At 42.3% G+C, this 67,925-nt stretch overlaps 9 protein-coding genes across 27 annotated transcripts in view; 3 read left to right on the top strand and 6 right to left on the bottom strand.

Annotated features, from left to right (window-relative positions):
• The first annotated feature begins 4,464 nt into the window (after positions 1–4,464).
• Positions 4,465–7,404, top strand: LOC103722645. 3 transcript variants are annotated; one of them, XM_008813276.4, is made up of 5 exons: positions 4,467–5,248; positions 5,324–5,644; positions 5,767–6,055; positions 6,339–6,446; positions 6,570–7,404. In XM_008813276.4, exons 1-5 carry the CDS (start codon positions 4,949–4,951, stop codon positions 6,698–6,700), a joined length of 1,149 nt encoding a protein of 382 aa, XP_008811498.2. In that variant the 5' UTR covers positions 4,467–4,948; the 3' UTR covers positions 6,701–7,404. The 3 variants fall into 3 exon arrangements, with proteins under 3 accessions (XP_038980052.1, XP_008811498.2, XP_008811499.2); XM_039124124.1 differs by lacking the exon at positions 6,570–7,404 and having other exon boundaries at positions 4,465–5,248; positions 6,267–6,439; XM_008813277.4 differs by lacking the exon at positions 6,339–6,446 and having other exon boundaries at positions 4,470–5,248.
• Positions 7,405–13,887: 6,483 nt separating this feature from the next.
• On the bottom strand, positions 13,888–14,670 carry LOC103700370 (copper transporter 3-like). The gene has a single exon (XM_008782316.3). It carries the CDS (start codon positions 14,629–14,631, stop codon positions 14,140–14,142), a length of 492 nt encoding a protein of 163 aa, XP_008780538.1. The 5' UTR covers positions 14,632–14,670; the 3' UTR covers positions 13,888–14,139.
• Positions 14,671–16,661: 1,991 nt separating this feature from the next.
• On the bottom strand, positions 16,662–19,062 carry LOC103722644 (7-deoxyloganetic acid glucosyltransferase-like). The gene is made up of 2 exons (XM_008813275.3): positions 17,981–19,062; positions 16,662–17,871 (listed from the first exon to the last, which is right to left on the bottom strand). Exons 1-2 carry the CDS (start codon positions 18,513–18,515, stop codon positions 16,907–16,909), a joined length of 1,500 nt encoding a protein of 499 aa, XP_008811497.2. The 5' UTR covers positions 18,516–19,062; the 3' UTR covers positions 16,662–16,906.
• A 9,480-nt stretch (positions 19,063–28,542) lies between these two features.
• On the top strand, positions 28,543–34,449 carry LOC103722640. Of its 10 annotated transcripts, none has more exons than XR_005510873.1 (5): positions 28,549–29,173; positions 29,299–30,298; positions 31,009–31,094; positions 31,776–31,920; positions 34,117–34,449. XR_005510873.1 is itself a non-coding variant. In XM_039124125.1 (2 exons), exons 1-2 carry the CDS (start codon positions 28,619–28,621, stop codon positions 29,338–29,340), a joined length of 597 nt encoding a protein of 198 aa, XP_038980053.1. In that variant the 5' UTR covers positions 28,563–28,618; the 3' UTR covers positions 29,341–30,197. The 10 variants fall into 10 exon arrangements, 1 of the variants encoding a protein (XP_038980053.1); XR_005510872.1 differs by having other exon boundaries at positions 34,120–34,449; XR_005510870.1 differs by having other exon boundaries at positions 28,543–29,173; positions 29,299–31,094.
• A 300-nt stretch (positions 34,450–34,749) lies between these two features.
• LOC103722641 (mitochondrial import inner membrane translocase subunit TIM10-like) lies at positions 34,750–43,248 on the bottom strand. 4 transcript variants are annotated; one of them, XM_008813267.4, is made up of 7 exons: positions 43,066–43,248; positions 42,853–42,951; positions 42,223–42,275; positions 41,832–41,884; positions 38,334–38,372; positions 37,898–37,967; positions 34,750–35,034 (listed from the first exon to the last, which is right to left on the bottom strand). In XM_008813267.4, the coding sequence occupies exons 3-7, from the start codon at positions 42,262–42,264 to the stop codon at positions 34,984–34,986; spliced, it is 255 nt and encodes an 84-aa protein (XP_008811489.1). In that variant the 5' UTR covers positions 42,265–42,275; positions 42,853–42,951; positions 43,066–43,248; the 3' UTR covers positions 34,750–34,983. The 4 variants fall into 4 exon arrangements, with proteins under 4 accessions (XP_008811489.1, XP_008811487.1, XP_008811490.1 ...); XM_008813265.4 differs by having other exon boundaries at positions 42,223–42,278; positions 43,066–43,246; XM_008813268.4 differs by lacking the exon at positions 42,853–42,951.
• Positions 43,249–47,170: 3,922 nt separating this feature from the next.
• LOC103722642 lies at positions 47,171–52,976 on the bottom strand. 2 transcript variants are annotated; one of them, XM_039124127.1, is made up of 3 exons: positions 52,396–52,976; positions 51,782–52,115; positions 47,171–47,887 (listed from the first exon to the last, which is right to left on the bottom strand). In XM_039124127.1, exons 1-3 carry the CDS (start codon positions 52,433–52,435, stop codon positions 47,665–47,667), a joined length of 597 nt encoding a protein of 198 aa, XP_038980055.1. In that variant the 5' UTR covers positions 52,436–52,976; the 3' UTR covers positions 47,171–47,664. The 2 variants fall into 2 exon arrangements, with proteins under 2 accessions (XP_038980055.1, XP_008811493.2); XM_008813271.4 differs by having other exon boundaries at positions 51,782–52,304.
• Positions 52,977–55,756: 2,780 nt separating this feature from the next.
• Positions 55,757–57,908, bottom strand: LOC103722643. The gene is made up of 3 exons (XM_008813273.4): positions 57,583–57,908; positions 57,157–57,485; positions 55,757–56,144 (listed from the first exon to the last, which is right to left on the bottom strand). Exons 2-3 carry the CDS (start codon positions 57,413–57,415, stop codon positions 55,975–55,977), a joined length of 429 nt encoding a protein of 142 aa, XP_008811495.2. The 5' UTR covers positions 57,416–57,485; positions 57,583–57,908; the 3' UTR covers positions 55,757–55,974.
• A 2,765-nt stretch (positions 57,909–60,673) lies between these two features.
• On the bottom strand, positions 60,674–64,928 carry LOC103722639 (polycystic kidney disease protein 1-like 3). Of its 2 annotated transcripts, none has more exons than XM_039124129.1 (7): positions 63,920–64,928; positions 63,558–63,813; positions 62,247–62,456; positions 61,495–62,167; positions 61,271–61,377; positions 61,110–61,153; positions 60,674–60,984 (listed from the first exon to the last, which is right to left on the bottom strand). In XM_039124129.1, exons 1-7 carry the CDS (start codon positions 64,091–64,093, stop codon positions 60,925–60,927), a joined length of 1,524 nt encoding a protein of 507 aa, XP_038980057.1. In that variant the 5' UTR covers positions 64,094–64,928; the 3' UTR covers positions 60,674–60,924. The 2 variants fall into 2 exon arrangements, with proteins under 2 accessions (XP_038980057.1, XP_008811486.1); XM_008813264.4 differs by having other exon boundaries at positions 61,100–61,153; positions 63,920–64,926.
• Positions 64,929–65,210: 282 nt separating this feature from the next.
• The window catches only part of LOC103722638, a 4,687-nt gene continuing 1,972 nt past the window's right edge, over positions 65,211–67,925 (top strand). For all 3 annotated transcript variants that reach the window (XR_606497.3, XM_008813261.3, XM_008813260.3), the window contains exons 1-2: positions 65,211–65,709; positions 66,565–66,743. Coding sequence is in view for 2 of the 3 variants with exons in the window: in XM_008813261.3 (XP_008811483.1) it covers positions 65,290–65,709; positions 66,565–66,743 (599 nt within the window). In the remaining variant the exon portion in view is untranslated. The remainder of the gene's footprint in view (positions 65,710–66,564; positions 66,744–67,925) is intronic.

Raw genomic sequence — 67,925 nt, forward strand, 5'->3', positions numbered from 1 at the left:
AACGAAAAGAGGCCTCGTAAGGTGGGCATCGCAGCTGACTTGCTTTTGTGATAACTTCTATCGTTTTGCCTTTGCCTCCCAACTCAAAAAGGTTTTAGAAGATAGATATCGGGCGATGATTCAAGCAGGCTCAAGGGTCAATCAGAGCCCTGCATTATCGAGAATAGGAAGAAGAAGCCAGCGGACATTGCTCTCAAGCCTCGCTTCCCTGCTTCAAGACCTTCCTTCTTCATCCTATAAAAAAAAGTGAGTGAGAGAGAGAGGCCTTCAGCCTTGTACACGATCCCCCTTCAAAAAGGCGGTGCCGCCATGGACCGGCGCTTTGTTATTTTCACCGATTTCTTTTACATTGTATATCTTTGTGCGGCTATTATCTCACTTAAAATTATTTTAATCATTTTAAAAATTTTCTAACATAGCATATACGTCTCATCTAAAATTAATGGCTTGACTAATATTCTGTTAAATTATGGATTAAAATGTTAGATAAAAATAAACTTTATAGATTTAAGTGTAGGTTTTCAAACTATTAGGTGTAGGTATAATTTTTCCTTAACCTCAAGAAAATTTTAATAATTTACGCTGTTCTTTAACACCGTGTAGAGCCCGAGGGACAAAACTTATAACGAAGAACAACATACGGATCGATAAGTGATAATGTGGAAGTTTCGGTAGGCTCTGATATCTCTATCTAAAAATCTTGGCTTTTAAATGAATTGGCTTAACAAAATATAAGCACCATAAGAATTTTTAAACTATTCGAAGCAATACTATATTATTCTTCAACAATTGTCATCGTCCTTGACATTTAAAATAAATGATTCTTCTATGGATGAGATAGGATGGTGGACCGTCCAATGAGCTAAAAAGAAAATAGTTGAATTCTCTTATATTCAGAGATCGAACTTGATGGTCTGATTTATATAATCATGGCTATCCATATCACATGGGTGGTCTCTGATGCATTCAAGACACATCCACTTCCGTTCCAAGGTGGAGAGGATCCAAATATAAAAGGGAATCCATCATATTGCCCGACATGTCTTTAACTACCCGGATGCTATAATTAGTTAAGAAAAGATTATCTCATAGTTATGCACACTCAAGAACTCACCAAGGCAAATAGGTTAGGTGCTGATATGGCCCAAATCTGGTCACCCAACGATAAGTTGATACATGGCATCAAGGAGATCTATTCAGTTGCTCAAATTCCTGCGGAGATCCAGATAAGGAAGGGAGACCGAGAGACAACTCTTAATTCGACTCTAGACTCTAGGGTGTAATTCCAGCTAGATTGGAACTCCTCATCTATATAAAGGGCTTAAGACCCGAAGAATTTATACAAGACACACACTCTTTAATCTCTCTTCTCCTTTGTTTCTCCACCTCTTCATGATTGAAGTATTAGAGAGCAACTTGGCGGCCTTTTTCTTTCTTTCTTTTTTTCATGCAAATAAACATTCTTCATCTATCGTATGGATCCATCAGCATCCTCCAGATTATCGGTCAATGCTTTTCCTTTTCGTGTAGATCGATTGGTGCTCTTGTATCTCACGAACCAGGTATCAAGTGTCTTGCAACTTCTAAAATTTCCTAGCAGGCTCGCTGCAGGAAAAACACATTGCATGCACGTCCAGAAAACGCAAGTTGGCTGGAAATCGGCAACCAAGTGCCTGCGGCTCCATTTCAACAGCGCCCATTCCATCGATCTAACCGCATCCGTCTTCCTTAAATTTTGAACTGCAGTGGGGGGCCGGCGGCCCTTTGCCTCGGCGACCACTTTCGGTGGGAAAAAATCCAAGTGGAGTTGTTGGCCTTTTATATTGTTACTATTTTTCATATCTTTTTATATCTGAAGTAGGAGCCAGCTGAAACAGCCATGGCCACCGTGTAGGCTGGCCAGTGGACAAAAATGCCCTCCCCTCCACTATCTTCGCCTTATCAATCGAAACCGAATATTTTTAAGTTTCTTAATACGAGAACAAACTTTCCTTTACCTGGACTTTTTCAAAAAAAAAAAAAAAATTCTTTAACCCACTTCCACCCGTGCTGTCGTTTGTGAGACAGCGAAGTACGGGCCCCTACGATCCATCCACACATTTTTCAAACCACCGATATAATTTTAAATTGATGAATTTTATTATTTTAGAAAAAATTATTTTTTAAAAAAATTCGGATTAGATCCATTTCATAATCATTGCATCATCTAATATAACAAAACATATCAAAACAAATCAAAAGGTAGCCTACGCATTAAATGAATATAAAAATAAATATATGAAATAATATTAAATTGTATTTTGATTATTCAAACCTACTAATTATCAATTTATGCATATTTTAACATGTATAGGTAGTATTCGACGAAATAATTTTTTAATTTAATACTATTTAGATGCTTTATCCTGTATTTTAATGTACTATTATCATTAAAACCATACATTTTTTTTATTTGCTTGGTGCATGGATTATGAATTAGCCCTAGAGAAAGGTTCATAATTCATTCTTATATAAATATTTTAAATTTTTCGTTTTTAGCTTGAGGTAGATGTTTAACTGGATTCAATAAGCCAGAGTGGCGTCCACGGAAAACGGGGACCTGGTCCTCGCCGTCGGCCACCGGTAGCCTGGTTAAAGTGCCACGAGCATCGGGCGCCTTTCCGTGAAGCGATCGTGGCGGACAAGGTCAGGAAAATCTCAGCAACGGCAGAACCACGATCGCGACAGGTAACGGTTATCCTGATTCCTGAGTGAATCTCCGCAGCTGCCACGTCACCTCTAGATTCAAGATTCTGAGAACGAGGCGGTTTGCGAGCAATCCAGGGTCCGGGCACATGATCCACGGCGGCGAAGGGAAGACTGGTCTGCCTCGGAAAGAGATACATGTACCATCAAACTTGACCGGATTTCATGTTAGTTTGTTTGTGGTGAGCTCACCAGGCGGTGAGGCGATCTCAGATGCCGCGACGGTTGGAACTTGGAACGGACGGCCAGGTTGCCCAGGAGGGGATGGAATGGGATCTCGGGGGTAATTTGGTAATTTCGGTTTCGGTTTTATCTCAATTTGGCAGGGTGGTTCTATATACACCCCCCCCCCCCCCCCCCCTATTGCTCAGGACACCCCCCAAAAATTAAAAAAAAATTAAATACTCTCTACACCCCCCCCCCATTTGCTAAGGACACCCCTAAAAAATTAAAAATTCCTAAATTACCCTCCACCCTCCCCACCTCCTCACCTAAATTGCTCTCTACACCCCCCAAACCCCCCCCACCCCGCTCTTCCCCTCCAAAACACCTCGCCAACGCCCAAAACCCCCCCGTTCCCCCTTCTCCCTCTCGTCGCCGGCATTTTCCCGATCTCCGACCACCTCACCGGCTTCTCCCGGAACCACCTCGCCGGCTTCTCCCGAAATTTTTTTTTTCATGGTTCGTGCTCCGTTCGGCACTGGATCGCCGAACAAAAGGCTTCTGTTCGGCTGAACAGTGCCGGACAGAAGCCTTCTGTTCGGCACTGTGCAGCCGAACAGATCTGTTCGGTTGAGGATTGCCGAACAGAAGGCTTCTGTTCGGCACTGTTCAGCCGAACAGAAGCCTTTTGTTCGGCGATCCAGTGCCGAACGGAGCACGAACCGTGAAAAAAAAAATTCGGGAGAAGCCGGCGAGGTGGTTCCGGGAGAAGCCGGCGAGGTGGTCGGAGATCGGGAGAATGCCGGCGACGAGAGCGAGAAGGGGGAACGGGGGAGGAGGGGTTTAAGGGGGGTTTGAGGGGTGTTTTTTTTTTTTCTTTTCAAAACGAAACGGAGGAGGAGGAAGGAGGGTGTATGAGAAAATTTCAAGGGCAATATGGTAATTACACTAAAGGTTAGTTTGGGTATTTTTTTTTTGGTTTTTGGGGGGTGTCCTGAGCAATAGGGGGGGTGTATATAGAACTACCCAATTTGGCAGTGGGGAGAGAGAGAGAGAGAGAGAGAGAGAGAGGGAGACGGCTGCCTCGCGCCGTATCTGGAGCGTTTAGATTCTTTTCGCGCCGGAAACCGGATTCTAATTTCTTCCGTACACGTTATCGTCTCCTCTCTATTAATAAATACGAACAAAAAAAAGATTCGCTTGATTTTTTCTTTTTGCAATTTTTTTTCCTCACCTAATTCGTCGTGCAAAGCTTTGAATATAATGAGTTATAAGAGTAAGATGGTGGTCTAAGCAACGGAAGGGAAAATAGACGGTCGAGCAGCATGATTTTTGTCTTTTTCTGTCGCGTTGGTATTTGCGGAACATTCGCCCCTCATCAAAAACAAAAAAGGCTGCCGGGCCCATCGCACCTGCTGAGGCTAAAACAGATGCAGCAGCGCGAAAGTTGACCGGCCCAATTCTTACCCTGATTTTGCCTTCCTTTGTTCGATCATTAGTAGAGAAAAACCCTGCTGTTTGTACGAGTTCCTAAAAGTCTTACTAACCATGCGACTCAAAACATCTCTGAAATGCCAGGTTTTGGAAGTAACGGCCATGCTTTTCAACGGGAGGACAGGTTAGGTTGGTCAATGTGCAAGTGTGCAGAACCGAGACGGAGGCAGAGGTAACTTTCTTCATTTATTCGGTTTCTTGTTCGTAATTATTTGACACCTTCCCTTCCTTCCCTCTTCTTTTGGGTACGACCTTCCTTTTCTCTCTCCTCGGCCTCCAGAAAGAAGAGAGCGAGAGGGGCGACCAAGCCCCCTTGCTTTCCTGCATCTCGGTTTGTTCCCTGCTTTCCTTTTGGGAGGGGCCCAACTCCAGGCGAGTGGGAACCAGAGGAGAGGAAGCCCGCGAGTGTAGGCTATTATTATTTCTTCTCCCACCAGCACAACTGCGCAACTGCGGAGTCATGCCCACCCTGCCCCTCCCCTGCTGTTTTTAGCATCTCTCCTCGCCCTTCGACCAGACCAGCGACCGAGCTTTCTTGCTTCCCGATATGGCTGAGGATATGGAGGACGCTGAGTTCTTCCTTCCGTCCGAGTTCCTCTGCGACGATTTCTTCCTCGAAGGAGTCGGGACCAGAAAGGCGGAAGCAGAGGTTGCGGAGACTTGCTTCTCCGCCGACCTTTGTCCCGCGTCCGACTCGAATCCGAGCTCTCCGGTGGATTCTGCGACCACCGAGACCAAGAGCGACGAGGAGGACTACATGGCCGGGCTAACCCAAAAGATGGCTCAGTCCTTCCTCCAGGACGACGACGCCAACGATACGCCAGGACTTGCAGCTGACAACGCAAAGGTATCTATCCTCCAACATCTATACATATATTATTAGACGTTCCGCATCAAGTTCTTTTCTGGATTTGCTGCGCAGGCACGGGAAGTCATGGCCGGTTCACCACAGTCTACTCTGAGCCCTTGGTCCGCTTCCGGGAAGGGGAGCCCCAACGGCCTGTCGCTGCGCGTGTCGCCGCCTTCGACTCCGTTAGAGCAGCAACAGGACGATGCCTGGGATCTGCTCTACGCCGCGGCGGAGCAGGTGACGCGGATGAGGGGGCTCAACGACCAGGGCAACCATCACAGCTATCAGGGCGGCGGGCTCTTGTGGAAGCCTTCTCCCCCGATTTCGGCCGCTTCCAACGCCCCCGGCACTGGTTATTACCACGCTCCAGCTCTCACCCAGCAGCAGTTGCAGGTGTGTTTGCGTGCGTCTCTCCTCTTGTTTTTTTTTTTCCTCCTCTTTTCCTTGAAAGTTTTGTTCCTTGGTGTTCTCGGTTTAAAACCTTTTGTCTGATCATCTTTTGCATCCTCTTGTAGCTCTGTCATCTGAAGCAACAGCAGTTAATCAAGCAGCCGCTCTCTGCAGCATGGGGGAGGCAGAGCAGAGCAAGGGGCGGCGGTGGGGTTTACGGTGGGGAGCGGCGGCCTCTTGGCTTGCCATCTTCGGCGTGGCCGCCTCTTCAGAAGTCGCGGCAGCAACCCCAACACGGTTCTGGGATGAGGGCGGTTTTCCTGACTGGTGCCGGCGCTAAAAAGGAGTCCACCGGCACGGGTGTTTTCTTGCCTCGGAGAGTCGGCACCCCAACCGAGTCGAGCAAGAAGCCAGGTATGATAGCACCGGCAATCAATAGGACGGAGACTACCGTCGATCTCCTGTTTAATCATTGTTAGATTGATATATCCGTTCCGGATTTTAGATTTAATCGGTGTTGTTGAATCTCAATATTTTTTTCCCTCTTCATCAATTTTGTATTATTTATGATTGTGGTTTCTGTCGGCTGGTGGCATGTTTTTATTAATGTTTTACTTTTCATCAGGAATCACACATAAATTTGTCGGTAAAACGTCTGCTTAAGGTCACATATTTCTAATTTATTGGTTATGATCAGCTTGCTCGACTGTGCTTCTTCCGGCAAGAGTGGTTCAGGCTTTGAACCTGAATATGGAAGAATTGGGAGCCCAGCAAAGCTCTCCGGATGGCTTTGTTGTTGATCATGGCAAGAACCTTTTATCCAAAAAAAACTGGGAATTCTCATGCGATTATTATGAGATTTTAATCACTGTGCTTTGACTTGAGAGGGCCATTCTTCGCTAATAGCGGTCTCCTTCTATTGTCGCAGATGTTCTTGGCTGGGCCAGCACTGCCATTTCCCAGCGGAACCGGAACGACTTCCGTCCCCCGCCGCCGGCCGTCACGAGCCATGATATACGTCTCCCCAGGAAGGAACGTGCTAACCCTCGCCACTACTGACCTCTTGCGTGCTGATGGTGGCACCTCTTGCAGCAGGTAGCTTGGAGGAGCAGCATCTGGTGCTGCTTTTAGTAGTCCTGGAACATTGTTATTGCATTTGGGGGTGGTGGTCGTGCGTCCTGGGAAGTCACAGATCTCGAGTACTTTGCGTCAGTGTGGGGAATGGAAGCAGAAGAGGGATGGAAGAAATAAGTCATGTTTTTTTTTGGATAATTTGGAGAACAATTAGGAAAGGGTGCTTATCCAATAACACACCCGCTTCTCTGAAGTTTTACCTTGGTGCTCGCCAAGCCTGCCCCAATTCTCTCATTGCAGAAGCACATGAGCTTGAGGAATAAGCAAAGATGCCTCGTTTGTAACTTGTCTTTTGTTATAATTTCTCTCTTTTGTATATTGGTTGGAGGATGGAGTTAGGAAGATCATATGCGATAGTGTGGGCTGCTACAAGTTTTATCAAGCTATGTATTTTTGGGAAAAAAATGTTTCTATGTATTACTTCATGAAAATTAAATTCACCATATGTTCTTGGTGCTTCCCCGCTTTTAGGGCCCATGGGATGAGACGGCGCTACGGCATCAGCATGGGCCGGTCAACCACCCGAATGGAATCTATACACTGTCCGGCGTGGTTGGTTTTATGCGCCATCTGGGGGTTTTCCCAAAAGAAAATAATAAATGTATCTGAAGCCTGAATGTGCTTCTTTATTGTTGTATGAGAAGACGTGACGGGGATGGTCGCTTGTGCATGGGGTCGGGGGCTTCTTGTTTTTTTTTGGCGATTGGCGCCTATTGTTCCGAATTTTATTTATGCATGCCCCTTTTGTGACCGGCGCGTTTGTTGCACTTTGTTGTTTGACCCGGTCAATTTCTCCTTTTCTAGCTAATTAAATAATAAAATTATGGTTTAAAGACGACCGAAAGTTGCTTCGTATCTGTTCTCAGAGATGTGCAGTGGTTTCCCACGAATGTATTTATACTTGATTAATTTAAATTATTCGTTTTAAAAAAAAAAAATGCAGTGGCAGAGGGATCGGTAGGTGTGGGAAAGCGTGCAGTGGAAGCAGGGATAAGTTCGCGCGAAAATGGAAAGTTTTGTCTTATATGATGGTGTTCATGAGTTGGCTGCACGTTCTCCCCTGCGAACCCGAAAATAGTGGCTATGAAATGGATGTTTACGTTTCGAGGTTCCGGCTGCAGTACAGGGATTGATGATCGTCATGTGATCAAACGGTTCGCGTTCCCCGATTTTTTGGATCTGGTGTCGTACTGCAGGTTGGTGGAGTCTCTAGATTGCACGCTCAACTTGTTTTGCTTGTGGGCCTAACTGTGAAATTTGGTCATCCCCTTCGCTATGGTTTGGTGGTGCGCAGAATGCGGCGTACTGGGCCTCCGCACCCAGTCATGCACGGGCCTCCTCGAAGCGAGACAGCCATGGGATTTGGTGACTGGCTGCTGCACTGCGCTTTGGATCACTCTGGCTGTCGAAGATCACTCATAGCTAGTCATGTTCTATTACAGTGCCCATAGGCTGTTTAGGTTTAGCGACATGCCTCTTTTTCTCTGTCTAGCTTCACTAAGTTTGCTGAGGATTTGCTCCGGTACTTAAGGTCGGCCTTTCGGGCTCCACGTTCTGCCAATTGGGGCATTGATGGTGCCTTTATGGCTTATCATATATAGCTGGATAGAAACAATAGAATCTTCGAGAGTAGGAGCGCCCCTCTGAGGATTGTGGTAGATAAAGATATCCGTTTGGCCAAGGAGGTCACCGAGGCTACTGTGACTGTTTCATCTGAGTTGGTTAGGAACATCTAGATCTCTCCTTCCGCTGCTTTAGCGTCTAGATATGTGCTCACATCTTGGGAACCCCCACCCCCTGCCATTTCAAAGTGAATTTTGATAGTAGTTTGTCTGCTGGTGGAGGCGTTGGTGTTGCCTTTGTGATTAGGGATCACGAGTCCAGGCTGATTGCGGCAGGAGGGCGATGCATCTTTAAGCCTTATGTTCTACGAGCGGAACTCAGGGCCGCATGGGAGGGTATCTCCTATGCGAGGCGAGTTTTGGAGGCCCAATGCATTATCCTAGAGAGAGACTTAGTGGAGGCGGGTGAGAAAATTCTACATGAGGGGTCCAGGGTCACCGACCATCCGATTTTAAAGAACATCCGGTGCTTACTGTAGGAGTGTGACGTTTTTCAGACTGTGCATATGTTTCGAAAGGCGAACAAAGTTACTGACTGGGTCACCTCCTTTGATGCTCATTACTCTGGAGAGATAATCTGGACCCCAAGTGTACCTGTTTCTCCGCAACTGTGAAGCATTTTGGCTTTTAATTTTGTAGGCAATGCTCATGTGAGATTAGTGTGAGCTGCCAGTGTACCCCAAAAAAAAAAGAGATTGCTTTTGATTGATACATGTTTTAGGGTGGAGCTAGATCGCGGGCCAAGGCCTTTGATACCAGGAGCGACCCAATGCATTTGGGGGCCTAACGCGAACACACTAAGAGGAGTTTTTTTTTTTCTGTTTTGTCTTTGAGGCCTTCTATGCAGTGGGTTGGCCTAAAGCAAACTTATTAAAGCGGGCCTTTTTTCTTTGTGTTTTATCTTTGAGGCCTTTCTTGCGGCGGGCTTTTTTTGGGCCGGAGCCTTAGGCGACCGCCTCAGCCGCCTAAGAGTTTGGCCGGCCCTATTTGATACAACATTCCACTCTGAATCGCTGCCTTGTACGATGCGGGCAGCTCTCCACGGAGTCCTCCTGTAATCTCTTTTGCACGGCACCTGGATCAAGCCGGCTTCAACTAGAACAATACAGTAGCCTAATTTTAAAATGAAAGAATGCCAAAAGAAAAAAAAATCATCTTCGTCTTGTGGAAATTTTTCATGAAATCTAATAAAAGTTGTATTGAATCTATTATTCATCGCTTCAAGACGGAAGATGTGTACTTCCAGATGTGCCTATCGAAGAAACAACTGAGCAATAAATGGGGAGGAGTCGATCGTTTACTGAATAACTGTTTGGGTTTCTGAACGCACAGGGAGAACCTGCTGGATTTTTTTTTTTTTAGTACACTTAGAACAGGGGAGCAAGCTCCAAAAAAAAACAAAAACAGAAAAAGGAGCACAAAGAAAAAGCTGGAACACTAAGCTCTCAGGAAACTGCTTGGTTTTTTCCGTGTTTTCGGATCGTTGCTTTGGCTTTGCAAGTATACAGCTATCGTGGGGCCTGGATTTTAAACTGCTGCTGTGGTGGGGCCCTGTTTTATGTGGAGGCTTGCTTACTCTATTCCTGGGACCGCTTCTCGTCGGAGCAAACTGTTATGATTTATTGGATGGAAGGGTTGCCGGTGGCTGTCCTAACTCCACGCAACAATGGAAGGAGCAGCGCTACAATGCAAGGGGAAGTATAAGCAACCCCGGAGACCTGCGAAGCGTTCAATGTGTGTTGTTTCACGGGCAGACGCTAAATTTTTGTCGAATCGGCATTTGGTCGATTCTCTCTGTTGAATACACCATACCTGAAATGTGCGTTGCACGTAAGTTGACAGAGGGCAAATTAGTCATGTACATGCAGAGGCTGCCCTTCTTCGCCAATCTAGTAAATGCCTTTTATTTTCTCAGAATGCTGTTTTAAGATTTGTGATTGAGATTTGGGTAGACAAGGGAAAACAAAATGGAAAGCAAGACAATTCGTGCAAATATATCATGAGGTTATCGACTCATGGACGTGTGATGGTCTAATAACCTGTCGTACCACAAAAACCTAAGCATGCCTTGCTTCAGCTTGCCGCAAGCGTTTGAGTTCTGGAACACCCGATGAGCTTTGCGATCCATTGAAGTATAACTCCATCATCTTTACGGTGCTACATTGTTTAGGAAGGTTGGTTTGTTGTTCTCTTTGCAAATACCAGGAAAAGAAAATCCAAGGTTACTGTATTTTTTTTGCATGTGTGTGATTAAAATGGAGGCTAAGGCTACACAGAAGCCGTAATCCACCGAATTTTTATTAAAGAATTGAAAGTAGATATTAGAACAGACTTAGAAGGTAAGGAATATACAGAGAAATGAGAGAGAGTTAACAAAGCAAAATAATGAAACAAAGATTGCAGCATCTCCACGGAGCAAGAAAAGGAAAGAACAGAAACTTAGCTAGTCTTTTTTGAACCGAATGGATCAGCTGGCCAGTTGGAGAACCGATTCAAGATGGAGAGGTCCTGAAGCAATAAATGAGACTTTGAATTTTGTCCCGCACTTTGCCAAAAGCTGGAAGAACTTTGTGAGCATAAAGTATATTACTGAAAATTTAAAAGAGAATTATATTACTTTTTTGATTGCACGGACCGTCCTCAATTGTCTTGGAATAATTATTAGAATGACCGATGTACTTTACTTCTAAAATCTTTTACTAATACATCAAGCTAAGTCAGGAAAAATGCTAACTGCAATTTGGGATTTCCTAATGTTTTTTAAAGTTTAATAATTTGCATTGTTATGGTTAACCAAAAATGCCTTCGAATGACTCGGTAAGTATCGTACAAGGAATGATCCTGACCATTCGAGGGCCCATTCGGAAAAATCTGATGTGCATTTCCACTTGTTTGATTACATGTTTCGGCATTTCATCTTACTGATTATTTTCTTTTGAACAGAATTGTTACCATATCAGCGATCGGTCAATTTTCCTTTGGTAGTGAAAGCCGCTTAATTGGTTTCTCGCATATGTACAGCCCAATGCATCGGCATGAAAAATAAGCTATTAGATGACTCAATCAGAGGATACCTTTCTACTATTTGTTAGTTTATCATTTACTTTATGTAATATCAAAGGTGGTTCTTCACTGCCCTTCTATCACTATGGTGTTTTTCTCCCCTTGTTATGAAGATATGTTGCTTTTCAAGAATAACCTGTGAATTGCAACATTCTGAACCAATGACATGGAGGCTCTGTTCGGTGTCAAGAACTTTATATTCGTTCCAAGCTTTTCTCTTCTACAAGTTGTTCGTGCTGACCTCATTGCATGGATAGCCATCATGTTATAACATTTTTGACGGTAGTAATTTAATTTAAACCATTTTGATGCCAGTCTTTAATTAATTTTTGCCATAATCATAGATTCTTTTTTTAAAAAAAATACTTACTGGTTGTTCAGGAATATATTCATTTACATGCACAGGGTGATGAGGCAGGACAAATCTTTGAATTCAAGAATAAGATAATCTATGTAAATCCATCCAAGTAACTTCTTTATTTCCTATCTAACCTAATAGAAGAAGAGAATAGAAGTTACACTTTATCCTAGATATGGTTCCATTAGCCAAATTATCCGATTCCCAACTGATTGTGCTGTCTCTAAAAGAATCTAACATAATCTTGTATGAAAACTGCCCCATTATTTTGAATGTTTCCTCTATAATTTGATTTTAACGTATTATCTCTTCATGATGCATGTAGAATTCATGACATCTAACTATGGCAGCCTGCGACCAGATGCAGAGAATAGATGTAATATCACTTGGCTCTTAGTTATTTTCATTAATTTTCAAGGGAGGTCCTAGATCCATCATGCAAACCGAGTACATTCAAATCTTTATACTGATGTGCGGCATGGCCTGCTCGAGCTGGAGCTCAGAGAGATTCTGAATTAGTTTGTTTTGCTTATTTTTCGTTTCTGTTTCTTTTCTTTTTCTTCTTATTTTATTAAAAAAAACTAGACATCTAATGTTTAATGTGTAGCAATCTAATTGTGTTGATTAAACATTTGCAAATAGAAATTCAAGTATTATCCTTCAGATGATAAGCATTGGCAGTGCTTTTGTAAAACCCCACCCAGATAATGCAGCTATTTTTATGTTTGCATTAGTTATTCATGAATGTTTTTCGTAAAACAAGTGAGGAAAGGTAGGAAGCAGTTCAAAAGCCTATTGGACAAGAAACCTGGAAAAATGCAGTAGTTGGAACTGATTCAGGGGATGACAAGAGTTCGAGGTGAAATAAAACATGAAGTTGAGACGCGAGACGCAGAAAATGGAGATGCAAGCGAGGAAAGCAATTCAAATGGAGGAGTAGCATGCGTTCTTGAAGCTGATAACATTTACGGCCAGCTGGTAGAAGATTCCTCGCGGTTGGCGGACTACATAGACGCAGCATACTGTTACGTCAATGGCTAGATTTTCAAATTTTGGTAATGACCCAGACGTGACCTGGTTTGCACAAAATTTCCTTCAGGTGGATGGTAATGCAATTGTTTGACAGCGCAAGCAGTGCACCGTAGGCTATCAAATCGATACGTATGCGAGCAAATAGTTCACATTTTCATGAATTCCGATGGGTCAACATCTCTGTCCTCAAAAAAGAAAAAAGAAAAGAGAAAAAAGAGTTCCTAATGGATTATTAAATCCACCATGCAAGCAGTAGTTGCTAATCTAACAGAAAATTATAAGACTAGATGCTGTACCAACTAGTTTATAAACCATTAGGTCTCATAGGTCCTGGTGGTTTATAAAACACCAGGTACAGAATCTGGTCTTATTAGATTAGCAGCCATTGCTTGCATGATCTATTCACTGGCTTTTGTATCCAACTTTCGCCAAAATGCGCTGCACAGTGATGAGCATCAAACAGTGGTCCGATTACAGCCATAAAAGGATAGGTAAATTGGTCTAGAGATAGGTTATGAAAGTGTCTTCACTCCTCAGTGCATCTGTATCCATGATAGATGAGTACATATAAACTATGTATGAGTGAAAGCCGATCCTCGGTTCAGGAAGACGAATAAAACTACGAACTGGATAGCCTCCTTTATAGCTAACCATTCCAAAAATCACCTATGATTAGAAGAGATGGAGTTGTCCTTCGTAATGTACTGCCTTTTGGGCTTTTTAGCTATATCCATACACGTTATATATATATATATATATATATATATATATATATATATATATATATATATATATATATATATATATATATATATATATATATATATATATATATATATATGATGCTTTCGTTTCAGAAAGAAAGAAAGAAAGAAAGAAAGAAGAAAAAGAAAAGGTTGCATCCTCTCTGCTGTCCCAGTTCAGTTTGCACGGACGTCTCTATGGAGAACCATTCAACAATTTCTTCAGCCAAGATTTAAGGGATGTCGAAAATTTGAAGCAAGTGGCCGTGCATATTGAGACCCAAACATAAAAGGAAACGCTGCAAAAACAGGAATATTCCTCGATTTCAGCACTGGAAGTGCGATGGCTTCTGCCAGATAACAAAGTTCGCTGCAACCAGAGCCCTCCTCTCAAGTTTCCAACAAAGTTCGCTACAACCAGAGCCCTCCCCTCAAGCCTCCACCCACTATTCACAAGCAAGCATGTGTTGCGAGGAAGATATAAAAAAAACGAATATTTATAATAAAGGAAAAGAAAAAGAAAAAAAGAAAAAGGAAAGCTAAAATTTAACGCTTGGTGGCATCGTTGCCAGGGGCCTCCCCATTACCGGGCCGAGCCCGCTTGTAGATCAGGCCACTTGCTGAAAGGAGGAAGCCGAGGGCATGGCCGGCGATGGCGGCGATGAGGACACCCAGGTTGAAGGACATGACGGCGAGCATGACGAGGTAAAGCAGCCCCATCCGGACGGCATGGAGGAAAGTCGGCAGCAAGGCGGTGGATATTCGGCGGCTGCTGCCGGTGGCGGTGGTGGGAGCAGCCTGGGAGAGATGGTCGGAGAGGTATTCGGCGAGGAAGGCGGTAGCGACGACGCAGAGGAGGGCGAGGAGGTACATGCCGAGGCCTTGGTCGCCGGGCCAGCCAGAGAAGAGGACCTCGACGCGCTCCCCCCAGAAGAGGGTCATGTGCATCGCCATGTCGCCACCCTTATCGTGATGACCGGGCATGGTTGCAGGAGTCGTCCCTCCCATCCCATCCTGCATGACGCCTCCTCTGCCCATTGCCAATCTCCCCCTTCAGCAGCCAACAGAAGAGGAGATGTGTATATAATTAAGAAGAGAGATGATCGATATCTCATCTGGGGTTTGTGGTGGGCGGTGTGAGGTGTGACCTGAGAGGGACTCGGGGCAAGGCTGAGGTAATGACACGTATCACCGCAGACATAGTAAAGGCCAAGGAAAAACGACAGGTATGGGAGACAGTTGCTTGCTATTGACTGGCGAAGCTGCCTGGAACCTTCCTGGATGATGACCGCGTGGAAACTTTTATACGGGCATTTAAAAGGAGAATTCCGATGAGATTTTCTGGATTGTCGTGACTGTTTTCTGGTCGGGCAACGAAAGAGGTCGAACTCTAAATGTTAAGAGATTACAGAAAATTTTATTTCTCCATCCTATCCTATTTGATACATCTCAATATATATATATATATATTATTAAAAAAAATAATATAAGCTGATATAGAATTACACTAATAATAAAAAAATATTACTAACATATATAAATTGTTATATCATCTCTAAAATCATTTTATAACAGAATCATGCTAATCAATAAAAATAATATAAATCGATACAGAATCATGCTAATAAAAAAATATTATTGGTAATGCAGATTATTATGTGATCTCTAAGATTATACTAACATCCTCTTTAAACTCAAGATGGTACTATAGGTATCAACTTGAATTTGGAAACCGAATCACGAATGTATCGAAAAATTAATGTACTAGATGAAGAGCTGAAATAGAATCTTAAAAGTTGACATAGCAACTCATAGACTGACATGCTAGTATATCAAAAACTTACGTGGCAGTATAGAGCCTAGTGTAGTAGAACACGAACTATTATAACAGCTAAGAAGCTGACGTAATAAATTAAGAGTTGGCATAACAACTTAGAAAAGACTGACAAGGTGGTAGATCAAAGCTGACGTAGCAGCATAGAGCCCGATGTGGCAAAACATGAGTTATTATAGCAGCGAGAACTTAAAAGTCAATATAATAAACTGATATATCTGACTGACATGTCTGTCGATGTGGTCGATTAACTTGTCTGATGATGCGGCAGCGAGAAGACATGTATAAGATGATAGATGCAAAAAGAACAGAGCTCAAAGAGAAGGCAACCGAAGATCAATGATTTTTATAGACGGAGGCACAATGAAAGAGGAGCAATTGGCTTCAAACTGGAGGTGAAGGAATTGAAGACAACAAATAAAACTGGAGATAGAGAGAATTGGGCTGAGTGACGATGAGAAGAGATGACCGAAGATCTGAAACTAAAGACAAAATCACTAAAGAGGAGCTGTGGATCCATAAAAAATAAAAAATCTTCGGATAGTAATCTACCAGAAATAGAAGATATATAGATTTACTAATTAGATCAATATTGATTCATTAGAAAATAGAGGATCTGCGAATCTACCAAAAAATAGAGAATTTTCGGATGTTGATTTATCCGAAAACAGAGATCGATAAATTGGCAACGAGAGTTTTCAAAGCTTCTCGACATGGCGACGATGACCACAACAAAGGCAGAAGAGATGATGGCAGTAAGTTAAGTGATCAATGGCTCTGATACCATGTTACAATATTTATAACAAAAGAGAAAAACAAGAGAAAAGAGAGAGAGAAAAAGATTCTATTTCTCTATTTCATTGTATCCGATACATTTCAGATATTATGTATACTTGTGTACATACTTAATACAAAAAAAATAATATAGGCTGATATAAGATTACATTAACAATGAAAAATACTATTAATTGATATAAGTTGTTATGTGATCTCTAAAATCATTTTAATAAAATAATGTTAATAAAAAAATAATATAACTTGATACGAAATTATATTAATGAAAAAAATTATAGGCGGCGCACGTGAATTCTAAAATTATGATAACAGTAAATCTCCAATTAGCGTGTCGATTTGCATACATTGGATGGAGATAGAGACGAGGTCTCCGTTTGTTTGGCTCTTCGATGCGGATGGTCCGCTAATCGGCTTCTCTAGAAGGAGAAAGTTGAGAACAAAACTTAAACTCGCTTTCAAGACAGCGTGGTATCAATTTTCTTGGAGAAATGCTGAATTAACATGTCAATCTCATACAACTAAAGTGGTATTTTGATGTGCAATTATTCCTTGCGTCCTACTGTTGATAGCCTGATCTGTATGGTACGGTACCGGCGGCAACAGGAGAGATACACAGCGCCTGCGCAACTTACTTGCGTAAGATTTCGTGATACACAGCCCTGGCTGCATGGTCCTAATTTGTCTCTAAGCACCATGCGTGATCAGAGAGATCAGCCTTCGAAAGTCTGTGTAGGAAGAACCGCCTTCAGCCACGCTCTCCCTTGCCATCTTCGCCATCTCTTTCGCAGACCTCCTCCACTCTTCGGCCCTCGGCCCTTCCATCATTTCCCTCACCATCTTCTCCACTATGCTCCTACTGCACAAGTCTTTCATGTCCAGCCCCACCTTCCACACCTCGCTGACGAACCTGCTGTTAATCTGCTGATCCGCAAAGAATGGCCAGCAGAGCATCGGCACTCCTGCCACTATGCTCTCCAGAGTTGAATTCCATCCACTGTGAGTCAGAAAGCACCCCACCGCCGGATGCGCCAGCACCTCCTCCTGCGGGACCCACTTGACAAGGCAACCCCTCTCCTTTGTCCCCACCTTCACCTCTTCCGTCACCGGTAGCATCTCCTCCCACCGCCTTCCCTCCTCCCCTACCAGATCGGGCCTCACCACCCATAGAAACCGCTGCCCGCTGTTGACCAGCCCCACCCAGAACTCGAGGAACGCCTCCTGAGACACCAGCGTGAGGCTCCCGAAGCTAACATAGACCACAGACTTGTGCGGCTGGGAGTCGAGCCACGTCATGCAGGTCCGGTCCTCTTCCCACAGAGTGGCGGACGGCATGGAGGAAGCGGGAGGTACCGCCGGGTCGCTGGGGCAGCGGGACCGGTACGATCTCAGCAGCGCGGGAAGCGGTCCGACGGCGAAGGTCACGGGAAAGTGAGAGCGCACGGGCGACAGCGCGGTGGCCTCCAGGGACTCGAAGGTGTTGAGAATGAGCGCCCTCGCCCGATTCGTGTTAGCGGTCACGGTTGTCACGAACTCGAAGGTGCGGTCCGTCCGATCCCCTGCCAGTCTACAGAAGCTCGGAAGATCTCGCCGCCTTAGAAAAGCCTCCATCCCCGGCACGCTCCGGACGGGCTCGTCCAGGTCCGCCTCATCTGCCAGTTTTATATACGCCAGAGTAGCGAATCGTTGTTTACTGCCTCTTTTAGAAAACTAAGAAGAATACACGACCGGGTGCTTCCATATCTGTTCTATCAGCCATACCTGGGAACGGGAGCTCCCCGCTCTGCAAGAGCTGGGGAAGACGGAAGTATGCCCAGAAGCTGCACGCGCTGACCGTTCGGAAAGCGATCGCCGGAATTCCCAGCTCTTCCGCGATGTCGACGGCGAACGTCATGATGCCGTCCGCTATGACGCACGTCACCGGCGGCCATTTTCCATCATCTCTGCGGCCACGTTTGATTAACAGCTCGCGGTACAAGACGGCGGACCGAACCCTCAAAGACTCCTCCAGGTCCATCAGATGAAGGACCGACCGGGGATCCTCATCGGCGAGGCCGTCGGGGATGGACTCGAAGCGGAATCTCGGACTTTCGGCTAGCAGAGCGTAGGCGGCGGAGTAGCGGCTGAGGCGGTGGTGGTTGTAGTCGGTGTTCAGGAAGGTGACATGGAGGCCGGTCTTGGTGAGGAGCTCGCCCAGCTTGAGCATGCAGTTCACATGACCTTGAGCTGGGAAGGGGAAGATCAGCACATGCGCGGTCGAGTCCTTCGGCATCTCGATCGGATTCCCGACGTCCATCTCGCACTTCTTTTTTTCGTGAGTCGTCGAGCACTTGGGGGACCTCTTTTTTGTTGTTGTTGTTGTTGTTGTTGTTGATGATGATGAAGATAAACTCCTCTTCCAACAATTGCTCTGGGTTAATTTTTGGAACGTCGTATAAAACAAGCAGAACGTTACATCAGCGATGAGGACGGGGATTGAATTTCTACATTTGTGCTGTTCCTTCTGGACCTCTTGTCCTCAGATTCTCATGGTTGTATTCATGCAAGGATAATATCCGGCCTTATGTTAAAAATGAAATCCAAAAACGCACCTACATAGACTGCCGGGAGGGAATTGTCCTCCTTCATGTGGTACTTTTCAACGGCGGCCGGACCAGATGATGAAGATCTAATTTGTTTCATGCACAGGGGAGCTCCATTACGCTAATCAACGTCATGGACCATCGGTGCCGTATAAGACTGATTATGCATCGCCACGGATGGATCGCGTCCTGTGGAAAGTCATGATCCATGATATGATCAATGCACGGTGAAAATTTTTGAATATGTTTGCAATATCCGTGTCAAATTCAATTTTTTGTGCAATCCCCGACAATCTAAATATTTTTCTGTTTGCATCTAATAAGTGTCATCATTTTTATAGGACAGGTAGGCTCGCATGATGAATGGCTATAATCTAATCATACGTGATGTATTGGCTTATTCCAATTGAAATTATGTGTTTTTTTTTTTATTTTTGGCTAAGAGTTATGTGTTTTTTTTTTAAAATAAATAGATACAATAGCAACAATACATGTCTCGTCTATAAATGAGTTCTTTTACATTATTTATGTTGGGGGAAAAACCCCAAGTCATCACCACGGAGGCGCTCGGCTAGGGAGCGCCGACCGGAAAGGCGCTCGGCCAAAGAGCGCCGACCAGAGAAAGCGCCAAGAGGCGCCCAACCGAAATAACCAAGTAGGGATGCTCGGCTAGAAAGAGCCGACCAGCGGGCGCCGACCAAAGAAGCGCTCAAGTAGAGAGCGCCGACCAGAGAAAGCGCCAAGAGGCGCCCAACCGAAATAACCAAGTAGGGATGCTCGGCTAGAAAGAGCCGACCAGCGGGCGCCGACCAAAGAAGCGCTCAAGTAGAAAGCGCCGACCAGAGACAGCGCCAAGTAGAGGCGCTCGGCTAGGAGGTGCTCGCCCAGAAGGCGCCGACCAGGAGTACTCAAGCAACCCCGCCACAGGGTGCCCCATTGGGCGACCAGCTCGGCTCGGCACCCTTGCCGAGCCGATGCCTTTACCAAATAATTCAACTCTCGCTTGACCCTCTAAGGGACCTGACAACTCCACTATAACCTGCCGCTATCTTCAAGCCATCAAGGCATAAGATCTCCGCAGGTATTCAGCACGACCTGCCATTAATGCACGAGGCTCCCTCAAGTCTCCGATGCACTCAGTCATTTAATGAACACGGCCCAAGACGATCTCCGGATCACTGAACCATCAGAGCGTATGGCTCTCCCTGACCGCCGGTTCATTCGGTAATAAATGCACTTACCATCCACGGACCCCAGGCCCACCACGACCGGCGGTTCAACCACTTCAACAGGTCCGATCGACCGTGACAACTCCCTGATTCCGGTCTGATCCGGTCCCGTTCTCCATCACGCCATTAATGGGCCAAATCGTGCCCAATTATTACAGAATGGGACAAACCTACTGTCACCTCCCAGGTAACCGAATCCTCCTATAAAAGGGAACCTGGGGGGAAGAGGAAAGAGGGACCAAAAAGGGGAGGAAAAATCCGAAGCCGGAGAGAACCCTCCTAGATCGGGTGGAAAGAAGTAAACAACACAGACAATTGAGGAAACTGATCCTCTTGATTTTATCCAAATATTCTCTCTGTCTTCTCCACATACTCTCTTCCCCGCTCTCTCCACATATTTGCCCCCTCTGACTTAGGCATCGGAGGGCCGGCGCCGGGGAGCCCGGCCACCGGTTCTTCCTGCAGGACTCGCACCCCACAGTGGAGGACGCCACCAGCCGGCGCACCGTCGACCACCCTTCCAGCGGCGGAGCTCTGCCCCTCCAGGAGGACGCCACCAGCCGGCGCACCGTCGACCACCCCTCCTAGCCGGAGCTCTGCCCCTCCAGGAGGACGCCACCAGCCGGCGCACCGTCGACCACCCTCCCGGCGGCGGAGCTCTGCCCCTCCAGGAGGACGCCACCAGCCGGCGCACCGTCGACCACCCTCCCAGCGGCGGAGCTCAGCCCCTCCAGGAGGACGCCACCAGTCGGCACGCCGTCGATCGCCGCCCCTGCGGCGGAAGCCCCTCCTTCCCCGGCTTCGCGGCGGCCCCCGGGTCCAATTTTCAGCAACAGTTGGCGCTAGAGGAAGGGCCCGAGTTCGCTGCCATGAAGCTAAGAAGCAAAGGGGCTTCCAATGCCTCTCGACGTCCTCCACTCAGTCCTGAGCATTCCGTCCGGAACTCACCACCTCCGGCTGAGTCAGTTCATCAAGTTCGGCCGGAGCAGTTTGATGCCCTGGTGCAACAAGTGCAAGCCTTGGCTACCGCTGTCCAAAGCTTGCAACCCAGGGGCATCCCAACGGCACCGCCTCCTCCGGCTCCAGTTCAACCGGAGCCCCCTACAAGCGGGTTTCCCCTTCGAGTATCATGCTCCAAGTCCCAAACGCTCAGTCCAAAATTCACCATCAAGATCTCCGGTAGATCAAGTTCCACCAGTCCAACTCGAGCACTTCGATGCGCTTGTGCAGCAAGTCCAAGCGCTAGCTATTTGCAGCCCAAAGCCTGCAACAAGTGGAGGCCCCTCCTGTGCCGCCTCCACGGAATCATGTTAAGCAGAGGAAGAAACTTTCTCCTGACTCCCGAGCCATCTCGAATCAGGCATGGCTCCCGCTGCAACGACGTATGTGGGGGCAACCAGTGAGAAGTAGTAGTCCAAGTCTCACGTCAACGAGTTGGGGGGAAAGAGAAATAAAAGCTGAGGTCTGGAGAAGAAGAGTTTTGGAGCTTTAAAATGGGATTGTAAGCCTCTGTGACAAAGGGTACAGCCCCATTAAATCCCATTATCCTTCCAAGTCTTCTGTCTTCCGGCAGCAAGCAAGAAACCAGCATGTACTCCCTCCTTACGGGCGTAAGTCCTTGGGACGGCGCCCGCGACATTGCTCCCCTTTCAGAGCGTCGCCATCACTGAAGCCCCCGCCGAGCTCATGCAGACCGAGCTCCGAAACCCGAGCGCAAAACACCTAAAAAATCAAGCCAAAGAAGGCCGGTGCCGAACCAAGTCCTGAGGGACTTCGAAGCTCGAGAGCTATCAAAATATCTCCAAAAGGTACAGGACGCCACTTTGGCTTCAAATAAATTCAATATTTTATCTATTTTCAGGTTAGCCAACGAGCTCGGCTCGTTCTCCTACCCTGACCACGGTCAGGATGCCCTGAGACGTCAGGATGCCCCAATATATTGGGATGCCCTGCCACAACGGGATGCCCCGATTCGTCGGGATGGCCCGAGACGTCGGGGTGCGGTCTTAAGTGACCAGACGAGCTCGGCTCGTTCTCCATCGGCTTCCACCGTCGAGCTCGGCTCGTGCTCCCCGACTATGAGTCAGCGGTCCTCTCTGACCGGACGAGCTCGGCTCGTGCTCCATCGGCTATGAGTTAGCGGTCCTCTCTGACCGGACGAGCTCGGCTCGTGCTCCTACCCTGAGACGTCAGGATGCCCCAATATATTGGGATGCCCTACCACAACGGGATGCCCCAATCCGTCGGGATGGCCCGAGACGTCGGGATATGAGTTAGCGGTCCTCTCTGACCGGACGAGCTCGGCTCGTGCTCCATCGGCTATGAGTTAGCGGTCCTCTCTGACCGGACGAGCTCGGCTCGTGCTCCATCGGCTATGAGTTAGCGGTCCTCTCTGACCGGACGAGCTCGGCTCGTGCTCCTACCCTGACCACGGTCAGGATGCCCCGAGACGTCGGGATGCCCCGATCCGTCGGGATGCCCCGAGACGTCGGGATGCCCCGGCTATAGGGACGCCCGAGACGTCGGGATATGAGTTAGCGGTCCTCTCTGACCGGACGAGCTCGGCTCGTGCTCCATCGGCTATGAGTTAGCGGTCCTCTCTGACCGGACGAGCTCGGCTCGTGCTCCATCGGCTATGAGTTAGCGGTCCTCTCTGACCGGACGAGCTCGGCTCGTGCTCCTACCCTGACCACGGTCAGGATGCCCCGAGACGTCGGGATGCCCCGGCTATAGGGATGCTCGAGACATCGAGATGAGTAGTGGTCCTCTCTGACCGGACGAGCTCGGCTCGTGCTCCATCGTCTTCAGCCAACGAGCTCAGCCCGCTATTCTATTTTTGGATTTCTCTGCCGACGTCCCCAAAGAACGGAGTCCGAGCAGAGAAGCGTCTTCAGTCGCCTCGGCGCAAGGACGCACACGGTACAAGGTACCCATTTACTTAATGTTTCTACGTTAATGTCTCCATATTGTCTATTTTTGGATTTCTCTGCCGACGTCCCCAAAGAACGGAGTCCGAGCAGAGAAGCGTCTTCAGTCGCCTCGGCGCAAGGACGCACACGGTACAAGGTACCCATTCATTTAATGTCTTTACATTCTCATTTATCTTTACTTGGATTCTTCTCTGCCGACGTCCCCAAAGAACGGACTCCGAGCAGAAAAAGCATCTTCAGTCGCCTTGGTGTAAGAACGCTCCAGCACCAGGACGATCGATGACTGAATTACTTCCCGCGCTCCAGCTGGTAGCCAACTGGAACTCGGAAGTCGGGGGGTAGTGTTGGGGGAAAAACCCCAAGTCATCACCACGGAGGCGCTCGGCTAGGGAGCGCCGACCGGAAAGGCGCTCGGCCAAAGAGCGCCGACCAGAGAAAGCGCCAAGAGGCGCCCAACCGAAATAACCAAGTAGGGATGCTCGGCTAGAAAGAGCCGACCAGCGGGCGCCGACCAAAGAAGCGCTCAAGTAGAGAGCGCCGACCAGAGAAAGCGCCAAGAGGCGCCCAACCGAAATAACCAAGTAGGGATGCTCGGCTAGAAAGAGCCGACCAGCGGGCGCCGACCAAAGAAGCGCTCAAGTAGAAAGCGCCGACCAAAGACAGCGCCAAGTAGAGGCGCTCGGCTAGGAGGTGCTCGCCCAGAAGGCGCCGACCAGGAGTACTCAAGCAACCCCGCCACAGGGTGCCCCATTGGGCGACCAGCTCGGCTCGGCACCCTTGCCGAGCCGATGCCTTTACCAAATAATTCAACTCTCGCTTGACCCTCTAAGGGACCTGACAACTCCACTATAACCTGCCGCTATCTTCAAGCCATCAAGGCATAAGATCTCCGCAGGTATTCAGCACGACCTGCCATTAATGCACGAGGCTCCCTCAAGTCTCCGATGCACTCAGTCATTTAATGAACACGGCCCAAGACGATCTCCGGATCACTGAACCATCAGAGCGTATGGCTCTCCCTGACCGCCGGTTCATTCGGTAATAAATGCACTTACCATCCACAGACCCCAGGCCCACCACGACCGGCGGTTCAACCACTTCAACAGGTCCGATCGACCGTGACAACTCCCTGATTCCGGTCTGATCCGGTCCCGTTCTCCATCACGCCATTAATGGGCCAAATCGTGCCCAATTATTACAGAACGGGACAAACCTACTGTCACCTCCCAGGTAACCGAATCCTCCTATAAAAGGGAACCTGGGGGGAAGAGGAAAGGGGGACCAAAAAGGGGAGGAAAAACCCGTAGCCGGAGAGAACCCTCCTAGACCGGGTGGAAAGAAGTAAACAACACAGACAATTGAGGAAACTGATCCTCTTGATTTTATCCAAATATTCTCTCTGTCTTCTCCACATACTCTCTTCCCCGCTCTCTCCACATATTTGCCCCCTCTGACTTAGGCATCAGAGGGCCGGCGCCGGGAAGCCCGGCCACCGGTTCTTCATGCAGGACTCGCACCCCACAGTGAAGGACGCCACCAGCCGGCGCACCGTCGACCATCCTTCCAGCGGCGGAGCTCTGCCCCTCCAGGAGGACGCCACCAGCCGGCGCACCGTCGACCACCCCTCCTAGCCGGAGCTCTGCCCCTCCAGGAGGACGCCACCAGCCGGCGCACCGTCGACCACCCTCCCGGCGGCGGAGCTCTGCCCCTCCAGGAGGACGCCACCAGCCGGCGCACCGTCGACCACCCTCCCAGCGGCGGAGCTCAGCCCCTCCAGGAGGACGCCACCAGTCGGCACGCCGTCGATCGCCGCCCCTGCGGCGGAAGCCCCTCCTTCCCCGGCTTCGCGGCGGCCCCCGGGTCCAATTTCCAGCAACAATTTATTTCATTAAAATGAATCATTGTGACGCACAACATCCATATTAATCACATAATGACAGAGTATTTGACTAGCAAACCACCAATTGGGACATCTCAAGCAATGTCCACTTGCTTGCTTTGTGCTCTGTTTGATTGGTGTTGATTTGTGATTGGAAGTGCTAAAGTTCAAAGAGTTCTTAAATTACTTCCGACTTGGAGTGTATTCCTAGGAGGACATCTACTTTAAATTTAGAAAAAATTATTCACCTAGCTATGAGAAGGTGGAACATTGAAAATGAGCGTTAAGGCATTTTAGATCTAACTATTTTTACATCACAACTTTCTGTTCACAAATAGGACATTCAATTCATTTAGCAAGACTTGATGAGAATGATCGAGTCCCTTGGTTAACTCATTCAAATACAGGTGTATCATGATCCCAATGCTTTTGTGATATGATTGCACTTGCAAAAACACATCAAGCAGATATGCCATCAATTATACCAAATGACCTATGAGATTACAAGACCTTGATACAGTAACTTACAAATCAATCTTTTTTTTGTGTGTGTAATCATCATCAATTTTCATAAATTATGCCAATGGCTACGTTTTTTTTTAAAAAAAAGTTTCATATTCATATTTACCAAATATATGGGAATGATTTTCATGTCGCACATACAGACACAAGGCAATTGGGCAATTTCTCTTCCATATTTTGCTCTCCCTCTCTACCAAGGACGGTGGTTTTGGAATAACACCATCTAAAATTTCAGCAGATCTTGCAGAGTTAGATTAGATAAGTCAAGTTTTATTTTTTTAGCGCAGGATATATTTTTTCTCATCATTTCACCATATTCTCTGATATTGTGGTTAGATGTATTATCAATTAACTAAAAATATTTTGTTATCAGTAAAAGTGGATTGAAAATATTAGTCAAACATGTTTTTTTGGAGTCTAGATACACTCGCACATAGATACATAATGAATGTTAATTGAAACGTGCTTGCGTTCCTTGATGCTTTGACCTAAATGCCATGATATTATATTCCATTTTATTTAATACGCATCTTCATCAAAAAAAAATATTTACTGTATTTATATAAATAAGTTATTAGCAACATAGTCTGATGAAGATTGTAAACTAAAATTGGATTGATCGAATTGGATGGTTCGCAAAATCCTAAATCTAGTACAACTTCATGAGTATCGAGCACCTATCCAAAGAGGACAGATCCTCTACACGGTTAGCACCATAGGATGCTATGCATTTTTGTATGGCCACTATCAAAAGATGAACAACTATCAAATGATGCGGACCGTATGTGACTATCAAATAATGCATCATATATGATATTATTTGTACGATATTTGATGACTATCCATCTATGATAATTGTCATCGTAGCTATATATTATTCTGTGATACGGTCCATGTACCATAGAAGATTTGTGCTCTATCCTCACTCCCTTGCTCCTAGGATTCTCTTAAAAGTGTGACGGGAAACCTTCCATTTTAAGTTTAGGTAGAGTTGAATGCAATTCCATGGATGTTTGCGATGGACTGGTTCCCTTGAGAGCGAAGATTTCGATAAAACGTATCATTGAGATAAGGCACCCTTACCAAAGCAAGGTAAAGCGTCATATAGGGTGATCCCAAAAAGCTCGGTTATTGAAAAGGACCGGGGGAAAAAAAGGCATTAGCAGTTATCCAAGGTTTCAAACACTCATCCATAGTCTATGCATGCCAGCATCCAAATCATTAACATTCATGGGGTTAAGAATATGTGTATCTTGCCTAAATCGGGATTTCATAACCTATGATGGGGAAAGAAGCAGGGCAGGATCACAGAAGGAATCCTGATCTTATTCAGCAGCCTGATGTTAGAATAGATTCTCTGCGGTGCATGGTTTGCGACGCAGAATATTGTAGTATTATATACGGTACATCATTGTTGATAATCATCCATGAACTGCCCATCGCAAAAGATTCTGGGTCACGGACATGCATTAAGGGGCGGCCAAATCGACGAACACGTATTTTACTAAAAAAACACGAACCCATGTCATCAAGAAGGGACAGCAATGGTCTTTCTGTCCGGGTCCTTGAAATTATAGCATTGAGAGCCGGGCGTCGCAGGCCTGCAGGCGGGGGCGACTGCACACATGCTAACAAGAAAAAGCAAGAACCTTGGCACAGCAGGCTCTTTCTATGATTCTATCGCGTGCTCTCTTGGTGTTGATTGGGTCTTCTGGCAGTAGGCCTCCTTTTCCTCCCAATCTCCTGGCAGCCAAAATTCCCCGGAGAGAAAGGGAGGACTCCTCTCGGGCTAACACATGGAATAGCCCTAGGTAGTGGGTGCCCTAGGTAGAGATGACGTTTTACATCGCTCGCGAGGCTTCGGGGAATTATCCTCTCCTTCTCTCGTCTTTCTTTCCTCCGGATTCTTTACGTAAGAAACTATAAAATATGTAAATAAATCTACCTCATTCTATCAGTTTAAGCTTTTAGGATAAGTGGTGATTTTAATATGCTATCAGAGCAGAGGTTCTGAGTTCAATCCTATCTCCGCATTCTTTAACTCCATTATTAAGAAAATATCACATATTGGGCTCATCTATTAAAAGAAAGTCCGACCCCCATGTGAGGAGTGTAAGAAAATATAAAATTTATAAATAAATCTTCCTCTTTTAGGACAAGAGGTGATTTTAACATTTTACTCAATGCTTCTACACTTTTTTTTTGATTTTGCATGCATCTATTGTAGGGATCGCTGTTTCTTTGCAACTATGGAGGAAGATATGCATGGAGACTATCGGTAGAACTTCTACTTCTTCTGGAGAAGTGGAAGCTTCTGCATGCAGGACTCGTGTTTCAAGTATTATTCTAGTTGTTCGAGGGTCATAACCAATTCATGATCAAGATTTGTCTTCTGCAAAAAACCGAGAATTTAGAGCAATTCTTTTTGAAAATCCTGAATGTTACCTTATACTTTATGGGAATGTTTGATTGCTAGCGTTATTAATGTTTTAATGCTGGATGGATTGCGTTGTTTCCTATCTTGCCGCACGTGTTCATTATTCCTTTGCATGTGCAGTCTCAGCTGTGCTTTGTGCTGTGCAACACATACCAGTTAAGTGTGGATGTATATAACTTTCATGCAATTTAAGTGCTCTTTCGAGGTGGAGCTGCTTGAATGGTTAGTGCAACCTCGTTACCTAATTGGAGGATCTTTCTTGACCGTGGCATTGTCATTTTATTGGAAACCTTTTAAGTTGAAATTCTTGTTTTAAGTTTGAACTTCACTTTTGACAAATTAAGAAATTTGTTGCTCATTGTAATGGCAGAATTAGACAAACTCGGAAAAGTGGTAGAATGGCATTTTTGAAGGTTCCATTGATGAGATTCTATCAAAAAAGAGGAAAAAAGAGGGTTCCATTGATGAGTCTTTTGTATCAGGATGTTACACTATCTAGCTTTGAAACATAATATTATCACATAGTCCTAGTTATTTCTGGATCCTACACGCATGGTATGATCTCTCCTCTCCGGAACTTAATGGTTTTGCAAATTTCTCATCTTTTTAATGCATATCTTATACTCATGTAACCTCTACATTCTGTTTTTGATTGATATTATATATATGTATGTATATATATATATATATATATATATATGTAAAGAGAGAGATGGAGCAGGCTCCATCCAAGCCAAGTTTGGACCCAATCATCTCTTCCACGATTCAGGGGTAAAATCTTGCGCAGAAGGATTACATCAGTAGAATATATAAATAAAATATGTACATCGCAGCAAGGAACCGGGGAGCAGAGATAGGAAAGGGCGATAAAAGAGAGAGGCCAGGGGCGGAAAAGGGGGAAACCTCGGATATCTTGCTTTCTTGCTTCCCTATCCCAATCCAGCACTCGAAAATCCTCTTCCAAAGCCCTTGCTCACACCACGCCATTCATTCCCTCTTCTTCCTCCTCCTCTCCAGTCTCCATCCTTCCCGGATCTCTCTCTCTTTTTCTTTTTCTCCAGTCTCCATCCTTCCCTCTCTCAGTCTTCCTGATGATTATATGGGGGCAATAATGGGGGCTCGCTGCCGGCCTGCTTCAAATTCTCTGTCCGACGATGGGGGCGATGGCGATCGGGAGGGCGTCCCAGTGTTTGGGGAGTTCCGGCTGGAGGAGCTGAGGGCCGTCACTGCCGGCTTCGGCCCCCACCACATCGTCTCCAAGCACGGCGAGGAGCTCTCCAACGTGGTCTGCCGCGGCCAACTCCCACACACCGATCGCGTCGTCGCCGTCAAGCGCCTCAACAAGTCCGCCTGGCCCGACCCTCGCCAGCTGCTCGTCCGTTTTACCCTCTCTCTCTCTCTCTCTCTCTCTCTCTCTTTTCTCTTCTCTTTTTCACTTTTGATCGCATCGCATTTCGATATCCAGTCTGATCTGATCTGATGGGGTTTGGTTTCTGGCAGAAGGAGGCGAGATTCGGGGGTAGCTCGAGAGCGAGCGACTGACCAACCTCATCGGCTGCTGCTGCAAGGGCGAAGAGGGGTTGCTGGTCTCCGAGTTCATGCCCCACGAAACCCTAGCCAGGAACCTCTTCCACTGTTCCCACTCCACCCCTCCCTCTTCTTCTTTGATTATTTTCTCAGCCAAATAATCTCGAAAGCTGTTATTATCCATATGTCGAAAATGTTCTTGTTCGATTTTCTTGATTCGTATAATATGATCTCTCTTGCAAGTTGCACCAGGATGGGGTTTTGGCTTTGGTCATCTTATCATCATTTTGAACTCGTTCTGGTATTATTCATTTAGTTCTCGATTTATAAATAGGATGGTGGTAGAGACGGTATTTCTAGATTTTGCAGAATAATTTTACATAGTCAGGTCACTCTTTCAGGCACCACTTTCTTGATTTATATTAACAAGTAACTGGTTGCTATGACTGATGAATTCCTGGCACGACACTTCATAGATTTTGTTCCATGTTGCTATGCTATATATAATCATTTTTCTTGAATCAATTTGGAAGATGATGGTGGTTATTATCTATGGTTCATTGGTACTTACAGATTTATGCAGAGTAATTTCAGATATTTCAATATATATTTTGGGCATGATTTCATAGATCTATGATCTATTGACAAAATTTTAGTTATTAAAGGAGAGAGACTTCTTTACCACTTCCAAAACCAGATCGTTTGATTCCATCTGATCTACTGCTCTGTATATGTTCCTATATTTGATCGACATGGTAATATGTGCTGGATCGCAGGACCAGTGTTTTTTTTTAATATCACAATTGAATGGGGGTGCAAATGATAATGGTGTATTGCAGAGGACACACAGCCCTTGAGTTGGGCAATGAGAATAAGAGTAGCACTGTATTTTGCACAGGTATTGGAGTATTGCAGCAGCAGAGGGTGGGCGCTATATCATGATTTCAATGCATACAGTGTCCTCTTTGATCAGGTGAGATCATCACTGAGGCATCTGCGTCTTATTCTTCGCTTCTCATAGAGGTGCTGCATTTGTTGCTACTTGCTGTTTTGCCATCGGGCATTTGATAGGACAGTAATCCCTGGCTGTCCTGTTTTGGCCTCATGAAGAACAGTAGAGATGGAAGGAGCTGTGGTACTAACTTGGCCTTCATGCCTCTGGTGTACTGCAGGATGGATTAGCATTGTATTGAAATGGCTTTTGGTTTGGCATAGAAAAAGTTTTTATGTTCTGTGACATCCATTGACTTGGCTAAATGCAATCCTTTTCATGAGTTTTCTATGTCGAGGCACTATATTATCTTAAACTCGTTAAAATACAATACTTCTTGCATGTGTTTGATTGCCTAATTCAATGACAGCACGTGGTGCATCATGTTGTATGTTGAGAAAAGATGTTGGCATTATAGAAAATGGCCTCAGGAAGAATGTCCTTTTAAACATCATGACTAAACTATTTTATTCTTTTCAGCACTCTGTTTGACATGTTTTCTTTCCTCTTGAATCAGTAATAAGTTCCTTAGCATGGGAGGAGTAACAGAACTGCTAAAATCTCCATGCAACTAGTTTACTTTCCTTCTTGACTATTGAATTCCATGGACTGTCTACTGTGCATGAAAAAGAGTTTCTATATCATTCAAGGTTGGAAAACATCATTCATTCCTTGTTGGCTTGATTTGGCAGGAAGAGTGACCCCAGAGAGTGTGGTATACAGCTTTGGAACTCTTTTGCTGGACCTTCTTAGTGGAAAGCATATTCCCCTAAGTCATGTGAGTTCTTTACTTCCCAAATTTATCTCAAGCTAAAGTTTGATAATAGCATTTTGTAGAAGTAATTTACACTTGATGGTTTGGAAGCTTGTATTAGCTTTATGTCCATGCTGTTTTAATAAGCACATCACTAAAATCAATAACTTAAAATGTCTATCTGCATGGTCCTGAAGGATGGGAACTGGATTTTCCATACATGTACCTCCAATGGAACAAGATTTCAGTATTTTCACTGACCATTTATCCAGGAAACTCTTAACATGCTACACTCCGGAATCTAAGATATTATTGCTGGTTGGAACTGATAGTGGGTGGGGAGTTGCAGATAGAATGAACCTGGTTAGAAAGAAAGTGAAGGTGAATGCATTTCATTGGCTTTATCTGGAGTCCATTTTGCTGCCAGATGGATGCCCACTTTAAAGTATTTGTAGGTAGACTTATGGATATGCTCATGCTCGCCACAAAGTAAATTGATATAATCATGTAAATAGGTGGTGATTTTGTTCTGTAAGTGCATGGCTTTTTGATACTACTGATATCATGCTCCTATCACGTGACTACTCATTCAATAAAAGCTCTAACCATGACAAGGTAGAAATTGATAGAAATGATGTCAAGCTTCAAGGCACCGAGAAACAATTTCCATGTAAGGTACTCGTGGATTTTGACCTTACTGTGCAGATGGCAACTTTGTCCCCAAAAACATGGAGTATATCACCTTCCTGGGGCTTAGAAAGAACAGTATCTCAAACCATGCTCACAAATGATTCAAGGCGCATTAACTAATGACTGATGATGTACAGAAGCAGTCTTGCCTGGATCAAAGGTTAGAACTGTCTCTCTGTAGTTAATGGCTTCAGTGCTTGACATGTTGATTTTCAACTGAAACCTCTCTCTTTCTGCCATTAATCTAATGGATTGGCTAAGATCTCACTACAGGCAGTACAAATAATAGAAATACAGAGATGCCATCTGTTTTTTTTCAAAGTTATTATTTGGTGCACAGAAGGAGCCCTTTGTAGGTGACCTCCAGGTACTGTATGATGCTGTGTGACGTGCATGTTTATGCGACGCCTAGGAAATAGACATGTTTCAGGATATAGTCTGAAGTATACTTTATATACAAACATACATCTGTACTGGATATGCCTACTCGTTTCTGGAAATCAAATATCCACCTCTGTTTGTCAGGTTAGGCTGTTCGTTTTGCTGCAAAGATATCTATACATTAATTTGACTATCAACATGGTGATGCTCAAGAAACTTTGCCTTTTTAGCTCCACCAAAGAAACCTGCATGACCTTCTGAATTCTTACAGAAAGGTGGTGTAAGGAAATCTTTTTAGGCCCATGTCGAAGTAAAAGTGTGACGTTGATTGCCAAGATAATCCTGGTCAACCGACAGTACAGCCTTTCTGAACGAGCTTCTTAAATTTATCATCCTTTTCCTAGGATTCATGCTGCATGGTCAAATGCATCTGGTGTGCAGGGTTATGCTCAACAATTTTTCCTATTACTTACCTATCAGTTGATGTTTTCAATATCATTGTTGTAATTCCTGTCTGAGAGGAGACAGAAACAGGACTCTAATGAATATGTTGTTTGAGATAAATTATATTCAAGGTCCAGTCTGTGAGCAGGGGCGCCGACAGACTTTCCATATTTCCAAAATGATTTCCACAAAGTAAACTCTCTAGAGAGCTTTCGCTCCACCCACTTCAGCCTCCATTCTTTTTCTTTTTCTGTTTTATTTTGACCTATCTGTTTCATTCAGTGCAGGCAAAAGCTATGATCTGTTCTTGGTATTTTGTGCTACCAAGTAGAGATGGTAGATATGGAGTTAAATTGTTTTCTCATTTTATATTGAATAATGGAGCATAAAAGCACCTCACACCATTGTCAAGGTATAAGGGGTGGCATTTATGTTTAGAAAGTGCATGTGCTTCAAAGTCACATGCTTATCTTTTAGGTATCTTATTAAGTTATTTATGGTAGTTTTGTGTGGGCTAGCCTACAATGCACAAAGGTTAATTGTCATTGGCTGTCTCTACCTTCTCAAAAATATACAGATACTGCAAAATAGGACAAAAGTGAAAGTTGAACCTTCTATGATTTTTATTAATGGATAAGTAGAAGAATCCTTGTTTTTAAAATTACTTGTGCTTTATCCATTTGTATGTGGAAAAGCAGTTGTCCAATTGCAATTTGTATTTTCAACAGTTAAAGCATAACGAGAGATCGTTTTGCTGCAAGCACTTGACCTAATACATGGTAAGAAGTTTCTGATGTTAGAGAGGCATTTCTTGAATGCCAATAGAACTGAGTTAGTGCGGTTAGTGTCTTGCTGTTTGCTCATGAGAGGCCAAATGTGAAGTCACTGGTAACTGCTCTTACATCTCTTTAAAAAGACTCAGAGGTAAGACTTTTTGTGCAGAAATTGCTTTGGAATGTAAAAAGATCTGTTAGCTGCTATGTGAATCGAATGCGCTCTCTTCTGTACCCGTTGTAAAATTTTCAATGCACACAAGTTAGTACCTTAATCTAGAGACATGCAATTATCCCTGCTCTGTTAAGGATCTCCTTGCTGTTACACAGATTGGATTGATTGAATTATTTCCTTGGGCCTTTGTAAAAGTTTTCTTGCACATTGTTTAGCAGTTAGCACCTTAAGCTAGAAATCATGCAGTTATTTTTTTCTTCTTGCCTAAGATCTTCATGGTCATTGCTGCCAATATTGCCAGAATTAACCAGTATTTCCTTGTAATTAAATTTCACTTTAGATCACATGTTGCTTGCTTATTTCCTGTGGTTATAGATTTGTAGTAGTATATACGGGATCCTCTATTGATTTACAAGTGCAATTTTCAGTACAATTTTCAAATTGCTGATATTATTATTAATTACCTGTATAAACTTCGCTCACTTTTTCTCTTCAGATTTGGGAGATTAAGTTAGTTTTTGTTTTATTTTACTGTTCTAATTCTTGATGAAGGTTGCATGATACCAATTCAATTTTACTTTAGCAGGTACCATCATATACTTATGGATATTTCACATTGTTCTGCAACCTCAATGCAAGCACTCTCGGTCTTCTCCTGGGGAAGCTTGTGCCGTTTGGACCTTAACTGTTATGCATGAAATATTAGAGAAGTTTGGATACGAGGATGGTGAGGGAGTTGCCAATGAGGTTGGAAAACTGCTTTTTATCACTTTCTCCAGATAATTTTGACTAGCAGTTGCTTCTTTATTTCTATTTCTAGACTCTTTTATCTCTGCCATATGGTTGCCCTCCAGATTTTTCCTCATACACTCTTTCAGTGTAACTTTAGATAGGTCGGAAACAGTAATTTAGTGCACACAAGAGTGCATGCAGAGTAAGAAACTAGATGTCTATGATTTAGTCCAGCAGCTGTATCGTGGATGGCGCGGAAATCACTTAGCAAGGTTTGCCAGCCGTGACGCGGCGACAGGCTCTAGCCCACAGATGTGACAAGGCCCGTTTTATACGACTGAAAATAATAGGCAATTCAATAGGCCTCTTTTGGGTTAACATTTGATATTATCGGATGGATTAACCTGTAGCCATTTTAACAGCAATGATCAGCTATGGGCTCCCTCTCGAGTCCTGCTGACAATGCAAGGGGCAGACAAACCTGTATTGAAGGCAAAATTCTAATTATGGTTCCTCTCATATTCCATCCGGTTACATGAGGATACTCGCCAAAATTTGCTCAAAGCATACAGCAGCCATTGGAAGATATCATCTCCCAACCAAATATTTCCAGAGTACTTCCATTCATTTTATCATGCAATACAAGCATCTGTTAAACCTTTGACCAACAAACGGCAACCGGAGTATCTGCCATCAACCATAAATGACAGTGGTTTTATCACACCGGAGGTCGGTTGGAACCGAGCAACTGTCCTACTAAATTTGTCACCTGGAACAATTAGAAGGGATAACAGCTTAGGAAGTGCCGAACCTTCATTACAAGAGTAACTCAATATTTAGAAATAGAACAGTATGACAAACCAAACGGAAAATAGAACGGTATGACAAACCAAACGGCTACCAGCCATATTCAAAGGAAACAAGAAAAAAAAAAAATACAATCTTAAAGGAATTGCAACAACGTACAATCCATACCATGTCAAAAAAAAAAAAAAAAGTTTTGAAGTAGTTACCATTTGTCAACTTTTTTTAACGAATTTACTAGTTTCTCCTCAATAAAATCTTAGCTAAAAAGAAATTCAGTCAACCAACAAAACGCCGCCTTTTTTCAAATGAACAAAGTTAGCTCATTAGTTTCCCTTTTTTTCCCTTTTTTTTCCCTTGTTTTCCATATCTTAATCCTTTAATTCATTCATATCTAATAAATAAATCAGCCAAACCATTGAATATCAATTAATATTTAAGTTATCAAATTTTTGACTGCTTCAAAAATTTAGATCAGCATGCTAAAGTTTTTCCATTTAGACGAATAAGTGTCAGAAAACAAATAAAACCAAACTAAGCAACTTTTTGAATTAAGAGAGAATAAATGTGCGAAATACTTCACTTTATTAACATACGGTGATCATGGAAGAATTCGATTGTTTTGGTAATTTTGGAACTGAGCCGTCAACCACAACCGACGACCCTCCTTCAAGTTGCAGAAACCCTTCACTGATGGTCATAGAGGTTGCATAGTCATGACCAACCAGCGAGCACGTTCAGGTTGGAGGATTCTGAATCCTATGGCCATAGACCTTGCAATAAGGTCTACTTTGATAACTGTATAATTTATATTAAAGAGAATAACAACTGACGTCCATTTCTTCTAATTCTCTCGTTCCTGGTGAGTTCTCTCATCTCCATCAACTCTCCTCCCTCCTGCTCTCTTACGCTTACTCTCCCTCCCGTCCTCATTGTTGCCCGGTGCCGCCCAGTGCTTATTGGCTATTGCCCCATCAGTCTCACTGCACAGTTCGGACACGCCAGTTGCCCTGCGGTCCGATTGCCCGTTGTTACCCTACTGCCACGCCCAACACCGATCAAGCCCACCACCCAGGGCACCATCTTTCACTATGTGCCCCTCATCCTCCCCTTTCCGTACTGACCTAGTTGTAGGGGTGGTAAATTTACTCCAACCTATCGAGTACCCGACTAGACCCAGCCCAACCCTAATGAAACAAGTTATATATCCAACTCATTTTTCGAAAAGTCAAAGGTGGGGACAGGTCTTTATTCTAAAATATGTAAGGGACCTGAGATAGGTGCAGGCAATGCCATCCCAAACCCAACCCAGTTATATGTAACTCTACCAATCGGACGCTCCCCACCCTTGGACTTAATGGCTTACTTACCTCAACTACTCGTCTCCTCCCTTTCCAAGCCCTAACCGCACACAGCTCTCTTTTCCAAGATCGCACGATTCATGTGAAAGATTACTAAATATATATTTAGCTGTCTTAAAAAATATTTGTCTTAGCTTCCTAGAGAACAATATTTCTATTCGTTATAATTTTATTATTATTAAAAATTTTGTTTATTTTGTTCTATATCTTCAACTCTTATTTTGTTTAATATTATGTGAAGTACTAAAATTTACTTTTATATTCTTTTTTATTCATTTAATTTGTAAAAAAAATTACAGCTCTACTTGCCTCGACCAGTTCCAACCTGCCAGGGATGATCACAAGGCATATATGCATATATGGTACGTGGTTCCAATTAGGGGTGCAAATCGATCGGATCGGGTCATGAGTGACCCCAACCCAACCCGGTTCCTTGTTTGAGTCCTAATTTTGAACTCAAACCCAACCCAATAGAAGATGGGATCACGTCGGATCCACGGCAAAAATTTTTCATCCGAGTCATTCGACTCGGGTCTATGTATAACTCGAACCCAACCTAGAAAAATTTGGATCCAGTTCAGATCACCCCATTCATAGCTTCAGAACTTATTTGCACTCCTACAAATCGAAAAAATTTTACAGATTCAATGAAAATCTAAAATTATTTTAATTTTAAATGGATCGAGTCGGGTCTGAATTCAGTAAACCCAAACCCGATCCAAAAAAAATTGAACAGGTTCAATTTTAGGACCCGACCCGGCCCCACGGATCCTCCAAAGCAGGTCAGGTCGGGTTACGAGTTATCCCAACCCATTTGCAACCTTAGTTCCAATTGCAGGGCAGTTCGAGTAATGCCCAACCCAGCCCATTTCTGCCCTATTACCATTCCTATCTAACTAACCCCCTTAATAAGTTTGGGAGAGAGAAACCTAACTTGTATGGCATGTTGGAACTGGATCGAGCTCAAGCCAGAGGACCAGACCTTCATAGTGAAATTGACCCAATTCGAAATCAACCTTATACAATGATTGACCTACTTCATGTCAACAGATATTTGTGCAATAGGTAAAAAAAGAGCGGCCTAGTGCACGAAACTCCCGCCACAAACAACCTTACCCTTGTACCAAAGCTCACCCTCTATATTTGTGCAATAGGCAACAATATTAATTATAATACAACAAAAAACATCTGAAGAAAACATAAAAATGAATTCCATGATAGCAAGGAATTTGATGCTTGGCAGGAAGTTTCAAGCACTTATAGATGAGGGAATTTACAATGAATTTTAGTCAAAATTATCAAACATATGATTGTCAAAATAGTATGGTTTAAGTTTTCACTCTGCCTTTTCTGTTTCTTTTATTTAAAATTGAAAACCACAAGCATCAAACACCAGTTTAACAACTAAATCTATACATTCATACAGTATCAACCTCGAGATTTCAAGCATGTTATGTGATAACTTGCCTGCCAATATTTTGAAACACAACGATCAATACAACCGTTCTCACCCATGTTAAGCTCAGATTCCTTATACCTGGAAAGATAAAATGGAAAACATTCTTGAGTTGTTTAATCTTTTATACAACCAAAAGGCTCCTTGGAAAAAAGTTCATCCCAGCTATGAGCAATTGGACCACACTTGCACCATGTACAAGATTAAAAGTACTTTTATAGATATACTGGGAACACACCAGTCATGCATATTCATGTAGATAGATTGAGGACTGGCACACATCTAAAGTTGCACGCAAAAGCACATCTAGTTATCATGTCAAAACATAAACTCATATTGCTCCATTGTTGTGCACCGAAAGTAAGATGAACCAAAAACTCCAATTTTCAGGAGCACCAAGAAACAAGCATTAAGAGTCTATGAAAGAGGCAAGCATGTTCAACATACCTTTTTTCAATACATTTGTCAAAGCATGTTGCAGTAAGCCTGTTACGAAAAAAAACAGAGAGAAATAAAGAAATCAATAATTTTTTTCACAACTAAAAACCTACTTATGGTTTCTTTTATATCTTTCTGAACAACAAAAAAGGCAACCTCTAATGGACCTAAAGTTGTTAAGATTACTGACATAGAAACCTGAACAAATTCTTTTAACTTTGGAACATAGTCTCAGATTTGTGAGGCACAAGTAATAATTAATAACTATATGCATTAATGCTGTTGGATATTAGAGATAAAAAAAGGTATAACCTGATATATTTAAGCATAAGAAATTTAATTCTGGTGTAAGCTGCAGCTAAAACCTTTTAGTATATCTTTATATAGTAATAGGGTTAAAAAAAAGCATTCGATAAGAAAAATGGTTATAATAACACAGACTTGTTAAATAAACCATGGTATTTAAGGTAGGCATGTGGTGTCTATGCTTCCAGCTGCTTCAATGGCTTTCAAGATAGCCAGGTTTAATGGCATCCAGAGGAGGCACTTCAATTTGTAGTCCTCGATTTGTCAAGCAATTTGGCTTCCATAAAACTTGGAAACATGGAAAACGAAATTATCTCCCATATATTTTTTGGAAATGTTCTCACTTCCTAAATTAAGGTAGATAACACTGAATGCTCCTTTTTTTTGCATCATTCGCAACAACAGAGTGTCAATGTAGGCAATCTAGGTGAAATCACTAAGGAAAATAAAGAAAAGGAACAAGGATGAAAAAAATGAAATGATACAACTTGTCAACATCCTTTAGATAATTACACTAGAACTTGTCATGTGTGATATACATGATTAATTCAAGAATAGGGTATGTATGATGGATTCATGTTACCTTATCAAACGGTTGTATGTTTTGCCATGCGGCCATATAAAACCAAAGCAGCAAAAGACTATACAGCACATCAGCTTTACCCTGGGTGCAAGTTATACATTTATTCTTTTTTTTATACTATTAAACCCTACACAAGTGATCATGGTTGAAACAGCGGCTTCATCCCAAGCTCTCACATTATATAAGCACAACCCACCACTTATGGGGCCCATCAGAAACAGTTCCAAGACTAAACATTAAAGTGCCAGAAACATCACATACAGAGAGTAGAGATAAAGACTCATCTGAAACTACAAAGTTAAAACCAAAGAAATAGATGAGCATCGCCACTCACTGCTCCAACTGGCATTGACAAGCTCTGTTTGCCAAAAATCTCAATCCAAAGGGCCTACTAAATTAGCACTTTAACTAATAATTAGTCCCAAAGGTCAGAAATTCTCGACCTCCTTAAGTATCTCAAACTATTCCTATAACGAAACTTCAAAAACATTATGTTTAATTTGGTGACAGCTTTTAGATGTCTAATCATTTAGAGTGTAAGATTCCTACGAAAAAGTCAAGAACCACCCAAGATCATAACTAACATGTGAATAACTCAATCTATCCAAACACTAATCCGAAATTATACCAAGCAGTCCTCTTCTTGAAAGCAAAATCTACAACTCCATCAAAGTAATCCAAACACTTCTTTGTAACAAGATACTAAAGCAGGAATTAGATAGAAGCCTTGTCATTTAACATGCACAAAGAAGCTCTTAGAGACTGGACTGGCAGGCCCTCCTTAGATGAGAATTTCACAGATTTTACCATGCCTACTTAATTTTTGGTTAATCCACATATTATAGCCCTTTCCTTTGATAAACAAACACTAGTAACAAGAAATTGAGGACAGAACAACATTTATATTATTTACCACCTGATCTTTAAACATCAACTAAGACATCTTATCATGATATACATCTTCATATAACTATTTGTTTATCGTGTATAAGGATCAAAAACACAAAGGACCTTTTAACATTTATTCGATCAGCACTTATTTTTCACCTCCTCCAAAATCAAATTTCTTGTGCCTTCAAAATACACTCAACCTACAGAATTCCTTCCAACGTAAACAAATTTTAGACCAAAACCATCAGCTTTATGATCTTGTGAGCAATTGACTCCACATCACCTAAGTACTAGTTATTGATGCTTCTATTAATCCAAATTGGACATATCTTTTCACTGCCCCTGCTCTTCCTAGTTCCTACCTTCTTGAGCATCCTACCCTATGCTTCAATCATATAAAAATGAGGAGGTCAGATCAAATTCCCTTGCTTAAGCTTGCAGTTAATTCTGAAAGCCAAATGGTGTCCCACTTACAGAAATTAAATACAGAAAAAACAGAAGCTTAAGAAACAAACTCGCACTGCTGTCAACCAGAAAAAGAAAATAATAGACAGAATCCTCCATTATATCATTATTCGAATTATTATTCTAACTTTCATAATTTTTTATCATTGTCAACCAAGGCCCTGTTTGATTCATGAATAACCTTGGATGAACCTTAAAAAAATCCGCTAATTCATTTTATTAAGCCAAACGAACTTTCTGGCACTAGATTAAAGCAGGCAAAAAAAGCGGAAAACACCTTTCAAGTACTTAGTCCTATTTAACCTGAATAAAACTATACAACCAATATGGTTGAGTAAATCAATTCAGGCACATTCATCTTCATTCCCCTGTTTTTTCCCACAACCATTCCATTTGTTCAAAATAACATGGATAAAACCATAATGGAACCAAATAGGGGTCTATAAAAAGTAAAATTTCCGCAATTTCACTAACATCAAGATACACAGGTTTTAGCTTTTAAACCATGACCAGCGCACAAACCGATCACTTGATAAACCCTAATTATTATTTATTTTCAAACATAAGCATTATAAGGTTTATTTATTTGAAAGCTACAAGGTCATGAGTCTGTAGAACAGAGAGACATGAAGCTTCATTATGCTAGAAGCAGCTTGCTCCCAAGCCAAGCATTTGCATGCTAGCTTAAGTTTTATGTCGTGGTCAGCCTTCCTACCGGAATGCCTCTAGAAGCTTCTACAATGCTTGCCTTAACTGCCCCTCTTTAAAAGCAGGTTTCAGAGCACCCAGTCCCAGAAGAAAGGCTGATGGTCAAGTCCCCGTTCATGAAATCAATAGATTTGAGTGATCTGACTGTATCGCAGAACATTGTATTACATGCTCAAGTTGAATTTCTTCATTTAAAGCTCATTTCAATAGTTCTTCTCTAGCAGGGAGTTAATTGGCTTTAGCAAAATTGTCTGGCAAACATTTTACGTGCATTTCATTTTGGCTAGATTTTGACACTTAGAACATATGCTTAGAATAATGAAATTGAAATGGTGCATCCTGTCTACCATCAAATAGTCATACTATGTCTTGCCATGAGACTCATGTCAAGTCCACTAAGACTATCGACAGTCTTTGATGAATGAAGAAAAGAGAAGAGGAGGCCAAGACTCAAAAAGGCAAAACAGGAAGGATGAAGAAGCAAAAGATTGATTTCCATGACATACAAAAGCGGAGAGGATATAGCAACTGCATGATTCATACTTTCTAAATACCTGTTAAAGAGATCTACCCTGTATTCCATCTCCTTCTCTGCCATTCCAAATATCTGCTTTGTCAAGGGTAAAAGGTCAATATAACTGGCCGGATAAAAGAAAGGATACAAATAATACATTTCACCAATCATGGCACAAATTTCCATATTGGTTGCAAATCATTAAAACTTGATGAATAGATAACACATCCAAATCAAGCGGCTATGTTAGTCATCAATCTCAAAATTTTTAAAAGACTATGAAATTCTACAGAAACACAGTCAGAGATTGCTACAGTCAAATGCCAAGCTTTATGGACAGCAAAATCATTCGCCAACCTTTTTTAATAAAAAAATTACTTATTCGAATGTTTTGGCCATACATATTATGTATGCAAAAAATGAGAACCTGCCTGCTCTTTCTCGATATTCGTGGGGGCACTAGTAGCCGCCATTTTATATCCTTCTGCTGCACGATCAAAAAAAAATCAAAATGAAAACGAAAAAAAGAGAGAGGTTACCACCTAGCAAGCACTACTACAACAATGAAAGCCAGGTACTATGGAACGAAAATTAACAGAATACGATGAGATTTCAAGTTTTTCCATCAAGAAAATCAAAAGAGCTGCTAAAACATGAAAAAATGCCAGAAATAGAAAGAAAAAGCCATTCATAGATTCAAAAAGAAACTGGAAAGAGAGAAACAAAGAGATATCAAGGGACAAGTACTACCTGCGCGATCAAGCAACCAAAAGAGTGGTATCACAACATTTAAAAAGAAAACACCCAAGAAAAGGATATAACCAGACTAAGATTGAAGAACACTCATCCTTGGAATTCAATTAGAAATCTAAAACGAAGAAAACTGCAAAAGGAAAATTGTGGAAGAAAGAGCATCGCATAAGCGATCAAGAAAACCAAACGAGAAGTTATAGAGCGTATAAGATCCTCCAGGAAAAAAAACCGAGATGACAGGAACAAGATCAAGAAAGCCCCATTCCTGGAATTCATCTAGAAATTCGAAAACGAGAAAACTGCCGAACCTAATTCAACCGAACCAAAATCTCCACAGGAAACCTTCTATTTGGATCTAATATCTTCCCCAAAACTCGTATCTTGGGAACAAAAATCTGCTTCAAATCCTACAAAAAAAAAAAAAGTTCCTGAAAGGGTTTCTCCTTCTTTACTTCCGATCGATCAACCAGGGAAAAAAATTATAAAAAACACAAGAAAAGAAACAAATATAAAAGATATACCTGGCGACGGGTGGTTCTTGGCTCCAGAGGGAGTCGCAGTCGCGATGGAGCGACCGAGAAATCACCGCCGCCGCCGCACGAAGATGCAGCGAAGCAAGAAGCTTGGAATGGGGAGACGATAATTATAAAACTTAGGAAGGGTCTTTTTCTAGGGTTTATTTATTTATGGGAGGAAGCGGTGTCGTGGCGGTGGATTCCAAGAGGAAATGCATCCGGAATTCGGCTGGATAGGATCACCGACGGGTCTCGGTTTCGGATCCCGGCGGGCCCGACCCAACACTATGGTTGGCTTGGGCCCTTTTGTCAAGGTCGGCTCCGGTTATAACTCATCGAGCTGGCGGGTCGATCCATAGGTTCTACTGTCGTTAGCGCCTATGTATACAAAACTAGCGGCCTCTCCTTCTTCCGGTTTAGTTTTAGTTGGTGAGAAAAAAAATATAAAAATATTTTTTTTTAATTTTTAAATATATAACACCTAAAAAAAATAATTTTCACATATTTGAATCATCATAAAAAATGCTACATGTCTTATATTAGTTAAATATTTATTTTTAAAAAAATATATATATAATATATATTATGTCTTTAATAAAGAAAATATCTTATTCTATTTTATCTAAAGACTTGAGGGTATTTTTGAAAAAAATTCTTCAATTTCTGATGGATGGATATTGAGCTTTATCTATCTTAAATGAATTTTTCTTTTTCATGAGATATGTGAACCTTATTTATATAAAAAAACTATTTTTTCATCTTTTTTTTGAAAACTTCAACCAAACATGAAGTATTTTTTTCTTTTCCACTAACCATACTTTCCTCCTCCTTTTTCTGCGAACCAAAAGAGTCTTTTGTGTCACTCCATGACCATGGCCCCCAACGAATTTATCTCCTCTATTTTTTGATCTCTTGACGCAATGAAATTTGGTTATTAGCAAGAAATGTTGTTTATCTAGTTATTAGAACACAATGCTTTTTTTCACCTCTTGCTGCAATTGGTATAATAATAGATGTAAAGTTTATCCACCCAAGGCTAATGAAATTCCACAGAGAAAATATTCCGTTATCGTCACGAATTAGTTTTGGTGGCTCACAAAATTTTATATTTATAATGTAAAGAAAGAAAAAGGGCAAATTGTAGCTCGGTTGCGAGTCAGACTATCTTGGAAGAAGTTATGTCACTTCAAATGCGCGACAGAGGCAAAGAGAAAAGAAAAACATAAAAGTCAACTTCACTTTATCCTGCAAAAAGCAACCAAATCTTCATACGAGTAATATTGTTTAATTCTTGGGGAGACTACCCTTTTCCATTCCAAAAGCACCGACAAATTCAAGTTGGGTTCAACTAGATAGGGCTGGGTTGGGTTAAGAGGTGCAGCTTGAAGATTCCAAGCTGACATTTGGTTGAAGCCGATCAAAAGCGAATAGGCTCTAGTTTATACAATTAAGATACATTCGACAATGAGTCTTTCGTCTGAATAGAATTATCATATATCAGCATGCATTAAGTTGGTTGCAAAAGTTTCGATGCATTGTTGTATATGTTAACCTAGAAACATGTCTATAAAATTACCATCTTGCATGTTTTCTACAGCCTGAAAGCATTTACTACAATATTCTCTATCTCGACTGGGTGTTCTTGAAGCGTCCAGCTGGGATTGACAAAGTGAGTAATTGTGCGACATTAAATTTATTCAATCTACTGCTTTTAGCTGATATTAAACTTATGTAATTTCAAATAAATCTACCCTCCATGACCGACAGCTTGATAATACTAGGTTATACTAGTGATTTCAACCCGACTCGGAAGCTTGCACTAATTTAGTCCGTGAATCTTTCTAATGGGAATTGCCAAGCATGAGTTTCCAAAAGACGAACAAAATACCGGACACAAGGAATGAATAGGATATGCGAGGATAAAGAAAGATCGTGCCATACCTGAAAGCTAGGAAAAATGATGGGCTGGAAACGTTGTATATCAAAAGTTGGTATGACAATGTTCGTCGAAGTCTGGTGCAATCGTGTGTTTTTGCATTGCTGTCACGAGACCACAAGTACTGGTTCCAGCAATCACATCGAAATAATCAGCAAGCCTCGCATCCTCGCCATCAAGTTCTCTTTTTAATAAATACACCTCGATTCCTATCTTGCTCTCCTTGATTGAAAAGAAGCCAAGTATTTTGAAAGGATGGGTGGCAGCCATCCATAACAGGCACTGCTCATGTCATTCGTTTTGCTTCTTAGTTTCACTTGATTAGTCATGCTCCGTTATTTATCGTAATGGAAATAGATCAACCTGAACCACTTGCAGCGCTATACAATTGTATATGATGGAACGGGATGAATTAATACCTGAAGCTCTGATTCCAAGAAACTAAGAATAACGGCTGGGATGATGCCTCTAATTCCTCCTCCATCGATGCTTAGAACGGCGATGAGATTCCCAGAAGTTTGAGTGGGGCAAGTGCGTTGCTTCCTCCACATTCCATCCCCCCCCCCCCACAAAAACTAAAAAAAGAGATTCCCAGAAGTCGGAGGTTTAATATGGTTATTGTTTGGTTTCCCCTTGTCCATGAGAGAAAAGTCTAGCAACAATGGGCTATATGCCTTTGCCTGATGTGCGATGAGCCACTTATAGAGGCAAGAATAAGTGAATAACGGAGGATAGGACTGTAGACATCATCGATGCTCGCTGTGCCACATTGCTCATCCTGATGATCCCGATATGCTGTATACGGTAGGGTATCCACGAAACATTGACTAATTTAAATGGATTCGGATAGTCAGGAAACCGGCTCCTATCGGATGCATCTCCCGCCGCGCGGCCTGTGTGGACGCGACTTGCAGATCATTCAAAAGGAAAGTCCGAATTCCTAAAATTCAGAATAATCCAATCCAATTATAGCAGGTGATATTCTTGGTCCCTAGATTTTATTGGATAATGGAGCCGGGATATCCTCCGATTCCTTCAGCCAGGCATTCCAACGGACTTTTGTGTGAAATGCCCTGCCACGGACGACCAGCATATCCCGGTGAACTTTTAGCTTATATTTTGGCCAGCATGGAAAGTGGGAAAGTTTCAGTAAGATCCGAGTTGATACATACATCTCGGTCGATCCATGGGCATGAATATGTCATGTGCCAGCTAGTTTACGATGATTCCAATTCATTGCTATCCTAGTACAATTGATAGTGAATCGGTTGACACAAGAGGTTGTATCATTTCGTATTCAAATATACATGGATTTAAAACAAGGGCAAAGAAAGATTGGATACAAATGAGTGATCCATACTGATAGTATCTCCGCCAAAGTAAAAAGGTGCAGGTAGCTAGAATTGCAAATGTGTTGGATTGGCCTCTGATCTGACATAATTAAACCTGGCCAGGTTGATATTTGAAGACCCGGCGTATGAATCTTGAATTTTCGACTTGACCCAAGCTGTATATCATCCAAATCTAATCTGGATCAACAAAAATAGAATTGACCCAGCCAAAAACCCAATTCATCCCAATCCAAAAATTCAATCTTAATTATATTCATATTTGATTGTTCTTGATAGATTCTTAATTGTAAGGCAGAAGTAATATCAACATATTTACTTTTTAAAATAATAGTTTGTAAGCTTAAAAATGATCAATTATGGCAATAAAATTAAAAGTTTTTAAATAAAAATTCAAATTTAAATTAACTGTTTTTTTAAAATTTTATTTAATTTTTAAATAATTTTATATTAATTATTAATTATTATATTCTAACTTTAAAAGAATAGTTATGTACGTGACCCCAACCGCCAATACTGACTCAAATACTCCAATCCGATCATTCGGGTCATATTTGACCCCAACCCGACTTGAATAATACATTGGATCTAAAATCATAGACCCAACCCGATCCGATTAGATCCAGACCTAAAATTCTAACCCAACATGAGATCAAGTCAGAAAAGGATCAAGCAGGCGCCAGTCTGATCAGACCTATTTGCTGTCCTAAAGCCAACCCAAAAAATGTAGCAAGATATGATTGACTGCTGACTCTTTGCCCGTTACTCAGATTCCATACTATCAGATCTCTAATGCATAAGATACTTGATAGATCAAAACCACCAGTTTGAAAACATCCAGCAGCTACTTTATTTGTTTGATTGTAAGCGGATGCTGCAGACTTGCAATTTTTGAAGCCTAGAATCTGGCGAACGAGAGGACATTTAAGCTCAGAATGCAACACAAGTATAGATGAGACGCAGGGGGGTAAAAAAAAAGGGGAAGACGGAAGAATAAGACAAGCACCATATGTTGTCGAACACTCGCAAACTCATCAAAGATCCGGTTCCTGGTAGCTTAAAGGCAGAACCAATTCTTCAGCATGATCTTTTTCTCTACTCACAACAAACTCGACATATCTTTTTGACTCCTAATGGGAGGCAACTAGTTTCACCTTCCCTTCCCTTCACTAGCAACAAATTCATAATAAATTTTTTCTTCCTGACAATTCCACCTTATCTTCTTTGGGATTTTCGTCATGGTTCTGGCCAATGGGTTCCTGTCAGCAATGAAGATGAGTTCTTCATGATAACATGGAAGCCTGGCAACTGTTACTGGAATTAGCCAGGAACATTGAAGTGAAAGAGCCAAGAGATGACAAACGCAAACACCATGCAGGCAAGCAAGAAATTGAGGAACCGATGCCCCTGCCAAAAGCTTCGTGTTTCAGATGGCGGCGCAGGTGGTGCTGTACTACTGCTTGTTTCATTCCACTGCTCGATGAACTCGCTCTCGCCTGTAACAACCACATTCTGAGCCGTTGAGCCACAAATCTCACAAGTCCTGAAAGAAGAAACCAAAAAAGCAGGACTTAAAGCTTCAGATGTGAACAAATGTTAACAAACTGAAAATGAAAAAGCATACAACGAAACTGCAGATACTATAAGCATATCAATTGCAATGATTCTTAGCCATCAGGGCAAGAACCCAAGTTGAGACAGGAATATCACACAGGTATATGATATCATTGTCAAAATTGTTTTCCCACAATTTGTATCATGTTTAATGCCATTTTGCAATAAAACTGGTGAGAATGATTCAAGGAGGCTTCACTTTGACCATTTGATAGGATCAACGGTGAAATAGGCACCTTATGAACTCTAATCTTATGAGAGAGCCTTTCTCCCTAAATTTATGTTTTCACGACATAAATTGCCTAGCAATACTGAATCAGCAACGCTGCAAGCACTATGTTATGACACAAGCAGCACAAAGAAAAGGGAAAGATCCGGTAAGGATTAGATCCAAAAAAAAAGAAGCAAAATAATAATGTTAAAAAGCTTGCATGTTTCATCATCAAAAAAACTTGAAACTGAGAATCTACTATAAAAAGAAAATAAAAAATGTAACTCTACATAATACAGAAATATTTTCTGCATTTTTATGACCTCAGCATTCTGATGGTTTGGCAAATCATGCTTGAGCCCATGACATGGCAGAGAAAGCTGTTCGCAACCACATGGTGTTTTGGCATCTCAGCTAGCTTCGATAACTTGAAGAATAATATTAGATAAACGAGCATGCGATGTTGACCAATAGAAACCAAGCCAACAACTTACCACCTGCATAGTCACATTGACCATAAGGTACACTCAACCATTAACTGAATGCCTGTCAACCCATCCATTCCCCTTCTCCCGTTGATGGAACAAAAGGAAAATCTAGGTTCCATTGAATGGATTACAGGCAGTCAGTTAATGGTTGAGCGTGCTGAAATAATAGACCCTAGCTAGAGATGCAGAAATACCAAAGACAAAACAGAGGCCAAAAAGAAGGAAGAACAGAGTTCAAAATGTCAAATTTTATAGTGTCTCAAATTTCTAATTGCATAAACTTTCCCAGAGCCAGCATTGAACAAACTCTACCTATTAACCTTCAGTTCATACCTAGCAACTCGATTCCCCAAAAACTCACACTACCAAGAATATGTAGAATAAGCCTCTAGGCAGATATTAAAACGTTAGGCAGCAAAACCACAAAAACAACCAACACTATCCTGTGATTTCTAGTTTTCTACACCAGTATACACTTGGCAAGTTCCTGTTAAACTATAATATCATTCTTCAGCAACAACATCAACAAATTGCTTATCTGGTCAAGTGAACATTTCCTAAAATGCAGATAATAAACCAATATTGGCACAGCAGTCTGATTGAAAAACTAGAAATGGCTAGGAAGGCCAATTATTTAGTGAAGAGTGGTAGAAATGAAAATACCAAAATTTATTCAGTGCAAAGATCTACTTGTCACTATATTTTTCCCTTATTTGGAAGAATGACTTGATCATCATCATCATCATTATCTATGTTGTGGCTCATTGTTTGCAGAGAAGTCCCATATTAAGGAACAAATTGACATCATCAGCTCCCTTTTGAAAAACCATGAAAAATCTCGGTTGACAAAGTTGGCATAAAAGTACAGAAAAAGGGTCTCCTGAAAAGTCACTTGCACAAGAAACAGAAGCAAGGAATTCAACGCAATAGTGCACAAGTTCTCCAAATTAAAAACTAATAACAAAAAACTCAGCTAATTTGCCAAGCCGACATATAGCAATGATGCTCATGATGCCAAAGTGCTTCTTAACTCTAAAAATTATGGAAGCTTTTGATGGAAAAAATCTGATAGCAGATGAGACTTGACATCAGCAGATGCGTTGGTCAAGCAGAAGAGTTAGTTATCCCTTTTACTACAAGAAATGTGACACAACCCGTACAGCGTGATGCATAACATAGTGGGTACAGCTCCACGATTGCAGTGCATAGTTGCCCAAGTATATTTGATGTCTTCATATATTGCATTCATTGGCCAGGTGATATAGATGGTTGAACACAATAATACAGATCAGAAAACATCTAAATTGTCATCGGTTATGGCAGAACCAATATGGGCATTTAAATTTGCCTCAGCATCATGTCAAAAAAGTGTCAGACAATTACCCAGGCAAGCATGATAAGAAACACACCCTTCAAATGTAATCAGTATACCTTTATATTTTATCTGATATAGGAGGACAAAAGATCCAAGATGACATGGATGGAGGCTGTGAGAAAAGATATAAAAAAGCCTGAAATTGCATTAGAGGTGGCTCTGAAGAGCAATTCTTGGCAATGAAGATTTATAAAGCTTGGCCCAAATAGTTCGGATAGGGCTTGATGGTCATGGCTATGGGGGAACTTGGAAGGAAACAACTAAAGGGTACACTTTAATATTTTCTTATATTGTTAATCCTGTTAGCACTAACTCATTCTTCAGGGGGGGGGGAGACCAAGAACATTATTTTCACATGTTGACTAATACAACATATAGCTCAGTGATGATATTTTTTCTTTGCATTTAAACATACTTTGTTTGTTCAAATTAGTAAAGTGATTATTTAAAGATAAGAATTCAAAGAATAATTTCAACAAGATGCTCTATTATTACTGGACTGTAATTCAATCATCGACTCATGCAAGAAATATAACAACACAACATGAAAAGAATTACTTTTCTGATAGTGATAGATGATGATATAGTTTCAACACAACAGAGAGGAATAAACTAGACTTTGCCATTGCCTCATTGGTACATAATGCAATCAGTTTAGCAAGTCCTCCGGATCATGTTTGAGAGAATACAACGTGTCTGAGGATAATGAAATGAATTTGGCTTTAAAAAAAATGCAAGTTGCCAAGAAATTTGCTTGCTGTGAAGCATCACTACGTATTCTATAGGCTAAGGGGTTGTCTGCCAATACTTGGAAAGTTATCATCATATACCGAGGATATCAAGCATTGCATGCAAAACTAATTGATGAAATATGATAGAACATATCAGCAGAAGTGATTGTAGGAGGTAAGTGTAATATACAGAAAAATAAACAGTCAATTTCCTCCCCATATTAATTTGGACGTCTTCTTGATTCCTGCTGCAGGCATATACTATACACTTGAAGGGAACTGAGAGTAGTACATAATTAATAGGGACTACAATGTCCTTCGGCTTCAATATGTACTCATGAGTTTGTAGTAACTCCACAGATATATGTAAGGAAGAACTTCCATACAACCCAAGGACAATGACTATCACAGAGTAGGCCAAGAAAAATCTGAAGAATTTGTGATCCCATGAAATTCTCTTGATTGGTATGACTTGTTCCTACATGTGATAGTATTAACACATATATTTAAATAACAAAAGGAGATAATGCAATAAATAGATGCTGCAGTTGACACAACTTTTACAAAAGACAAGATTCCTATCATCTCCTCAAGTATAGGTTGACTCTGAAATCATCTGCGAAAGACAGGAATCAAAGCTCCACGTTTCTTATGATTAGGGTCAAATAGGAAGTCGATAAAAGAAGATGAAAAGAAAGAGATTGCAAATGAATCCTCGAACTGTTACGCCCAACACCGAGTACCTAATGTCTTTCTTTATCACTTACATACCTCAGCATAGTTAACAGCTGTGATTTCTAATGCCCTACTTTATCGCTTTAATTTCTTAATGCCTCTATTTCAATATAATGAAATAGAGGAAAATAACATATTGAAGTGGCATAAATGGCGGAGATCCATAAATATAATGGAAGCATCAAAAAGGAAATCCTCCATTCCTCAACAACAATCCAGAATGTAGCGTATAATTCATCACACACAATTTCAAAGAACTTAATGCAATATTAATTTCGCGTACTTGTTCCCTTTGATTTTGAACCATGTCTCAGCACATTGCTTGTGGGCAGCAGCCAAATCACCCTTGCAAGAACAACCTAATACGATCGGAATGCCCGACTCCTCCAAGCTGAGATGACAAATCCTGCAATCCTTCTCGACTTTGGCGTTGTTCGCCTTAATCTCTGAAATTCCGTTCTCCAAATCAATCTCCACCGAACAGTCCGAGACACAGGATTTTCTGCATGACTCTGGAACTCCATCTATCTCATGATGGGAGGCACCAGAGAAGCGGTCCTCATCATAAGCTGAACCGCTGCGGTTTGAATTACACGGCGAATGCCAAGGCTGGTCCTCTGCATCACAGAAGCAGAGGCCATTATCACTATCGTCTGTAGTGGGGCGGTGAAGGTGAGGCCCTTCTTCTAAATCTCCATGGGACTTCTCTCCCTTTGTTGTCATTTGCCAAGGAATACAGAAGCAAAGAAGGAATCCAGAAGCAAAGAAATCAGAAGGAAAGACTTGCTTTATGGCATGAAAAGCCCCTACAAGTGGTGATACTTGGAGTGTTTAATTCGAAACAATAAATGAAAATGTCTTTCAAGAGACAATGGAAACGAGCTCTTTGGGATGAACCTTTGGAAGGCCTAACAAGGAGGAGGACGCAAAACGGCATCTTTCACTTTAACCGCGAAGAAGAAGTCCATGACAGACGAATTCATGGAAGGTCTGGAGAGTCACTCCAAGGCTTTTGCTTTTTGTGGGTCGATCCAAGCCTTCAGAATTAGAAAGACGATCCCAGAACATAAAATTTTAGGTAACACTAGAAAGATTCGAGGGACAAAAAAAAAAGGAAAGACCCACCAGAATCAAAACCCAATCTTTCCCACGCAGAAGAGAAAAAAAATCCCAAAAACAAAAACGTAAACTTTCTTTTTGGGATGCTACAATGTAGTTCCTAAAAAAATTTCAAAAAATCTACACGACTATAAATGATGCATTAATGCACTCCTTGACGAACCGATCGAAATAGGTTATTTGTGGAAGCTTCTACCCGGGGTATGAAAACCACGAAGAAAGTATCAGAAAAATCCATGAAATCTGGGCAAAACACGGCAAGATTGGGATCCTGGAGAGGTTTCTCAATCCATAAGCCTTCAGAAGGGGGGAGGTGCGAAAAGATTAAGAAAAAAAGAAATGGATAGATGGAGATTTTAACTTGCCTCTCGGTGGCGGCCCTTCCTTCTAAAGCGAGATTCCCGTGATAAAATAAAATTTTGAAAAAGAAGGGAAAAAATAGAGCATTTGCAGAAGAAAAGAAATTTACAGTTCTTTTTTTTTAATGATTTCAATCGACAAGAGGGGACATCGATAAGGAAAGGACTCCTACCACCAGAGACCTCGACAGAAAAGGAGTATGGTTTATATAAGGGGGAGGGGTTTTGCTCGTGCTGCTTGTATTAGAGAGATTAAGATGATATTTAGAAAAATAATACGCAATCATTGGCCCTTGAAGTATCTGCGCCATCCACGCGTTTGTCTGTATCCTACCCCTCGCTCATCTCCCGGTGATACGATTTCGCGAAGTGAAGGAACACTGTGCCTCGAGTAACGTTTAGATCAAGACCGTCCAATGTACGTAACTTATTGGGATGGTCCTGATCAATTTCGTTTCATGGCTCCCTTTGGGAACGGAGCTCCCTTGGGCAATCGACCCAACACCAACCAGGAGTGGGAGCCACCAGGTTGGACTTGGACGGACGAGCGCCGACCCATGTCACTCGATTTCGAAAGTGGCCCGGTCCACGGAAGGAGAAACCTTCTCAAAGCAAACCTACGGTTAGAAAACGTCGTAGACGTCAGCTCTTCAAGATTCGGACCTTTCCATACTGTTCACTCGTTCGGACCGATGGCTGAGAGTATATCAATCAAATGGAATCACGGCCCAAATCCTAGCCATTCAACATCAAGATCATCATCATTATGGATGAACTACTGGGCTCTCAGGAGGAGTCGGTTCTTCTCAAGTTTAAATTAATGACGAGACAATAAAACCGAAGATGTACATCATTGATGACGATCTAAACAATCAAAAAATAAATTAAAAAATTATATCTTTGATTATCTCTTGCCAGATAAGGTGGAAAAATATATAATTTTTATTGTGCTGATATGCTAAAATATATAATAAAATATGTATATTAAGAAACACATCATTGATTATGATTGAAATATGTTTAAACATGCATAAAGCAAAAATAAAATAAAATAAAATTTAATGCTTAGATTATAGTAAAATATTGTCTTGCATCATTTTGATAGTGTTTCTTTTTTATTTGCTTGATACATAATTATAGAAATATAATCTATCTATTATTGCTGCTACTGCTGCTGTTATTATTAGCTGAATTTGGCTACACTCGAGTAGATCATCACTCAAATTATATTTGATTTAAATGAAACGATGAAGATTTATATCAACAATCTGAGCAATTGAATGTGATTTACTATCTCTAAACTATCAACATACAAAATTTTATGATATGGAGATCCCTAACTTATGTATATATTTAGTGGGAAAAAAAATAGATAGTTTAAATAATACAAAATAATATATATTACTTTAACCATTAGATATGTAGGCTAGATGTCTACAAATTATATAATTTTTGATACATAAATAAATAGAAATAATAGATTGCATCTAACAGCTCGAATCATTGATTGGGTTCGTTATCATTCGATCCATATTTTGATCGAATTTAATTGGAGATCCATCGAAATATAGCCAAATTTATCTTCTTCTTCTTCTTCTTCTTCTTCTTCTACTACTACTACTACTACTATGCCTATTTTATTTTTTTTTTCTTTTTAATAACCAAAAAACTTTTAGTAGGCCAAAATATTAATAAAAAATCTAATTTTGTCTTTGCTGATACAGGTGCCAACAGAACTTTAGGAAGATGGGGGGCTTAGCCTCGTAAGCTCGAGATGCGTGCTTCCGCAAAAGGTGAAAAAATGGAAGTGGATGGGCGGATGGAATAAGAAAAGTCGCATCGTCCAAGAGAAAAGGAATCGTGAACGCGAGAAACTCTAAATGGACCAAATCAAATAAAAAAAGGGACTAGTTTGCTTAGCTAGCCTAGTGACGGGACATTACGTTGAAACTTAATGCGTGGAAGAGCGTCTCAGCAAAAGAACCAACTTACTGCCGTGCAAGGAAAACACCAGCTGGCACCATACCATCACACCAACTATATTTTATCACCTTGCAATAATGATGCTTTGCTTCTAAAGTGGCGTGGTGAGGCAAGCCTTTACTTCGTAATGAAGAACCTTGAATTTGGTATTTTACCAGTAAACTAGCCTTCACTCCTAATCCGTCCATTTCCTCTCTCCAAAACGAAGAACCCCCTACCGTAACAATTAAGCACCGTATCACCCATACCCTCAAGCCATGATCTTGCAGATGTCTCGATATGATAGTACAGTCCTATTTAATTATTTGCTTGCTGGGGAGGCAACCTATCAGACGTTGACAGGCATTGTAATTTTTTTTGAACCAAGGTAGTGTTTATATAATAAATCCTCGTCATCGCAAGGCATCACACGAGAACATTAATTCGATGTTGTTCGCTCCTAACTTGCACCATGGACTTTATAATACAGCGACCACACTCCTTAGAGATTATCTTCTAGTCTCTTGAGCGGTGATATCCCTCAAAATTAGAACCCTCTTAATTCTGCGAACCTGCTTTATAAATCCTGAGTTTGAATCTTAGAGCAGCCTAATTACTGAAGGGACGAGATTCTCCGGGTGGAGTCCCTCCTAAACCTTTTTTTCTTTTCAAAAAACCACACCAAATCATGTCGGGATTTCTGACTTCCAAGTGAAGCTTTAATGCCCACAAAAATCATGATGACAATGCAAATGTTGGCCAGGATGAAACTAAATAAGCTATAATTGAGATGGCAAGTACATATTAGGAACCGAATATGTGAAGAATGTAAATGCTTATTGTAACCAACAAATTCAAATACAAATATCCACGTAGTTCCACACTCTGACCAGCTAACTATTCCTCGAAAAAAGCACACCACCTCATGTATATATATCGAGTGCGCAAGAATCCCACCCGTTTTCTTCCTTATTTTTATTTTTTTTCTGATGAGCAAATAATAATCTTTGTATTAGAATACACAAGGGGAAAAATTTTAGGGTGAAGCAGGGGGGAAGGCCATGGGGGCAGGCGCAGCTGCTGCATCCAATTTGCTCACGACCCCACCGGCGACCGGGCCGGGCGCAGCCCCAGAACTGAGAAGCTCCACCATCGCCCGGCGAGGATTCACACGCCGCGCCTCGCACAGCTTCGGCAGGAACACACCTGTTACACATCAATATATATATATTCGTCAGTAAGATGAAAAAAATCTCACGCTACCGCTTTCCAACTAAGCTGCTACTTGTTTGAATTGATTTAAGCCAACATGCATTCCCTTTTTTTTTTCTTTATTTTTTTTTGAAGCCAACACTTATTTGACCGGTGGTCAGATTAGTGTTTCATAGATCCATATGTAGGGCTAATTTTATATTGCTTTGGACTGGGTCATTAAATTTAACCTATTCAAGATTTTAAATGTTTCTGTTATGATTTACGTCCCTACTTTTTTTTTCTTTTTTTTTGAGAGATAGAATTCAAGTCCCTAGTTATTATAGGTCGAAAGAATGGCCATTGAAAAAGAATGTCCTTTTACCAAAAAAAAAAAAGAAAAAGAATGTCACGAATTCCTGTTGAATAGGAGGTCAAGATTTTCCAAGAATAACCGAGGGGTTTCATAAAGGAAATACATTTCTTAACAAATAACAGTCATCAATTCAAACCATGCATGCGACTAAGCAGACCCATCTTATCATTGTATGTCACATGGTGAAACAAAGCCAGGCCGGCTCCCAAAGAGCAGCTCTAACCCGAGCTTAGATGAGGTCATGTCCGTCTAAAATTGCAATTCTTTTCATAAAAAAAATGCTGGATGGTAATTTTGTTTTTCAGAAGAGGTAAAAAGAAAATGGAAACGACTAAATTATCATGGATCCGGTGGCTTGGGTGATACTTAAATATACGGTTTCCTAGGTTGATATCTTTCCGGCTCACACCCAATCACTCGTGGACCAGGACTACACCCGCGGCGCCTAAGTCGGCTAGGCATGGCAGGTTTTCTTCAATAATTAATTCTCAAATCTAAACACTGATTAGGAATCATGGGGTTTTTTTTTTTTGTTTGATTGAAATCACCTAAATTACGGAAACATGGATGCATGCGACACGCGGCGATAGGTTTTTCGGAGCAATTTAGCCGATACGCGCTCATGTTGTGTAAGGCAGGCGTTTCTCTTACCTTCTCCGGCGGCGAGGTTGAAATAGAGGTCGACGATGTTGGGGCAGTTCCGGTGGCACGCCGGAGAGCAGAGCTTCTCGGTGAACTGCGGCTCCAGGAGAGAGTCGGACGAGATCCCCACCGAGTTGCGGTCCACGCCGCAGGCCCTCACGCACTCGTCCGTCTCGATCCACGCCGACATCCGGTGCACCACCACGTCCGACGTCCGGCATTGGTATTCGGTGGCCCCCCGTTGTGTGGGGTGCTCTCCAGCACGCATCTCTTTGACGACGACGAGATCGCAAACGCACACAGGTCTTGCGGCAAATCCTCGCAAATCACCCCCGCCGCTATAGCAGTGCAAAAAAACATACCAATTAGTATTGCTTTGCCCTAGAAAAATATAGAGCATGAGATAGTTCGTAGTGGTCCTTCAATCTTACATACCTAGGGCAGAGGGGAGGAGGAGGAGGGGGAGGGAGAGAAGAAAGGCCATGGCCATCATCTTGGAAGATGAAGATGACGAAGCCATCGGTGGTAGGTTTTTCTTTGTCCTTCCTATTTCGATCTCTGCGTCTTCGGAGTAAACCTCGGAGAGATTGTAATTTGGGTGATGGGAATGAGGAATGTATTGGTCGGAGAATTGTGAGTTGGGAGACGGTGTGGGGATAGTGTTGGGTGGCTTTATAGAGCGCAAATGCTCCAACGACTTCGTCTTCTTCTTGAGGCTTAACGCATTTTTTTTTTTTCCTTCCTAACTTTCCTAGCGCGGTTTTGGTAGGCACGGCATTGAGCGATTCCAACAGGCGGCCACCAAGACCAGAGAGAGATCCATTACGTGCCGCGCACGCGTTCGCGGCAAGTCTGACCTGAGATCTCGGAAGGCCAGATAGCGGGGCCACGTCGTGTTAACCATCTGACTCACGCGTTTCCACCTAATTAGTAATGTATAGTCGCATATTGTTGACTGCGTTCGGTTCTATAGATGGACGCATGGCATTGGAAGATTCGGAAGCTTTGGAATTGTCCGAGGGGCGAAGCATTCAAATGTCTGAACCTTCCTTCCATATTCGGCGTGCATCCGAACTAATAGAAGCTCTCGTGGAGGCCAATTGGCACTTGGCAGGCAAGTTAATTAGGATATCGAAGTCGGACTACGCTTGCCGGTGACCTAAATAGTCGCATCCTCCCCATTGGGCGAAGCCATTGACACTAGTAGCCAGTTAGGTTCCGAGCTAATTCAATGTGGAACCATGCCTTCCATGTGGCGCCTGTTAATTGTACTACTCATATACGTAGATTTGAATCCAGCGGCCGCCACCTGCCGAAATTTGAGACCGCTCGCGAGAGATAGCGCGTGGTGAGCGGTGACGGGGAGAGGCAGGTGGCAATCCTCTGTTGCCACGAGGCTGCTTCAACAAAGGGATATTTGTCGTCTAATTCGGTATGGTGTGTCGCAAACTACCTCAGGAGAACCAGCTGGATCATCGGATGCCCTGCCAAGTGGCTGGTCCAGGATCTCATAATTCATCGTGCCTCCTACTTGATTCCGATTAGGATATAAGAACCGGACGGCTCCAACATTCACGTATGCACACTTGTCAGCTCGAATCAACTCCACATGCATAATGCTCAGAAAGCTTCCTCTGCATTTTATCCAAGACACTGCTGAAAGCGTTTTAGGAACCGGAATTTGAGGAGCTCCTCGAGCTAAATCGAATCATTATTCCTTTCTTCTGAGCTCCCCGGGGAAGTAATGATGACATAAACTTTTTCTTTAGTGATCAAAATACATATGACGTGCATAAAGCTTAAGCTTTTTTGGATTCCACATGTTTTCTTGTAACAAACTGTTCAAAAAAGCGCATCTGGGCTCTGCGTCCAACCTTTGTGTCAACAAGTGGAAAAAACACCTCTATTACCACACATAGCGAGAGTACCGAACAATCCTTTCAGAAAACAAAAGCGTTGATATTTTGCAACTCTCGTCACACGGGTCCAAGGACTCTACACAGATTTAGTGCAATGGTAAAGCAGCATATATTTTATTTTCGAAACGAGGAGAGGTTAATCTTCACCATGCATTCTATATCCATTCCGCCGCTTACAAGAAGGCTGATTCCAACCTCTTTTTTTGTTTTACAACATATAATAGACAAGCATAGCAGCATTAACGGTCAATTATTCCTGAGGTCTTAATTGCTGGCTGGATCCGAACATCTTTCAACTTTTCCCTGTCACCAGAGATTTTAATTCAAGATGGATAAATTAATTGAATACAATATATATATTTAAGTCTTAACGCCTTTGTGTTTTAACAAAGTCCAATAAGTGTTACATGGGAGCACGTACGCTAGCTAGCTTAGTATCTTGCTAGATGTAGAGTTAAAACCGGGCCAGCTCAAGGCTTTAGAGTGGGTATAGGCTTGTCTTTTTTTTTTTTTTTTGTATTTATGGATTCAAGCCCAAGACCAATCAACTTGCCCGATGCCCGATTTGTAGCCGGCCCAGGCACAATGGCTAGATGACTTTGACGATGTACTTAGATATGGATTCCATAAAAAAACACATGAAAGAAGTATAAGCTCAGGGTGGAGGTTGCATGCTTCAAAAAACTTTTTGAGACATATACCCCTAGGTTACTAGAGAGATAAGTGCTAGGTATTCGACTCTATAAATTTATTATTATCTTGCTGGCAATAAGCAGGTCCTAATAAATATGAGTGACCCGATGAACTAATCCTTCTAGAAGCTCACATATATCCTACAGTAGTTGGTGCTTGTACTTGTCAAGACGGTAGCGCCAGTACCAGCTGTGGGACGACAAGCTGAGGCCGCCCGATACATGTCAGCTCTAATCGGGAGTCTGCTGGGCTACTTCCACCGCGCGCTGCTCTGCGGCGGGATCAGTATTCAGTGGCCACCCCCGGGACAAAAAGAGCAAACAACGGCAAGCTGAGGCTTCTCTACGAGTGCGCTCCCATGAGCTTCATCGTGGAGCAGGCCAGTGGAAAGAGATCCGCTGGCCGCCAGAGGATTCTCGACATCAAACCTCAAGAGGCGATTCCGATTATAGATTATTAGAATTTAGAACCCATTCTCATGCGACTTTTTAACTCTGCTTTTCTCATTCCTTTCTCTCCTTGTGAGCTTGGCAGATTTATCAAAGAGTTCCACTCTTCATTAGAAGCGCGGAAGAAGTAGAGAAGCCGGAGAAGTTCCTGGCATGAACATTCATGAATTCCCAACTTCTCCCAAGCAATCAATGTTCGCTCGGTTTATCTAGATGATGAATGGTCTTCTCTCTAAGAGACATTTAAAACCAGATGTGCAAACGTTGAAAGTCTAAAGTTTGTTTTGGGAAGGTAAAACCAACCCTGTTCATTTTTCGATGTTGTTACTAAAATACTATTGGATATACTGCTTAACGTGAAGAGCCTCTTACGTTTTGGTAGACGTGCATCAATCAACTTATAATTTACGGTATACACGCAACACCACCAGCGACATGATGTAAATTGCAATACAAATAATCTCATGAAACAACGTCAAAATACTCATGGAACTGAATTTTGGTACTCCCAGATTGGATGATTAAATGGCCCTGAATTCTGAATATGAGAGCTTAGAGCACAGCCTACACATCAATATTAAGGTGAACAAATAAGTGGTGAAAAGGATACAAATTATATACACATCGCTAAATCTAGTGCTTCAGTGACGGAGCAATAGGTTAGAACACTGAGGAATCATCTCAGCGTAATTTCTAGATTATGCAAGTCGGCTTTATCATCCACTACAAGTTTGATGAACTTCTTTGTTCAAATGAGCAATCTCTTCTGTTTTTAGCTGCAAAATACATGGTAGTTCATTAGCTAAACGGAGAGGTTCAAACACAGAAAGCATGAATTCATTTTCTTCAGAAGAAAAAAAAAGAATGGAGCGAACCATGATGACCGCTTACCAGGACTTACAATTTTGACTCGCTTCGTTAGAGTCCTCACCGACATTACAGAATCTGCAGCAGTTGGCAAGAAAGCAATCGAAAGAGGTAAAAATTTAGGATAACAAGTTGAGCATTCAGCAGCACAAACTAGGACGATATAAATCTCATAGACGATATAGGTCTTATAACCTTGAATATTCAAGTCTTCTGAAAGAACACCAGATACAGTTGACATAGAAAAATCAGGTAAAACTTTGTTCGTCTCCAAACATCCATTGCCTGCATTCTCCTCGAACCTGTGTATGATTTCCAAAGCAAAAAAAAGTTAAGAGACCATGTAACAATCAAAAAATTATCCACAAGGGAAAAATAAATCTCAAGGAAATAGAAAAGAAAGGATATAGGATTTGCACCCAGGAATTAAATCAGCATAATCAGTAGGTAGCTGGCATGAAGGAATTCTTTCACAGTCAAGATCAATATCAGCTAGCAGTTCAGAGAAGGAGAAATCGCCATTAAAGATATCAAAATCTGGAAGATCAAGGTCAAAGCTTTCTGAGATTTCTCCTTCTGATGAAGAGGTAGAAGTAGAACCGTCGATAGCAACTGGAACTTCGGAACCCATTTGCACATCAGGGTTATCAAAATCCAGCCTCCCTTTCACATGCTCTCTTCTGCTCATCTTCTTTGAATTTGATTTGTATGGTGAATTAATATGATAGCTCCGTTCGATAGCATAATAACCTGTAACTTTGAGAGGACTGACAATAATAGTTTCAGATGAAATTAAGGTGCAATTGGATGAAGGAATATCCTGCAAGATGCTAGCATCAGTGATTTGACAGGATGTATTTTCTGGTGGAGAAACTGATTTGTCAGCTTGAGAAGGAAGTGGTTGTGGAGGGGTTTTAGGAGAAGAATTGGCCTGAGGCTCAAGTGGCTGCTTGAATAGGCTCCTTGCAACAGCGGATCCTTGGACTGGAGAAGAAACTATAGGATTGTTGATGGATGCTGACCGGAAAGCTGAAGTCTCCATACTATCTTGCTTGTCACTGGGGGGTGTCACTTGTGAGGGTAATGAAATACCTAAAAGAACCATAAAGAAATATCTTTATAAGAAAGAACATGGAAATGGTCATATACCTATTCAGGACATAAGAGTTACCTCCGGTCACAGATGATTCAGCAGATGGTTGAGTGCATGACTTTTTTGTAGCTGGAGGAACTCGAGGAGCAGACTTGGAAGCTTTTCTCTTATTAGCATATGAAGAGTTAGGTATTGGAGTTGAAAATTTGGGGGGTTCAGCTGCTTTGTTTGTAAGCATGGTAGCTGGCTGTGCATTAGTAATAGCAGCAGCTCCATTTACCATACAGCCTGCATGTGTCGAAGTCATCTTAATTAAACTTCAGATGGATCATTTTATTTTCAATGTTGGCAGCTGAGCATGTAACAGCTCAATGCACATACAATAAGACATTAATCTAGCAGCATATAGGTTCAGATATGAAGATGGATCTCGTATGTGCCCAAATCTTGTTATACCAAATGCATGTTAACATCATGTTTCTTAACCTCAAAGATAATGTAACCTCGATAGGATCAGTCAAGAAAGATATGTGAGCAAACAAATTTTTTTTTTCGAATAAAGGGAAGCAAAAAGGAGCCACCTGGCTTTTATTAATATAGATAAAAGAATTTACAACTTGGAAGAGAGAACAAGATTAGTTAGAAAGAAATAGGGATGAATAATAAGAGCCCAAATGAAAAATCAGACAATAAGAAGAGAGTCAGGAGTATCCTCGATTTTGATCCAAATTCTCCCAACATAGCACAACATGAGATTCATACACATCCAAAAAATCTACTATCAAGCTAAAATATATGACTTCAACAGAGTCTTCTTCAGAGGGGAGAAATACAGAGGGAGATGCCATTTATCATCGCCAATGTTTGAACTCTGCACCTCTCCCATGCAGAGAGGGATAATGACAAACTAAGCCAAGGTTGGTTGAAGACAACATGGCAAGTTTTGCAAGGATCCTATTGTTGAACACATTGTAATCCAAACTATTATACTTGCAACAACCCACATTCATCCACAATGCAACTTAGAGACCGATGACTACTTCCATACGCAACTTAAGTAATAAAACTCCACGATTTCCATTATGTGTAAGAGAAAATTCAGCAGTGTACTTGATCCCCCTTGCCAATATAACATTGAGATCTTGCAGAGTATTGTGCTTTGGATTTCCTTTCACATTGATCAATCATTTCCATCTCTACTCTATCCTAGATCTAGATCCGTGCGAATCATCTTAAATTAGTCGCACGAGAAAAAGGACAAACAGTTGCGTGGCATGGGAGAAAGGCCAATGCCAAGTAAGATGAAGAGCAGGATTCTTTAGATTACAGCTCGCAGGAAAAATAACCAATCTACACAATGATGGAGCGATCTAGTAGATCTAATCGTACCTGGAGGAGAACCGCTGCTGTGGTATGATGCTGGAAGAAGCGGGGCCACCGGCGTCGCCACAAACTGAGGAGGAAGCAGTGGGGGAGGAGGAGGAAGAGCAGGAGGCCCAGCAGAGTGGTAGGCCAGCATCACATCTTGCATGCCCTGCAACGCCATCTCCACCCTCCACTTCTCCTGATCCACCATCATCCTCTTCTCCTTCAAGCTTATGTACTCGTCCAGTATCTCCCCCAACCCCAGCAGCCCCTTCGGCACCTGTGCATTTTCCTCCCAGCGTGAGGATGATCTACCACGCTATAAGGGAAGGGAAGAAGGGAGAAGCAAGAGAGAAGATTTATCAGGAAGGGATCAGGGGCCCCACCTCTTTGCCCTTGGTTTTGGAGAAGAGATCGGAGGCTTCGGCTCGGAAGGCGGCGAGGGTGTCGGTGTAGTTGTTGTCGGCGAGATAGCGGTCGACGATGAAGGCGATCTGGACAGGGGTGACCTTCCCCTTCCCTATATTCTCATGCTTCCTGACCTTGTGCTGCTTCGCCATGGCGGAGAACTAGGAGAGGATTGAAGGAATGCATCCATGGCCAGAGAGGTTATTATAAGTCGAAGAGGAGAGAAAATGGAGGGAAAGAAGATGAGGAGGTAAAAGGAAGCGGGAGTTTTCGAAAAGCTTTGGGAAGAGAGGAGGGAGGGAGGGGTTGGTAAAAGAAGAGAGAGGAGAAGGGCGGGGTGATACACACTTGATTAACAAACGCACCGCCCAGTCAGACCCCGAATATTTGACATCCGGGCCCTCCGGCTCAAATGAGCGCTAGTTGATGGATTTTATTATTATTATTATATTTTTTTTCGATGCAAAGCGGGCGTAAGCCAAAATTACAGACGTAGTAGTCTACAAATACTTGTCTTTCCACAAAAGATGCTGAAGATCTGGAGGGGATCCTTGCAACATGAGACAAGATATCAGCAGAGAAAACAACTGCTAACTTAGCCATATCCCAGGATGTGTCATTAGTGATGAAATCACTTAAACGAGTATCAGCAAGTTGCGCCTCCATGTTCAGGAAAGTAGGCCAAGCAATTAAAGGAATGGTAGAGCGCCAGGGGGTTTGAAGAACATGAGTATTCGCTCCGGAACCTGTAAGTCATAAAAACTGAAATTGGATATAATGAGAAAAATAGATCTCAGAATAAAGGAAAAACAGGACGTGAAGATTGAACAAGTGGGATTTTCGAGGGTGGTAGAGCTCAAATGTGGTGGCGCGTTAAGTGGAGGAGAACTCAAGTATTTAAAGGGTTTTGGATAGGGGATAGACTTGAGGTTGTTGCATCCGCTCGTAATTCTTGCGGTGGTTGTTCTTGCGGTGGTTGAGTGCAACCCAACGGCTGGCAGCCGTTCGAACATCTGTAGAATCTACAGTAACGATAGTTGTTGTGGCCTATCCGCTCAACTGAAGAGTAGGGAGAAGAAGTAGAGGATCGCGATCACGATCCTCTATTTCGATCACTTCATCTCGATTTGGATGATGGGCTGTAGTTGGTTGGGCCTGCTACTTACAGTCCAACACGGCCCATTAGAGGACAAAAACTGACACGGTGGTTGCCTGAGCATGATCCATCCCCCCGCCCCCGCGTTGCAGCAGCTACTTGGACGGTCAAGATCGAAATCAAGATGACGAGGAAGCGCTAAAGCAAAGGTGGGTAGCAGCGATAAGATCGGGGCTGGGATCGGTAGGGGATATGCAGCAAGGCCTTCTCCTGCTCCAATGGCGTCCTCCGGTCTCATCTCCTCGCCTCCCCCTCTCGCTCGGCGGTACCACCCGGTACTCCTTGAGAGCGTCGGCGGCCACCGGGATCTCGGCCGGCGGGGGCGGGGGCGGCGGTGAGCTGACGGCGAGGGAGAGGAGGCAGCTGAGGAAGGAGCGGAGGGAGAGCAAGGCCGAGAGCGGCAACTGGAGGGAGGAGGTGGAGGAGAGGCTCCTCAAGAAGCCCAAGAAGAGGCGGGGCTCCTGGATGGAGGAGCTCAACCTCGACAACCTCGCCCGGCTGGGCCCCCGGTGGTGGGTCCTTCGCGTCTCCCGGGTCACCAGTCTTGGTCAGGAGGCCGTCGACCGCCTCGCTGGCTCCCTCGCCAGGAGTTTTCCGGATCTCGAGTTCAAGGTATCTTTATAATAGAAAACAAAAAGCTTAAGATAAGCAAACTCCCTCCCTCTCTCTTTCTCTCTCTCTCTCCACCCCCCCCCCCCCCCCCCCCCCCTCTTCTTCTCTGAATAAAGAGAGGATAAATTCAACCAAATTCAATATAAGTAACACTCCTGGCTCATTTAGATGTTCACGGCAATAGATATTTTCTTTTAACACTTTCCCAACAAACAAGGATCCACCATTCCCTTTTATTTTCAAAAAAAAAGTCCTAAACCTTTCAACTGTATGACCATTGTATCCTTGTATTGGACGATGTCTTTGTAACCTTTCACTAAGAACACTGCCATCAGCTTCATTTGCATTGATCTTGATGCTGTTATGCTTAGTCTGTTGGAAATTTGTAGTTGTGATAATTTCCTCTAACTCAATTGATTAACAACTTTCTAACATGACCAAGAAATAGTACAAAAGCTGCAAGTTCCACCCACTCTGCAACTCTCTAACATGACCAAGAAATTGTTAAGCTTCATTTGGCTTCTCATACATGCAGGAAACTGTTAAATAACTAATCAAGAGGAATCTTCAGAATAAAAAAAAAATACAACGTAGGCTAGAATAGGAGACTTGCAGCGTCAATTATGCTATTTGGAATATGTTGCAACTTTTGGGTTTGTCCATGCTTTTAAAAATATTATGCTTTGCAAGTATTGCTTGCAAGTTATAATGATGTAGACTTGTAGTAGGATGGTTAATTCTTATCTGGTGGTAACACAAATGTAGTACATAACAAAGTGGTCTTAGATTCATCCTCATCATTCTGACACACATAGGGGGGAAAGATTATGCTCATGAAAGTATATTTTTGTCCAGGTTTATTATCCAACTGTGAGGGAGAAAAAGAAATTAAAGAATGGCTCTTACTCTGAAAAGTCAAAGCCCCTTTTTCCTGGTTGTGTCTTCCTGTACTGTATACTGAACAAGGAGATTCATGACTTTATTAGAGAATGCCGTGGCATTGGAGGCTTTGTAGGATCCAAAGTTGGAAATACGTATGTGGCATCCATCCCTACCTAATGTTCTTTTACCCAGAACAGTATTCATTTTGACCATTCAGCATACTCTGTTTTATTTTTTTTGAAATTTGCAGGTTAAAGTAGGGTTTATTCTGGTTTTTGAAATGATGGTTGCATGTAGTAGCTATTGACCAAGTGACACTGTATCGTAGGAAAGGCAGTATGATTCTAGAATACATTTATCAAATACAAGCCAAGAAGACTTATTTGATTCTCTTTTACTTACAACATATATAGATGTCGATCCTACCCATCAATAACTTTTTGCATCATTTTTAGGTTGGCTTCTGCCACCTGTTAATATCTGAATTGTTTGCTTATTAATCTTTCAATCAAAGTGGTAGTCAAATAAGATTACTTCTTTTTTCTTTTACTCCACAATGGTACTCCATTATCAAATACAATTCTTTCTCCATTTTTTTATGCTTGTGGGCATACAGGTATGGATGCAATGCAGGTGCATGTGATTCAATAGATATTCAAAGTTGTCAAGTAACTATTAGTTATTAGGTTCATCTCCTGTAACCTACATTTTTTCCTATTCACTTGCATTTTGCTTCCACAAAGAACATGGAACTGCCTCGGTTTAATCATCTGTTGTAACATTCTCCTGTTTAGCCTATTATCAAATCAGTCCCAACCCAGTCTTGTGATTGGCCATCATTTGTAACCAATAGGAAATAAAAAATACTCCTTAAGACTTAATTTATATGTGGCTCTGATATTTGTCCTCTGGTTTGCATGAATTGGCATGTATGTTTTTACTTCTTTGTTATGCGAGATCAGGTGACAAGAGACTTGAAGTGCCTTCTTTCCCTAATCGTGCTAAACTTCTAATGGTTGTTGTATTAGTACAATTTGACCTGATCTCTAATGCTTGTGTAGTTGATGAACCGAATGCTGGTTTCCAATGAGGCTTTTGCTGAGATCATTTTTTCTTTTGCCAATTGTATATTATTTGTTTGGTTTTACGATATGGGTGATAAACCCCTCTGTATCCTGTTCTTGAATGATGCCCAACTAGATATGACACCACTACTTATCAATAGTTAAGAACATCTAGGCTCTTCAATTTTGTTCTTAAATTACCTGGTCTCTTTTGCTTTTTAAACATTTGGTTTCAGCTCCAGTTCACTTATTTATACCAAATGTCACAAG

The sequence above is a fragment of the Phoenix dactylifera genome, chromosome 3, assembly GCF_009389715.1.
Source record: "Phoenix dactylifera cultivar Barhee BC4 chromosome 3, palm_55x_up_171113_PBpolish2nd_filt_p, whole genome shotgun sequence".
Lineage (NCBI taxonomy): Eukaryota > Viridiplantae > Streptophyta > Magnoliopsida > Arecales > Arecaceae > Phoenix > Phoenix dactylifera.

Excerpts from the sequence above, each read along its gene's own strand:
- LOC103722645 (XM_008813276.4), top strand. The coding sequence starts at position 4,949 with ATGGCTGAGGATATGGAGGACGCTGAGTTCTTCCTTCCGTCCGAGTTC. Across the intron at positions 5,249-5,323 it reads TTGCAGCTGACAACGCAAAG|GCACGGGAAGTCATGGCCGG; the intron begins GTATCTATCCTC and ends TTTGCTGCGCAG. Across the intron at positions 6,056-6,338 it reads CGAGTCGAGCAAGAAGCCAG|CTTGCTCGACTGTGCTTCTT; the intron begins GTATGATAGCAC and ends GGTTATGATCAG.
- LOC103700370 (XM_008782316.3), bottom strand. The coding sequence starts at position 14,631 with ATGGGCAGAGGAGGCGTCATGCAGGATGGGATGGGAGGGACGACTCCT.
- LOC103722644 (XM_008813275.3), bottom strand. The coding sequence starts at position 18,515 with ATGGACGTCGGGAATCCGATCGAGATGCCGAAGGACTCGACCGCGCAT. Across the intron at positions 17,872-17,980 it reads CGGGGAGCTCCCGTTCCCAG|ATGAGGCGGACCTGGACGAG; the intron begins GTATGGCTGATA and ends TAAAACTGGCAG.
- LOC103722640 (XM_039124125.1), top strand. The coding sequence starts at position 28,619 with ATGTACATCGCAGCAAGGAACCGGGGAGCAGAGATAGGAAAGGGCGAT. Across the intron at positions 29,174-29,298 it reads CCGACCCTCGCCAGCTGCTC|AAGGAGGCGAGATTCGGGGG; the intron begins GTCCGTTTTACC and ends GGTTTCTGGCAG.
- LOC103722641 (XM_008813268.4), bottom strand. The coding sequence starts at position 42,264 with ATGGCGGCTACTAGTGCCCCCACGAATATCGAGAAAGAGCAG. Across the intron at positions 38,373-41,831 it reads AGGGTAGATCTCTTTAACAG|GCTTACTGCAACATGCTTTG; the intron begins GTATTTAGAAAG and ends TTTTCGTAACAG. Across the intron at positions 35,035-37,897 it reads GTGTTTCAAAATATTGGCAG|GTGACAAATTTAGTAGGACA; the intron begins GCAAGTTATCAC and ends TAATTGTTCCAG.
- LOC103722642 (XM_008813271.4), bottom strand. The coding sequence starts at position 52,435 with ATGCCGTTTTGCGTCCTCCTCCTTGTTAGGCCTTCCAAAG. Across the intron at positions 52,305-52,395 it reads CCTTGTTAGGCCTTCCAAAG|GGGCTTTTCATGCCATAAAG; the intron begins GTTCATCCCAAA and ends CACCACTTGTAG. Across the intron at positions 47,888-51,781 it reads TTCAAAATCAAAGGGAACAA|GACTTGTGAGATTTGTGGCT; the intron begins GTACGCGAAATT and ends TTCTTCTTTCAG.
- LOC103722643 (XM_008813273.4), bottom strand. The coding sequence starts at position 57,415 with ATGCGTGCTGGAGAGCACCCCACACAACGGGGGGCCACCGAATACCAA. Across the intron at positions 56,145-57,156 it reads CAACCTCGCCGCCGGAGAAG|GTGTGTTCCTGCCGAAGCTG; the intron begins GTAAGAGAAACG and ends GATGTGTAACAG.
- LOC103722639 (XM_008813264.4), bottom strand. The coding sequence starts at position 64,093 with ATGGCGAAGCAGCACAAGGTCAGGAAGCATGAGAATATAGGGAAGGGG. Across the intron at positions 62,457-63,557 it reads CAGCAGCGGTTCTCCTCCAG|GCTGTATGGTAAATGGAGCT; the intron begins GTACGATTAGAT and ends CGACACATGCAG. Across the intron at positions 61,378-61,494 it reads TATGCTGATTTAATTCCTGG|GTTCGAGGAGAATGCAGGCA; the intron begins GTGCAAATCCTA and ends AATCATACACAG.